The sequence below is a fragment of the Eublepharis macularius genome, chromosome 6, assembly GCF_028583425.1.
Source record: "Eublepharis macularius isolate TG4126 chromosome 6, MPM_Emac_v1.0, whole genome shotgun sequence".
In the NCBI taxonomy this organism is placed as follows: domain Eukaryota; kingdom Metazoa; phylum Chordata; class Lepidosauria; order Squamata; family Eublepharidae; genus Eublepharis; species Eublepharis macularius.
This window is the reverse complement of record NC_072795.1, coordinates 51092174-51147573: the sequence shown is the minus strand read 5'-3', so window position 1 is coordinate 51147573 and position 55400 is coordinate 51092174. Positions and strand designations below refer to the sequence as shown.

At 43.0% G+C, this 55400-nt stretch overlaps 1 protein-coding gene across 1 annotated transcript; it reads right to left on the bottom strand.

Annotated features, from left to right (window-relative positions):
* Positions 1 to 34222: 34222 nt before the first annotated feature.
* RBP2 (retinol binding protein 2) lies at positions 34223 to 51116 on the bottom strand. The gene is made up of 4 exons (XM_054983392.1): positions 50985 to 51116; positions 46738 to 46916; positions 40918 to 41019; positions 34223 to 34355 (listed from the first exon to the last, which is right to left on the bottom strand). The coding sequence occupies exons 1-4, from the start codon at positions 51055 to 51057 to the stop codon at positions 34302 to 34304; spliced, it is 408 nt and encodes a 135-aa protein (XP_054839367.1). The 5' UTR covers positions 51058 to 51116; the 3' UTR covers positions 34223 to 34301.
* Positions 51117 to 55400: the final 4284 nt, after the last annotated feature.

Sequence of the window (55400 nt, the reverse complement as noted above, 5' to 3'; positions counted from 1 at the left end):
CACTGCCCCCCCCCCCCGGCAACATCGTGAAATGCATAGACATTGCTGTTTTGATGGGAGGATTAAGCTCCCAGCACCGCTGTATGTAAATTTTCATTTTTTTCCCTTGAAATATGAAGATTACCTTAGACTGGCAGAAAATAGCCTTTCCATTCCTTTCAAGCTCCTTTGATCCAATGATCATAAGCAGCAGATAAGGAGTCGTTATTTCTTTAAGGAAAATATGGCGGAGAGATGCCTGGCCCAAGTCATCATGATCCTGAGAGCTGCTGTAGCACAGGGGTTAAATAGTTCAGCTGCGAATTAATACTCGACTAGATTGAATCCCACTACTGCCATGGATCCAGAGGAGTTAGCCGTGTTAGTCTGTAGTAGCAAAATAGTAAAGAGTCCAGTAGCACCTTTAAGACTAACCAACTTTACTGAAGCATAAGCTTTCGAGAACCACAGTTCTCTTTGTCAGATGCATGGAGGTGTGGGTAATGGATTTAATGAAAGAGATTGTATGTAACCTTATGTGCCTTCTACCACTGTTACGCACTTTTACTATTCTCAGGAGCCAATGTAGCATTTGTAATGCAACTTGCAAGAAAATGAAACTTGAAACAAAAGACCAAAGCAGAATGTATGTTACACATGTAAAATTACTGTGAAATGTAAGATCAAAGTACTGTGAAGCTTGCTATCAGGTAGATTGCGCTTAATAGGTTTAAGAAGCACCTGCTTGATTTCTGACACCTGTTTCTTACTTGATACAGAAACCCCTTTGTGAAACTGTCTATGCAAAATGTTGCAATGAAAGCTAGCTAAGATTAGAAACATCTCAAGGCTGAGAAAGAAAACCACAACAAAGAGATGGGGGACTGAATGTAATCCTAAACACATTCCAGGGTGGGAGAGCATTTCTCCCCCGCAGAACCCAGAAGAATATTCTCTGCTTGAAGCCCCCAAGGTTGCCAGAGAGCGACAGTGGGGCACCTCTATTAAATGTTACATAGACCAAAGGAATAGGCATGAATAAGAAGCCTATGAAAGAGAGGGGTGAGAACAGAAGGAAGATGTTTCTTCCAGAGATAAAACCAAGGACAAATAAGAAATTGCAATCGGGTAATGCTGTAACTATGTTGTTGACCTAAGTTGTTTCTTCCAATCAGAATACCCTTAGACACTTGTATCATGAAAAGTGGTCACCCACTTGAGCCAATGGGGGACCCTGTGTTTTCTGAGCCAATAGAATAACAAATATTATAATTAACCAAAAGGTATTAATTGCTTTGTACTGCTATTGTAGCTTTGATGAGTGTTGGGCACGAGGGGGCCTTTGACTCTTTGTGTAACCTTTGTTCTTCCATCGTTTAATAAACGGTTATAGATTGCTTCATCTACAGGACTCCGCGTCTGTCTCTTATTATGATTGGTTAAAGGGACATTTGAAGTACCGATTGTGTACTACAAATGGTAAGAAGAAACTGGCCAGATATATAGAGATGGTAAGGGGAGAGGGGAGTAGATGCAAATCAGTTTACTTCTGATAATGAGATCAGTTTGCTTCTGTTAATGAAATCAGTTACTTCTGATAATGAGATAACCATTCATAGTCTCTATTCAATCCAAGTCTGACTGAGTCAAATTTACATATGAATTCCAATTCAGCAGCTTCCTGTTGGATTTTGTTTGTGAAAGGCTTCTGTTGAACTATGGTGACCTTTAAGTCCTTGATGGAATGCCCTGGTAGATTGAAGTATTCTTCCACTGGTTTCTGGATGTTGCCATTTTTAACGTCAGATTTATTTTTATGCAGAGGTTGGCTGGCTTGTCCAATGTACAGAGCAGATGGACATTGTTGGCACATGAGGGCCTATATCACATTGGAGGAAGAGCAGCTGTAAGAGCCAGAGATAGTGTAGTTGACGCCATTGAGTCCTGTAATTGTATTTCCTGGGTAGATATGAGGGCAGAGTTCTCATGTTTTTATCTATTGTCTGTATAAAAGGTGAGAAAAACACTCAAAGAAATGTGGTACATTCCTATATGTTTACAAATGTTTCTCCACATTTTTAAAGAATCTCTATCTCATCACTGTTACTCTTAATGAGAAGGATCTAGGTTTAATCCCTGCCCACCTCCAGTTAAAGGATTTCAGGAAGCAGAAGCTGAAGAAGGCATTTGTTTTCCTAAGACCCTGGAGAACTTCTGCCTGTTACAGCAGACATTATTGGTGTAGTGGTTAAGAGTGTGGGACTCTAATCTGGAGAGCCGGGTTTGATTGCCCGCTCCTCCACTTGAAGCCAGCTGGGTGACCTTGGGCTAGTCACGGCTCTCTGGAGCTCTCTCAGCCCCACCCACCTCACAGGGTGTTTTGTTGTGGGGATAATAATAACATGCTTTGTAAACCACTCTGAGTGGGCATTAAGTTGTCCTGAAGGGCGGTATATAAATCTAATATTATTATTAATATTATTATTATTGAGATAGATGGGCCATTGGTCTGACTGGGCATAAGGTAGCTTCATATATTTGCATTTCTCTTATAGTGTTACCTGGAATGGTCTTCTTGCAAGTAAATAGAGTGGGGGAATTAGCAAGCAAGGAAGACAGGTATGCAAGAGGCCAGTAACCACGGGATCTCTCTCACCAATAATTTATGTAGTCCTTTCCCAAGGATACACACACGAAGCCGGTGTTCTTTTTTTTTTTTTGAATTTTTTTTTTTAATATCTAACATAAAAAACTACAAAAGACTACAAAAGTATAAGGGGGAGAGAAAAAAAAAGGGAAGGGGGGACTGGGGAAAGGGGAAGAACAACATACAAACAACAAACGCTACACTACATGTCTTGTATTCCCTTCATGCTGCAATTTTTCTTAAAAGTTAACTTTCTAATATGCTATCAGATTGGTAGATCTTATACAATACAGACTATATTCAGGATCAGGAGCGTCCGACATGTTCGGGAAAACAAAACCGAATCCACGAAGCTGGTGTTCTTAATTAAAGGTTAACAGTATTATTCGAGGGGTAAATGCATTCACACAAGATTGCACGCAAACACACAAGAGGCCTAGGAAAAGCAGTGGTGAAGGTGGATAGATTTGAGGGATTGCAAGGTGAAAATTACCTATCCGGAGAGCAGGGAAGTCCACAGAGGGAGAGCTTCAAATGCCAGAGTTCTCGGCCAAGAGAGTAAGAGGCTTAGGGCAAACCTCAAGGGAACAGTACTCTGGATCCGACAAGCGTGCACGGAGAGAGAGAGGCTTAGGGAAGCGACCCTAAGGGAGCAGCCAGGAAGTGTGCACAATTTGAATGGGGCCCTACTTTATAGAGTAAAACGTTCCCTGAGGTGGGGTGGCCCAGCTAGCTATTAGAACAAAGACTCCAACAGCCATTTCCTGGGACCAACAAAAGGTTTGATTACCTTGATTAGTAGCTGCTGGTGTGTGTGAAAGAGAATGCAAAATTTGTTCTAGCGCTGCACAGAAGAGCAGTTTGTTAATGAAGTCCACCGGAGCTTAGTTGATTAATTTAGTTGGGGAATGTACCTTCCCAGGAACGAACTGTTAATACTTATGAATGTAATTTATTAGCTCCTCAATCAAGGACAGGAGAGCTCATCATGGGAGGAGGGAAAGGAATGTGCTAAGTGGGAATGACTGTGAGACCTTTGTTGCACTGGATTCCTTAGGGGCTGGGGATCCAATCAGCACTGATCACTCTGCATTCCTATGCGGCATCCATTCATGCCTGGGTCTCCCGGGTGCGACTCAGCAACTGTTAGCTGAAAGTCCTCTGGCTGCAATACAAGCTGCCATTTTAAAGCGAGAGGCCTGATGATTTTATATCACAAGCAGCCATGTTAAAATGGCTATTAAAGATGGCAGAGGCCGGGCCGACTGCTTACAGTACCCCCAAGCCTGCATGTATACATGTATTTTTCATATAATAAAACTTCCTCAGCTGAAGGTAAAGCAAGAGTTTCAACAGAAAAATAGCTTAACTAAACTGTTATAATTGTACCAAACAATTTGTTAAATTCCATAAAGCTAGGAGCTAGCCACATGATAATTCTTCTAATTTAACAACACCAAAACGTCTAGTGGTACCTTAAAGACTAACATTTATTTCAGCTTTTGTTTTTGGGTGTTTTTTTTAAATTATTTTTATTGGTTGCAATACATAATTACATACAAATATGAAACGAGAAAAAAGAACCAATCAGAACATACCAGTCAGTGCTCAAAAATTTACAACTTCTAAGAGGATCACAGAATAAATTTAATACAACTTAAGCATACGTTTGAAAATTAAATCAACCAAGGAAAGAATATCCTTGTGTTAGTACCATAAAACCTCGTACAAGGATTTATCTTTTCTTATTCCATCAGTAGAATTTAATTTCTCTATATATTCCATAATGGGGAGCCAAGTTTTAAGAAAGATAAGAGTTATAATTTGGATATTCAATTACCTTTATTTGATCAGAATTTTTTCCCATTATTAAGCAATTCCAGACTTTCAGATACCAAGTCAAAATTTGTGGGGCTTTTTTATCCCTCCAACACGCTGCAATGGTTGTTTTGGCCGCCAATAGGAGGATGGCTAACAAGGTTTTTTGGGGTGTTGGTATTTTCCTATCTTGCCATAAGTTTAATAGTCCCTCTCACCCATATGTTTGTGCCTCCACACATCCAACAGCTCAAATTTAGCTAACATTTCGGTAATCTTTGACACGATTCTCTTAATGCATCTTTTCCCTTATTTCAAATTGTATGTTCTGTCTATTTCCTCATTATCTATCAAATTATAATCTCCACCAATGATACAGCTTCCTTCATAGAAGGCATCCAATCTATTTAGCGTTTCCTCAGTACAAGATTCTTGGTTCTGATTGGTAGCATAAATAGAGGCGAAGGTAACTAAATGGTTTTCTAGTCTGCCTTTTACAAATAAATATCTCCCCAGAGGATCCCTTTGTATACTCACAAAGTCAAATCTAACGTTCTTTGAAATGAGGATGGCTACACCTCGTGATTTAGAGGAGCCTGCTGCTTGATACTGATGGGCCCACCATTGGGATTTGAACACTGGTAAACTTATATCTTTTAGGTGGGTTTCTTGTAGAAAAAGGAGATCTGGATGCAGCTTCTTTAGAGCCATGAAGACTCTTTTGTTTTTCACTCTGTTATTAAGTCCTCTGCAACTAAATGAGAGAATTTTAATTGACATTTGGGCTTGTATTGTCAGTAACGGGTTGAGATAATAACATTATATGTCTTAAGTCTAAGCCTATGTGTATAATATTCCAAATCACCATTGAGATAAATCCGGTTCTAAGAAAAGCAAATTTACAGATAACACTATCTCTAAATAAATTTAGGAATGTTGATAGAATCATTACGCGCAATAACCAGATGGTAACAACATTGTTAAAAACATTTATATTTCTAGTAAGAGCAACCATTTCCCCCCAACTTTTGCAAAAAACCCTTCCCAACTTTTATCTCCTACTGCAACAGAATCTTATCCCCCCCTTGAATATCCAACTACCCCCAAACCAAACAGTAACTTAACCCTCTCCCTTCAACTTTTCCCTAACCCTCCCTCTCCAACTACCCCCCTTAACAGCTCACCTTTAACTGTAAGAACAAAGAAAATAAACATAACAAGGAAAAAAACAGTTTGCTGCACAAAGTACTCTTCTGTAATTAGAAGAGGGAAGAAAATCAAAAAGGAAAAGCTATCTAGATTAAATTAAAGCTTTAGGGGTTACCATCACTTCAGCTCCTCCCCCCTCCCCTGGGCCATTATAGAGCATTTTTAGATTGGAGGACAATGTAGCTAATTAAGTAATTAGAATTACAACGTCGATATAAAAGCCTCTCTATAGTATAGAGTCCAGATCAAGTTTTCAGACGGTCTTCATTTTCCAACTCCAATGAAGCTTTTACTGGGATTTTACTGCCTTTTCCTTTGAAGTTTCCTTTAGTGGGTGATTTTTTAACTTGCATTATCACTGTGCGTGTCTGAGAGGTGTAGATCCAGAGAGCGTAGTAAGGCATGCCTCAATTCTAAGTCTGTGGCCTCCAGAGTCAGTCCTTGATATTTCACAAAAAGCTTTGTGTGATTTAACCACTTATATCTAATATTCGCTTGATTAAGTTGAGTTATGACTGGTTTTAGAGAATGTCTAGCTTGCAATGTTTCTGGTGATAAATCTTGCAGTACTTGGATGTTTGCATTTTTGTATATTAAATTTCCTTTTTTTTTCTTTGGTGAGAAGGTCTGAAAAACCAACCAAAATGTCCCTTGGGAACTTCCATTTAGGACCATAAAGAGGACCTAATCTGTAGGCTTTTTCGATTCTTGGAGAGATTCCCTCTTCCAAGTTCATTACTTGGGCCAGCCAACATGCAATAAAAATGGCCAAATTGGTGTTGCCCTCTGTTCCTTCCTCAAACCCACAAAATTTGAGGTTATAATTCCTCAATTTGTTATCTAGTTCAACTAGTTTATTTTTTGCCCACGCCTCTTCTTTTTGCAAAATTTGCAGCGTTTCATGAATATTGGTACTAAGGGTGAGGGCCTTTTCCGCTGTTTGGGGGACGTCTTGCAGAGCATTTTTATTTTCATTTATTTGTTCATGCATTGATTGCAGAATATTTTCAAGTTTGGATACTATTTTAGTTTCCAGTTGGTCTATTTTTCTAATAATTTCATTATCCAAGCTCTGCAGTTCATGCATTCCCTCCTCGTCCATTTGAATGGACACCATTTTAAGTTCTTTCCCTTCCCCTCTCTCTGTTATCTCCTTACTTTCTCCAGCCACAAAGAGAGGTGAAAGACTGCGGAGCCTGCTTGTTTTTGTTGATAGAGGTTTTCCCCATCTTTATAAGTATTTCTTTACTTCTGATCACTTCTGTTTGCCAGTATTTTGCCTGAGTAAAGTAAAAGGGGATCGGAGCAAAGAGATTAGGCGTCTGCCATTGCTCTGCTTGGTGCCCCGCCCCCTATTTCCGCTTTTGTGAGTCACAACTCACTATTATGTCTCATGAAAGCTCACATTGAAATAAATTTAGTCTTAAAGGTGCCACTGGACTTTTATTTAGTTACATCAGACTAACATGGCTACCCCTTTGCAGACTTATCAACCAGTCATTGGATGATACAAGGAAGTGAATAGAGTGGCTTGCTCACCAGCTTCATCACCCCCACCATTTCTAGGATTTGAACAGGGGCCTGGCAATTCCTCCTTCCTGTTAGTTCTCACCCTTACTTCATGGCATGCCATGAGAAATGAGATGCTTGAAATAATATTTCAAACCTCTGCCATCATAAAACTTTTACTTCTCTGACTTGATGGTATGTTTACAAAGATACTGTATTCATTTTTAAAAAGAAGCCTGGGAACCTCATGTTTCTAACAAGAGCCTTTGGGATGTATGTTGTATACCACTGAATCAAAGCCACAGAAAAGAGTGAAGAGTAAGTTGGAATTTAAAGCAGCCGAGCCAAGTTGAATGTTCTTTTATGTTGCTGCACCTGGCATGCAGTATTCCCTTGAATTTAGCCCCCAAAGCTCTTGCACCTGGAGTTCAGTCGCTCAGTACAATAATCTTCTAAACTTGACTATGTAATAACACGCTTGAATTACTCGACCTTTGCATTTACTACAATTTACTGTGTGGACACCAATGGATGTTCACATTACCAAAGATTGTTTTTGAATCCTGGGGAATATTTTAGAATGTAATATTTCTTTAACAATGTGTAACAGCTCATCCTGTTACTAATTTTTTAAAAAGATTGCTTGCCCTTATTTCCTAGTCGTGTAGGTGTATGCTGAATTATCTTGCCTCCAATTGTTCTAAATAGAACATGATTAATAATAGAGAAGTATTTCAAATAAAAAGAGGAGGAAAAAACCTTCTTTGAATCTACATGCAATCAGTGCTGAGAGGTTAACCACAATCTATATTCTAATGAAAAAGGAACACAATAAGAGTGCATTAAACTATATTCTGCTTCAAATCACAATAATTTCTATCCTATATAGGTCAAATTCAGTAGCTAAGTGAATAGCATGAGCAGAAGCCTTTGTCTGTAGGAGCAATTCTGTGTTGCTTGAGAGGCAAAGCATATAAGCAGCTTCCTAGGAAACAAGCAAGATTAAGATGAAGAGGCACTCAGTGCCATCTTAAAACAGAGTTACATGCTTCTGAGCTCATGGATATCAAAGGATTTAGAAGGGTGTAACTCTGGTTAAGATGGTATTGTAAAGGAAGTAGAAAAAGTTGGAGAAACAGAAGACAAAGATCACAGAATTCTAAGCAGGGGAGGAAGGAAAGGAGGATAGAATTACAGCTAGCACTGAGGTCAGTAGGAAAAGTCTACAAGGTGGGGAGGAGACAAGGTATGGTCTATGTAGCAGCAATTTTATTTTTATTTCTATGCCATCCTTTGACCCAACCCAAGGTCGCCAAGGTGATGAACATTATACCATATCAAACAATTTCAAACTTAAAAACAGCATTTTAAATACAAATATAAAATGTTTCAACAGTTAAGCAAAACACATATAAACACAAAGATCTGCCTTTGCCATGACCTTCCACTGGCATGGCATAAGATCCAACCCAATAAACAGGTGAAAATCCAGATTCCCAAAACAAAAGTGGAGGAAAGGAAAAGGAATTTGGAGAGCAGCTATAATCAAGTGAAGGAAACCAGAGAAAACAAAGCATGCTTTTATGGTGGGAAAGTGAAGGGAACTGCCAACCGAGCAATGCTACCATGTCTCAGCACAATTCACCAGGAGAGGCATATGAGCTTACTGACAGGAAATAAACTCTACAGGCTTTTCACAAATTAGCCTGTGAAACTGTGTGAGTTCACCCTGCACCAGAAAATGAGTCCTGGTTAAGTGATGTCTCCTTTGAGTCACAAAATTAAGAGATAATAGCACAAAGCGCTATAATGAAGAGTATGAATATCTGCAATATCGAATACCAATTTGCACCCATATTTTCATCATGAAAGCTTATATCAACAGAGAAAATTAATAAATCACATTGCAAACAAATCAGTATATAAGGATTGATACTATTGATCACAAATGCCTTGGGATTCTTTCCTTGCATAAATATATTTCTGGGATTAAAACCTCAATGGCATCTTGGTTTTTTTAAAATTTGAATGATTTCTGAATGAAAATATACATCATAATGGTATATGGTTCCCTCAGTTTTTTACACAAGAAGCAATATATCATGTACACGCAGAGACGTTGCTTTTAAAACTGGAACTTGTTTTGTGCAACTTATTTGTCTTTTATTTTCAGCTACAAAAATAACTATCAGGAAAAAAAAATAAGTTTGCTGCTTGGTTCATGGGAAATCATCTCTTAACAAACTAAAGTTAGTATGATCATTTAACTTGGACGACTCCGCTAATTATGATCAATCAAACCAGGAGTGCTTTGAAGCACATTAGGATTTCTAAGTAATATCTCCCCTTCTGTGTGCAGCAACAATAGAGAGTCCTATTCCTCAAAGCAGAAATGACCGTGCAAGACTCTTCTCAGGAAGACTGTTACTTTATTTAGTGAATTCTGATTTGCTAACATTTTAGCTAAATATTCATGTTTCCCATACGTTCCATTCAGCCATCAAGAAAAGCAATTTGCTTTCTCTCAGGGCACCCATTAGTGGCAAGTAGCAATCTGTGTTGTTGGAGAATGAAGGCTGTTATTTCAGAAAGCAGGGGGTGTCTGTGTTGCCTTTATCCTCTATCCATGGAAACTCATTTTCCAGGTGTGCTTTTTGAATATTTTACTGGCACTTAATTCTCAAAGAAGTTAGAGAGCAGGAATCTTACAGCCTTTTTCAAAAGGTGCATTTAAACAGTTGTCACTTAGACTTTGTTGAGACTCTTTGTGACTGTTACCCAGTGAAAGCAACTATATAAGCACCACTGACCTTGTCAGGAATATCCACCTTGGAGTGTTCAAAGATGCCTTCAAGATTTATGAAGCAGAAAAATTATGAACAACAGAACATTTCTTGGGAATGAAAATTCTTGTTCCCCAAACCAGGGCTGCATTTTGCAGTCATGGGCATAAACTCTAGAATGGTTTGGGAGGGCTCAAGCCCTCATTTAAATTGCCTCGGCTGTAGACTTAAGTGTTTAGAATGCCTCTTACTTTGGGCAACCTGTGTGTGTGCCAAGTAGTAACACAACGGGGCCCTTCAGTTTCTCTTTTGGTCTCCTTAGGCATGATAGCCTTGGTGTGGAATACTGAAATGTGTTTCTTTTATGACATCATCCTTCACCAAGAATTTGCCTAGGAATATGATCTTTTCATGGTTTCTCATCCTTCCTTCCCAGTTATCAACCACACTTCACTACAGTATCTACCTTCCAGTACAGTTTGTCCCACTCTTCCTCCTTAATGTTTATCAGGAACTTCTATTTTGTTTTCTCTGGTTCTTTCATTTTTTTCCTTTCTCTTAAGCCACCTACATTAACAACCCAGTAAAAAACTGCACATGTGGTAAATGAGATGTAATTCTATCCCATTCCTAAAAACCAAAAACTTTTGCAGTGGCAGATATCATTGTGTTTCACAGTACTAAAATATCCAGGGCTTGAAAACACACTTTGACATGAGGTAGATTATTTCTTTTGCAGAGATCCATCCCTCTCCTTTAGCATATCAAATAAATCACACCAATATAGGTCTTTTTGTGTGTGTTTGACCTCAAGTTGCAGCTGGCTTAAGGCGATCAAGTAGGGTTTCAAGGCAAAAGATTTCAGTGGTGGTGCACAAACCTGCACTTCACACTTCCTGGCTCTGAGTGCTGACCCACAATCACTCCAGAGACCAGGTGAGTTATTTCTGAGACTGAAGCTTTCCCTTTCTAAAAGGCCATTCTTCCCAAACTCTGGTTCATTCCTGGGGGTATCCCTGCACACATAAATTCCAGACTTAAGCTTAATAAAAGATAAGTTAGTTCATTTATTGATTGAGAGTCTCAGCAGAACATGGAACACTCTCTTCAGGGAATAAGCAATAAAACAAGAAATTCTTAACTGCTGCTAAGTACCAAAACCTGTCTGTCTAAACTTAAAAGCTAGCTAACCAAGTGACTCTAAGTGGTTTCTGTAGTTGCATATCTCACCCACCCATCACATGGTGAACCATCCCTCTTGCACTCAGCCGATCCAGTATAATGACATGCTAAGAGTGATAGAATAACACCACTAAACTGAGTGAGCTGAGAAACCATCATTTTAGGCCTCACTGACTCACATGTCATGGCCCTGCCGGCCTACCTGGCAACACAGGAGCCAATCAGGCTTAAGATGTTAATTAGCATTACAGCTGTGAGAAATCTAGGGAGTAAACCACAGAGCTCTCATGAGAACAGTCCCTCAAAGTCAAATGATTAGGGAGTCTAGGAACTGTTCTGCAGGTGTTCTTCTGGTAAACACATTCCTGAGCTAGGCCACACATCCTTGCAACATAGTTTGAACCAAAGTTCAACCATTTTTTTTCTCTAAAGACCTAGTCACAACCTAGCAACTTCCATACAGGTGGTTTGCTATTGCCTCTGTTGCTTGCCTCTGAGTAGCAACCCTGGCCTTCCCTGATGGTCTTCCATCCAAATACTGGCCAAGGTTGTCCCAACTTAGCTTCCAAGCAGGGCCGGCGCGCCTATGGAGGCCAGGTAGGTGGTGGCCTCGGGCGCGCGAGCACTGGAGGGGCGCTGGAGGGGGTGTTGGGGGCAGAGGGCGTGCGCAGCAAAGCTGGCATGACTGGGCTGCAGCTGCTGCTGCTGCAGCCAGCCAGCCAGCCCCTTGCTGCCGCCGCCGCCATACACCCCAGCCAGGCGCAGCCTCTGTGCGCCGCTCGAGCAGTGGCTTACGCCTTCTGCACAGGGCTGGCACGCTGCCACCCGCCACACGCCCCAGCCGGGTGCAGCCTCCACGCACCGCCCCAGCAGCGGCTCGCAGCTTCTGCGCCCGGCTGGGGCGCATGGCGGTGGAAGCACGGGGCTGGCTGGCTGGCTGCAGCACCTGCAGCAGCCACGCCAGCTCCGCTGCGCGCTCCTCCGCCCCAGCGGAGTGCAGAAGCCGTGAGCTGCTGCTGGGGCGGCGCACGGAGCAGCCTCCGCACACCGCTCCAGCAGCAGCTCACGGCTTCTGCGCTCGGCGGTCCTCTGCGCGCTGCCCAGCCCCACTGCAGTGCGCGATGACATCTGCGATGACGTCATCACGCAGTCCGTGGCGTGCGCGCGCAAGGTGGGCGCACGCCGCCGCAGGCGCCAAAACCTCTGGCGCCAGCCCTGCTTCCAAGATCTGACAAGATTGGGGTACCTGGACCATCCAGGTCCTTTGCAAAGCTATTTTTTATTTGAAACAACAAAAACTATGTTTTGATTCTATTATACAATTAATAAACTTTCATGAATTTTAAAGGAAAATATCTAAAAACATCTAAAATTGATAATTTATCTTGTGGTATTTTTCTAACCTATGAATATATCTCTTTGAGGTGGGGTAAATATTCTCCAGACCATCAGAAAGGGTCATCAGGTTGTCTTGAAGGGCTGTATCTCTCTAGAGCTCTTAAAATGGTTCTCTGATCAGTGTTTTCTTAATGAACTCGTGGGAGTATTTTTTCTCTCAATCTGTTGAATGAGCTTTGGGTAAAAGAAAGTACCCCAATAGCAAAATACAGGTTTCTGGGATTGTTTTGTACCCTAGGTGCTTTTTTTTTTTTACAGAACATAAATTGTAAGTGGTAATTGGCTGTACTTTAGAGACATCATTTACTATTGTGGGTGTGAAGATATCCTAAGAGGACAAAGTTATACAGCCACTTCTCTATGCATTCTGCCAAAAAAGTACAAGGGAGGTCAAGGAGGAAATTCAACCTGGGGGTATTTCCAAGGTTAAGGAATGAAAGTAATTCCTTAACATACTACGGCAAAACCATGGAAAACCCAGAAGTGATGTCAGTCCTCTCTATGAACTGCCAGAACCTCTTTGGTTTTACAATAGAATTTTGGCCAATTCCTAGAGAAGCATAATGTAACTTCTGGGGGAAAATCCTCCTCAAACTGCCCAAACAAGGCACTACTCCCAAAGCTCAAGGAATTTCCCAAGCTGGAGTTGGCAACTCTGCTCTGAGTAGAATGGGCCAAAGTGATCCCAGAGTTGCAGTCCCTATGATCTGAATGCTTCCTGTATACTCTCCATCTGAATCTGAGGGAAGGATTTGGATATATGCTACAAATATTTCTCCCCCCTTCCCAAAAGCCTAAGAAAATCCGCTTTGAGTCTCCATGAGAAAGGCGGACTATACATGACATTAAATAAATAAATAAACACCCGTCTGTCTCCCCCCCCCCCCCACTCCCATCAGCTGCTGGGCCTGACAACTCCCAACTTTTCTAGAGTCACAAGATTAGGAGAATGAATGAGTGTGTAAATGTGCCTGTTCCCATTTCCTTATGGCATTTCTACAGCTTCACTAAATTAAGAAAAGAAAACCCTTGTTGGCTTTCTTTGTTTCCCTTTGAATCTCTCCCTCATTTCTTTCTGGGATTCTTCAACTAGAAGTCTCTCTGTCATAATAACCACTTGTACCACATCCACTTTCCCCTTTTTCCTTTCACTGACTTCTCTTCAGGTGTAGCATAAACTTATGTTCACTTTTTATTACTGCTCATGGCTCTACTCTTTGCTACCTCCCTGGTCTAATATTTGCATTCCTTCCCATAATGTTCCTTCTGTGTTTCTTCCCAGACATCTTCTAGCATAATTTAAAGATGTACCAATTCCAGAGGACCTTTGAAATCAATTGACGAGTCTGTTTTGTTGCCCTGAGGTCTTTTATGAAGCTACTGATGTCTTTCGCTATTTTTCTGAATGGGGATGATAGTCAAGCTGATTGAGATGTTGCATTTATTAGTGTCCTTTACAATGACATATGAAGATGAATTTTACTTGCAAGGTTATTGTAAACCTTGAGGGTTTTTTAATAGAAAGGTAGGATATCAGTTCCCTAAATAAATAACTGTTAGCTTTCTTGAAAATATATATTGTTTTTCTTTTAATTAAATTCTAAATGTCCCTCCAAAGGAATTCTACTGGAAAATATTTTATGAAATCATTGACAATAGCATCATTTTACATAACCACTTTTCCTCAGTTGTGTGCCAACAACTGAGAAAAACAAGCGTTTGGAGGGGATAACAGCAGGTATTGCAGGTATACAGTACAGCTTCATTATGATATGTTGTTGGATATCATGAGCTAGGGAGCAGAAAGTTAAACTTACAGCTCTTAAGGGTATTGTTGGATTTCTGAGCGAAAAACAAGGAAACCCTCTGTGACAGCTACTGCCAGAACTGAAAAAGCTGATTAAAACTGTTTTTCTTATACTCGTTTCATCCTCTACTTCAGAAAGGTCATGCTTCTGTCTTTACATCCTTCTGCTGTCAGTCACAGGCACAGCTCAGTCACGTGGCTCTTCTGCATGGCCATAGACAGATCTTTTGTGAGATGGAGCTTAATATTAGCTAATCAAGACTGCGCTGACTATTCACAGTGGAGTATGAATATAGTATCTGTTTCTTCTTATTGGTGTTTCAAGTTGGCTGAATTCATTTGTACTTAATGTGTTACAAAAACATGTTTGTCTTCATTTTTTCACTTTCTTTGTTGAATCTTGGTATTTGATCAAAGTTACCAGACACCACTGCTGAAATTTATACCCCGACTTGTGCCACCCATACCAGATGCACGTTAGGTTGCAGCAGCAGCAGCATCTCTCCAACCCGCCCTGGAGCTGAATGTGGCAAAAGTGGCCCAAGCCTGTGTGGGGTCGCACTCCTTTTCTTATACCACTGTCACCAATTTGGCAGCCAACCTCTTTTGGGTTGTTTGGACATGACTGGCCCTACCCCATAACGAAGAACTTAGCATATGGTGTGGCTTTGGCTTGTTCTACACATGGGAAATTGCACTCCAAAAATAAAACTGCACATGCAGGCAAAAGTGCCAACTTGTCCCTGGGAAAGAGCACCTGACCTGACACACAGACAACCACCCCCTGACACCCCCACCACCTACAGAGATGGCTGGCCAGCCTCCCCATTGTTCCCTATGGTGGGAACCAACTGCACAACAAAGAATAAAACACGAACAACACAAAATACAGTTTAAAAAAAATTATTTTCTCCCTTTCAAAGTACAAGTAGGCAAAGCATTATAACACATTACACCAGCAGTCCCCAACACAGAAAAATAACACAACTCTCACTTAACATCAGAGAATCACAAAACACAATTCCTGTCAAAAACACTTTATTTCTTTAACTGCTTTAGGTTACACAGTAGGAGGGCATAACAGGGCATGATAGCAGTGTACTACACAAAATAATACAACCCACTTCACCATTTTTGACAGCAATTGTGTTTGGGTGATTCTCTGATGTGAAGTGAGTTGTTATTTTTGTGTAGTACACTGCTTTCATGCCCTGTTGTGCCTTCCTACTGTGTAACCTAAAGCAGTTAAAGAAATAAAGTGCTTTTGACAGCAATTTTTGGGGTGATTCTTTAATGTGAAGTGAGTTGTGTTATTTTTGTGTAAGATACTGCTGCCATGCCCTTTGGTGTGCCCCCCTGCTGTGTAACCTAAAGCTGTTCAAGAAATAAAGTGTTTTTGACAGGAATTGTGCTTTTGTGATTCTCTGATGTTAAGTGAGTTGTGTTATTTTTGTGAGGTGGAATGCTGGAATGCCCTTTGGTGTGCCCCCCCCCCCCGCTGTGTAACCTAAAGCTATTCAAGAAGTAAAGTGTTTTTGACAGGAATTGTGTTTTTGTGATTTTCTGATGTTAAGTGAGTTGTGTTAATTTTTCTGTGTGGGGGACTGCTGGTGTAATGTGTCATAATGCTTTGCCTACTTGTACTTTGAAATGGAGAAAATAATTTTTTAAAAACTTTATTTTGTGTTGTTCGTGTTTTATTCTTTGTTGTGCAGTTGGTTCCCATCATAGGGAACAATGGGGCTGGCTGGCCAGCCATCTCTGTAGGTGGTGGGGGAATTTGAGGGAGGGTGTCTGTGGTTCAGGTGCTCTTTCCCAGGGACAAGCTGGCACTCAGAAGTGTGCCCACCATTGTGGCACCCCTGGACTGTGCAGAATTGCCCTGGGAAAGAGAGTTTAGAAGTTCCCAGCATAGGGAACAAAGGGGGAGGGCTGGCCAGCCTGTTCCTGGGGTTATGGGTGTAGGGCTACTGGGGGTGGATTTGGGTCTGTGAGGAGCTAATGTGGGAATTTGGGTCTGTGTGGCAGCTGGGGGGGTATTGGGTATGTGTGGGGCTGTAGGGGGTGGACTTTGGGGGCTGAGAGCACCTACTTGGGGAGGCCATGAAATGCCCCCCAAGTGGGAGCTGGCTGAGCCTTGGTGGGGGGTGGGAGGAAAGGTGGGAGAAGGGCCCCCGAGGGCTGGGGGGCATTTTGCATGCAAAATGCCACCCCTGGCAAGACAAGCCTCCCCCAGCTGTAGGTTGTAGAGAAAAGAGCACCTACTTGGGGAGGCAATGAAATGCCCCCCCCCAAGTGGGAGCAGGCTGAGCCTTGGTGGGGGTGGGAGGAAAGGTGGGAGAAGGGCCCCTAAGGGTTGGGGGGCATTTTGCATGCAAAATGCCACCTCTGGCAAAGGAAGCCTGCCTCTTCATTTTTCCCCATAGGAAATAATGGAGATCAGCAGCAGCAAGCACAAAATAGGAGATTAGCAGCAGCAACCTAAAGCTATGCCCTTTTATAGGCGAGGATAGGGGGACCTGGTTTGGGGGGCCATAACATGGCCCCCCAAAGTCCAATCGGTCTGAAACTTGGGGGGTTGTTAGAGAGGAGTTAGAGGAAGGCCCCCGCCAATTTTGGCTTGATTCGGTGGGAAAATGCCTCCCCCAGGCTTCAGAGAAGCCTGGGGAGGCTTTTTCCCATTGAAAAAGCTTTCCCGAATCGCCCCGAATCGCCATTCCCGAATCGGACTGCCGATTCGGGGACAGCGATTCCCGAATCGGCTTCTCGATTCGGGTATACCCAAATCGGGAAAGCCGAACCACTGTGCCTTTGCACACCCCTAGTGACGACCAATGTTCACAACGTATTCATGTAGCAGAAAGGATGTTACCCAAAACACAGTAATGGACATTCAAACTGCAATATTTAGTGTTAGGCTCCTGACTACAGCAGGAGAGGAAAAATGGAAGCAAACAGGTTAGCAGTGTCTTAAAATTTTAGCAGCCGCATGTTACAGATTCAGCCTGTATCTGCTGCATTCCATAAAATGTGTCTAGGAACAAATAACAACAACAACATTCTATTTATATACCACCCTTCAGGACAACTTAACCCCCACTCAGAGCAGTTTACAAAGTGTGTTATTATTATCCCCACAACAATCACCCTGTGAGGTGGATGGGGCTGAGAGAACTCTGAAAGAGCTGTGACTGACCCAAGGTCACCCAGTTGGCTTCAAGTGGAGGAGTGGGGAATCTAACCCAGCTCTCCAGATTAGAGTCCCACGCTCTTAACCATTACACAAAACTGGATTTTATGTCACTGCACATAGTCTACACTAACATGTTGTATAGCATCCAGGGCCTGTTGCAGATCTCTGCTCATGCAATATCTTTTGTGAAGGGGTGAAAAATATAGATATATATCCACTTCTCGTTAAGGGATAAGACTAAGAAAAGCTAAAGATATCAACCCAATGAGGAAGGTTAGGCTGAGAGAGTGTGACTGGCCCAAGGTCACCAGTGAACTTCATGGCATAGTGAGGATCTGAGTTCACATCACTGATATGGCTAGCAATTCTTTACACTGGCTCTGTAGTATAGGGCCAAGCTACAAGTGACGGATGACACTTGAACGGCAAGTGGATTGAGTGGAGGGCAAGTGAACAGGGAGAAATACACTTGCCGTTCAAGTGTCATTCGTCACTTGTAGCTTTGCCCATAGAATCAGACCAGTATTAATATAACTCTTAAAAAAAGATCTACAGTTTGTTGTCATCTAAAAAGCTCATACAGAGTGTTTCTAATTAGTTTAAGCAGGAACGGTTGTGTGACTAAAAATTGTAGGAAACAATACTCACATTCAAATATACTTAGACTTTTAATGGTGTTATTAAGCAAAAGCTACCAAGAAATCACAAATTTTTGCAAAGTTCGCTGTGTTGCTGTCATGCTAGCCAATCAGCCAAATGAAAAAAGTGAGCTTTTCTAATGCTTTCAGGCCCTATCTAGGACAAGCCAAAGAAAGTATATATTCAGCTACAGAAATTCATGATGCCAAGTATTTTTCCTGGCAATGCATTGTAGAGACATGCTTAATACATTATCCAGATAGGTGTAAAGAATTCTGTATTTAAAGCTCTGGAGAGAGAATCCTGTATTAGAGAGACCCCCTAGTAACATTTTAATGCCAGATAATCTTTATCTGCATTGCTCCTCCAGGGAAAATACGTACCTGTGGAGAGAACTTCCTTATTACAGTGCACTCTCTGAACATTACAGTTGCTTAGTAAAACAGATGGAGAAGTCTTGAGGAAAAACAGCACACTCCTTATTAATGCTGAACGAAGCTATATAGAAGAAATTAAAGATTTAGATTGTGAAACTGGAAATGGGTTACAGAAGGGCAATTAAGAAATAAAAGAGGATAAGTACCAATCCTTGGCTGAAGAAAATTAAGGCAACTGATGGCATCTTACACTGAATTGCTAGAGTAGGTTGAAATAAGTTTCCCTATGGCTATACCATTGGTTTAGATGCTAAAGATCTTGAGTTTTATTTCCTGATACGAAAAGTAGGGTTTCTAAGGACAGCACACAAGATAATCCAGGATGCTCATACTGCATTAACAGCCTAGTTTAGGACGGGCAGTGCTATGAAATGGAAATGGATAACCAGGGGCAGTGCCAGGGTTTCTGGCGCCCGCAGCTGCCCCTACGTGTGTGCGCACATAGTGTGCGTGCGTGCCCTCCGGACTGCATGATGACATCACTGCATGATGACATCATCATGCAGCAAGCCGGCCCCATTGGCTGGCGGGTGGCTGGGACGGCATGCGGAGGCTGCCTGCGCTCCCAGTTGGGCGCAGCGGGTAGCTGGGGAGGTTCCGCACACCGCTCCGAATGCCTGCCATGCCTGGCCTGCAGCTGCTGCGCCCGGCTGGGGGCATGTGTTGTTGGTGGTGGCAGCTGCAGTGGCGGCGCGGGGCTGGCCGGCTGCAGCAGCTGCAGGCCAGGCACACCAACTCCGTGGCGGGCGCCTCCACCCCCAGCACCCCCTCCAGTGCCCCCTTCGGCGCCTTAGTGCCTGCGGTGCCCGCCTCACCACCTCAGTGGTGGCGCCGACCCTGTGGATAACTATCCCTTTTGTGACCCCCTTGACCTTTACACCTTTCCTCCAGTATCTTTACTGACAATCAATAAAGAGGCTTAGTTTAGTGGTACAAAAAAGGTGCTGCTTCAAACATCACAGAAATAGAGAGGTCTCATCCAGTCCTGCCCTCAATCTTATCTACACTTCGATATGGACTCCTTCAGACATTACATGTTAGCAAATTCTAGGTAGTTGTTACACACAATGTAAGTGTTGCATATCTTTTCAGATGCAAATGTGCAATAATTTATAAGTATCCGTTAAGGAGTAAAACATCACAACTTTACGTAAGTATTATTTATTTATTTAGCTTGTTTAGCAATAGAACTGGGAATAAAAAACTGAATGCCAGTACTAATGCACTAGGACTAGGAACATAAAATTAAATGACAATGCCTGCTTTTTCATCCCTTCTTTTAAGCTTCTCTCTAATTTTGATGTCTACATTTCTTCTTCAATGAATTACTGCTATCAAGGGCTGCTCAACTCCTGTTAGTTTGGCTCTTGTCTTGTTGTCAGATCATGAATAGGAAGCTGTTTTCTAAAGTACTGTTTTTGAAGTGCCCTGAGGTCCCTTCCAACCCTATGATTCTATGATTTGTAGCTGTTTAGCAGGTTCATAGCGTCAAATATATCTAATTCTCATTGTGGCCAAATTTGTGGATGCTTAAATCCAGAATTGGAGTCATGAACAGACAAGACAGAGCTTTCTACAAACCTGAAATATGCCCCAATTTGCAGAAAAATCTGATATATATATATATATATATATATATATATAAAAGAAAAATGAGGGGACCCCACAATGATAAAAGGAGCTCCTGTAGTTTTAAGAAATAGATGCCTTCAGGTGACTGTTGCTAGGCAAATGCAACAGTATTGCTATGCTAGCCTTAAAGTCTTGGGTGTTGTCATCCAAGGCAGGGTAGCCAGGCCTTTTCCAATGGTTTTGGCCTTTGATGGAGAACTTATTGGGACTTGGCCCACCAGCAACCACCATGCAAATTTCTACCATGCAACTTGCATGATTCACCCAGGCCCAGATGCTTGCAATTGTTCAACAGCAGCCACTTCACAAAAGCTAGTGCTATGTAGTGGTTAGAGTTTCAGACTAGGATTTCAGAGATCCAGGTTCAAATCACCACTCTGCCATGAAAGCTCACTAGGTTACCTTGGATCAGTTATATATTCTGAGCCTAATTTACCTCACAAGAACAAAATAGAGGAGAGGAGAATGATGTAAACTGCTTTGGGTTCCCTTTGGGGAGAAAGGCAAGGTATAAATGACGTAAATAATACATACAAATGAAAATGGGGGAGAGTTAAAAATAATGGGGTTGGTAGTGGGCAAGGAGAGGAGAAGACAAGGAAAAGTGAAGCTATGGGGGTTGCCAGGAGGAGGGAACTGTGTGAAGAGAGGGGATACAGGGAAAAGTGAGGTACCCCCTGCAGGTCCTTGCAGGTTACCTACCATGTAGCTGGGCTCAACCCGGCCAGTACTGCAGAACTGGACTATAGTTTCCTGGAGAGAGGCTTCTGGGGGGGGGGGGAGCTGAAGGAAGGCAGATAAAGGTAAGTTGACTGTTGGGTGAGGAGGAGGAAAGGAAGCAGGTAGAGGGGAGAGAGAAAGAGAAAACAGTGGGGGAAAGGAAAATAAGAAACACCCTTGAAAGGACTTGTAGACCCCCTGCTTGTTCCTTCCTAACAGTCCAGTCCAGCAGAATGGACTTTTCACACATGCTCGTTCTCACCTAGCCCAGTTGAGAATTGTTTAACAATGATACAAAGCCAGAATTTGTTCATAGCAGTTTATACTGCTTTTAACTTTTATACTGCTTCCCTTTCTTTTGTATCTTAGATTCTGTATTTCTTTATCCCTGTTCTTGCTTTTCCTGTTCCTATCCCACTCATCTCCCCATGTTGTCACATCTCCCCATGGTTTACTTCTCCTGCCTCTATAGAACTGCTTTGGTGTTCTCCAGTCCTAAAATAACTTCCCCATACTCCACCCATCAAGTTAACTTTTTCTCTCACAGTGGAATCCTAAGCATCATTACACCCTTCTATACCCATTGACTTCAATGGACTGAGAAGACTGACTCAGTCTCTTCTTTGGCAATGATTTGTTCTGAACTTCCACACACTTCCCTTCAAATACTGTATGCTGCTGATTTGCTCCCACACCCACCTCATCCTTCCACTACCGCCACATTTATTTTATACACAGATATTGTAAATCGCGCTCTGTGATATGAGCTGAATGTGGCTGAGTGCTCTGTTACCACTAAATACTTGTTAACATAATAATCAAAAGCATAGCATATTCCAAAGGGGATGAAGCAACTGTGTGATTCTCTAATGCATGGTACACTCCCATCCCTTTGCCAGTCTAATCTGAACTCCCCTGTGTTGGAATACTAATGTTGGAAAATGGGCCACAATAGTTACATTATCCCAGGGCTTTACTACTTTTCTGATTACTCTGCTGTTCTCACTGTCATGTATTCATCTAGTGTAATCAGTCACTGTGCAACACAAGATCTAATTAAAGTAAGTAGGAAGTTGGGGAAATGATTGACAAATTCTTTGCAGCTCTCAAATGCATGTCTGTTTAATTTCCTTTTAATCTCATTTTCACAAAATGATTCTACCTCATCTTCTAATCTTCACATCTGCATAACAAGTGTAATCAAGAACACCAAAATTAAAACATCCCTACTGCTACCCTTCCAATCACTCACAAATTAGAACTGAAATGAGCCTCTGTATATATGTGTGTGTGTGAAATGGGACCAACCCCTGCACTATAAACTTGCCTGCATCTGTCCCAGCTATTAATCTCCCAGTATTACAGCTGAATGTGAACTTGCCAATTAGAGCAGAAACAAATATTGTAATTAAATGGCCAACTTTCTCTGTATTAGAGTAATAATCTTGAGCAGAATTTAATACAGTTTTTGAACTAAGAAGCTGCTTCTAAAATTATTTTAACTTCTGCCCCCTAACCTAGCACTGACCATGGATTTCACAGGTAAGTGTGCAGAGGTCCTTGAATGTAGCTGCATGCAGACAGCCTACTGCTATGTGTCGAGGAACTAATCCCAACACAAGTGTGAAAAGAGTGCCTCACTCTTGCCCATGGAATTATCATACAAACAAAACATCATCATTGATTACTGGAATGTACTCAACATGGGGCTGCCCTTGAAGAGTGTCTAGAAGCTACAGTTGGTACAGAGTGCTGCAGCCAGAATATTGAATGAACTACGTTGTAGGGACCATATCACTCAAATCTTATTCCATCTACACTTTGCTTTCAAGGTGCTGGTATTGACCTTTAAAGGTTGATCTTGTTTGAGGCCAGCATATCTTAAGAATCACCTTCTCCCATATGAACCTACCTGTCCACTTCAGTCATCTTCGGAGGCCCTGCTTCAAGTGCTCCTACCATCTGAGGCTAGATGGGTAGCAAACCAAGAAAGAGCCTTCTCAAGTCATGGTTCCAAAACTTTGGAACTTCTACCGCAAAGAGATTCATCTGTCTCCCTCTATTGTTGTCTTCAAACCAGCAAGTATAGACTTTATATTTTGTTTGGCATAACCCAATAACTGTTACTGGCTCTGCTTAGGCTTCCCAGTTGCCCGCCAATGACGGGCAGTCTCCCAAGGGTTTGCCCCATTGCCTGCCAATTGCTGGTGATGGCAAACCCCCCATTGATTGCCCACCACTGGCAGGCAACCCAGAAAGTATGCACTGGGTACACTCCCAGTGCGGTGGGTGCACTCCAAGTGTACTTTGGGAAGTGATGTTGTTGTGCTTCACTGGGAGTGCTCCTATGCTTCACTGCTCCTGCACTTCGCTGGGGCCTGCTGCTCTTGTGCTTCACTGCTCCTGCACTTTGCTGAGGCCAATTTTGGTCCCAAACAGGCTGATTTTGCCCTGGGCAAAGCATGGGAGCACACCCATGACCAGTATGATGACATCACTTCCTGGAAGTGATATAATCATGCATACACTGGGAGTGCATGCACTTTTCATGTGTGTGCGTAAAGCTGACTCTTGGGAAACACAGGGTAAGTGCCAGCTCTCCCCCCCCCCGCCCCCTCCTGCCAAGAGAGAATAGGGACTTGGCAACTCTAGCCCTGCTCTTTGGTTTTGGTGTTATTTGTTTATATGGTTTTATTGAATGATTGTATATATACTCTTTTTAAAATGTTGTTTTAAAGTTGAAATGTTTTAACGTTTTGATGTTTACCGCCTTGGGGACAGTATATGGGTGGAAAGAAACATTTAAAATAAATACATATATACATAAAATCACAAATAAAATCATATAACTACAGTTTTGAGGCTTGTTTGAGGAAACTTATGACAGTTAAAATGGAATAAACTGATAGGAATTCACAACGTAAAGGATATACCTGTACAAATACAGGGTCCTTGACTTCCTTTATTTCTGATCATGGAACTACTGCATGTCGCAGCAGATTCTAGGATGAAAGTTTGTCTAGTCTAGACATTAGTGAACCTATTTCTGAGCATAACTCATTCATTCATTTCTGATTTTTTGAACACTTCCAAATCATATTCCCAAAGCAGTTCACAAGAAAAATTATTATAACAGTAGGATTTGAGTCCAGTGGCACCACCATAGATACCAATAAGATATTCAGAGTGTAATCTTTTGAGAGTCAGAGCCCCCTTCTTCAGACAGGGTATATTATAACACTGTTGTCAAAGTTGGCTTCAGGAATCTGGACAAGGGAAAGCGATGGCTGGATGCATGGGCCATCCAGCCAAGGTAACAGTTGCTGTGCATGGCTGAAAGCCAGCCAAGGAGGCACAGGAAGGAAGCAATGCTTCACTGAGCCTTATGTTGATCACTTCCCACATGGGCTATTGCGCCTACAGATTCTAATGTCACCCTATCGCACATGTATTAGACTCACAGCATCACATCATGAGCATTCTAAGAGGCTCGAAATGCTGGGAGTCCAATATACTGGTCAGACAATTTCCTCCACTTTTAACGCTAATGGTTCACTTGCTGAGAAGAAGATAGGGGACTTTGTGTTAGTTTAGGAGCAAATTGGCCTTAATGAACATTGTAGAAATCAGACAGCACCTCTGCAAATAAGAATATTGACTCAATATATCACCATGTCTGCACCTCCTGTTTGGAACACGGGGTTTGAAAAGATACTGAGTTTGAATAAACTGCATTATTATGTCTTGGAAGCTTTTTAAAAGGAAATGTTTTGGTTTTGTTGGGCAGCATACAACATCTGGCACCATATTATTGATCATTTCCATATCAACTTGTACACATGCATTCTCTCTCTGTGGAGATTGAAAATTCAGGGTTGAAGCCTATGTAGGGCTGCCAGGTCCCCCAGTGGCCTCCACTCCCCATCACCACTCACCTGGCTGGCAGGAGGGAGGGAGACAGGCCTCCTGGGCGCATTCTTGGGGCAGCGCGACAATGTCACCCTTAAGTTGGGAGTGACATCATCACGCAGGGGCTGGGCATGCTCCTGAGCTTCACAACGGGCCAATTTGGGCCTCAAACGGGCTGAGTTGGGCCAGTCTGAGGCCCAAGTCAGCCCGTTGCGAAGTGCAGGAGCGTTCCCAGCCCCTGCACTATGATGTGACGTCCTTGCACCGCCCCAGGAATGCATGAGCGCTTCACGCGCATGTGAACAAAGAGAAAAGGGTGAGTCCCAGATCCCCTCCCCCCACCATGAGAGTGAAGTTATCTGGCAACCCTAAGCCTATGATTCCTATCTGCTCCCAATGGAGAATGACTTCTTCAAACTGCAAAAGTCCCCTTCAAAGGAAGGTTTGGGGCTGGGGTGGGGGGAATCAAAGGAAAGCAGAAAGGAATCCTAGGATCCAAGTCACAGAGCCCACACACAAAGCTTAGTACACAAAGAAATGGTCAGCATTTGGAGTCCTGAGGTGGGGCCCAGCACCTCATCCTCTGCATGCTGATAATACACAGTTCTGGAACTTCTGGAAAATATCTACTCTGTTCTCTGCCAGCTTTCTCACCAGGGCTTAACTGATCTGAAATCTTGCAATCACAACATTCAAATTTGACTTCTGTGAGATTTCATTTGTGAATGTTATCTTTAAAAATTGTTTAATATATTCAGCCGAAATACTATGCACTTGGAAGAAAGCCCTATTGAACTCAGGAGGATTTACTTGTGAGTAAGTGTGCATACGTGCAGGTGACGGATCATAAGCCCTATTGTAAAGAAATAATTTTAAGTATTAGTATTTGAAATTTACCACTTAATACCTTGTTCTTTCATTTAGTCCCCCAATCCAACATAACAACAGCAACAACAACAACAACATTTGATTTATATATTGCCCTTCAGGACAACTTAATGCCCACTCAGAGCGGTTTACAAAGTATGTCATTATTATCCCCACAACAAAACACCCTGTGAGGTGGGTGGGGCTGAGAGAGCTCTAGAGAGCTGTGACTAGCCCAAGGTCACCCAGCTGGCTTCAAGTGGAGGCTTCAATAGCCTTAATATGGAATGTAAGAAAATAAATGTAGGAGGACATTAATATAAGTGTTTTCAAGCAAATGTGTGTTAGAATAATTTGTCAGAGAACGGACCTTTGGACACTTACCGGGAAGGGTCCTTTTCCTCTGAGGTCAGGAGGACATCCTGGGTGATTCCCACCATCCAATCGGGGAGGCAAGAAGCTGATCTTTCTTCCTCTTCCTTTGGTGTGGGAACACCCCCTCTGCTTTCAGTTCAGGTAGTTCCCAACAGCAGTAAAAAACTTTTAACTCAGCCCTGTTCTAAAAACTCAACAATACAAACTGTCAAACAGAGAACTGTTATATAGTAGGGCAAACTGAAATATGAAAGAACTAAACTCCCGTGAAGAAAGTAGTATGAAAGAAATAGAAATAGAGACAGAATGAACAGCAGACTGAACAGCAGAATGGGGTCAAAGACCTTGGGAGGGCAGGATGTCCTCCTGACCTCAGAGGAGAAGGAACCTTCATGGTAAGTGTCCAAAGGTCCATTCTCCCTCTGAGACAGAGGACATCCTGGGTGCTCCCAAAGCAGTCCTCTAAACCCTGGGTGGGATAAGGTCTTTGTCCTCTATCACATGCTGCAGCACTCGTCGGCCAAATGCTGCATCTGCTGATGAATACGTGTGTAACTGGTAGTGTTTGACAAACGTAGAAATGGATGACCATGTGGCCGCTTTGCAGATCTCCTCGGTGGAAGCGTTTCTCCTTAAGGCCGCATTGGTTGCTGCGCTCCTGGCAGAATGGGCTGTAATTCCGATCAGAACCTCCAGCTTGAGCGCCTTGTATGCTTCTCTGATGCAGGACTTGACATTATAAGCAATAGCTGTGGAAGACATCCATAGCCCTAATTTAGTATTAGAGATGTTGATAAAGAGCAACTCCGTTTTGCGTACTGTCTCAGTTCCTATTGTATATGTCTTAAGAGTCCTTCGCACATCCAAATTGTGCCACTCCCGTTCCCTTATGTGCTTAGGGTTCGGGCAGAACGAAGGGAGATTAATCTCCTGAGTCCGGTGAAACCTTGAGCATGCCTTGGGCAGGAAGGTCGGATCCATTCTCAGTTCCACTTTATCTATGTGGTACTGGCCGAATGGAAAGGGCACTGAACTCTGAAATTCTTCGAGCTGATGTAATAGCCACCAGGAAGATGGTCTTTAGTCTTAACCATCTCAAGGGAATGTCCCTTATCGGCTTGAATGGTGCCTTGGTGAGAGCCAATAAGACCACATGTAGGCGCCACGTGGGGAACCTGTGAATTGTTGCAGGGTTCAGCAGGGTTGCTCCCCGAAGGAACTTGCGAATGTGAGGGTGAGGTGCTACAGATGCTTTCCCTATCCTAGGTACAATCATTCTGATTGCAGCTATTTGCTTCTTTAGGGTAGCCGGTTTCAGACCCTTATCCAGGCCCTCCTGTAAGAACCCCAGTATATCGCTCACAGAGAGTGTCAGTGGCTCTTTTTTCTTACGTCTGCACCAGCGCATGAAGGCTTTCCATGTTGAGCTATATATTTTGTCTGTAGACCTTTTCCTGGACGCCAGGATGGTGTCTATAACCTGAGACTGATAGCCTTCCTGGAGGAGAGATCGCCGCTCAATTTCCATCTGGTCAAGGACCACCACTCTGGGCATTGGTGCCATATCGGTCCCTGTTGTAGAAGGTCTGGTCGTACTGGTAGTCGGAGCGGGGAATGGACCGATAGGAGAAGAAGAGTTGAGAACCAAGGTCTCCTTGGCCAATACAGTGCTACTAAGATGATCTCCACCCTTTGCTCCATGATCTTTCTTAGGAGCTTTGGAAGCACTGGGAGGGGAGGGAAGGCATAGAGTAGACCCTTGGGCCAGTGTGATGTCAGAGCATCTGTGCCCTCCACCTTCGGGTGAAAGTTCCTGGTGAAGTATCATGGGACTATCAGGTGAGATGCAAATTCTCCCAACTGCAGAACCTCTCGACTCAGCCAGTCCGCTTGGATGTTGTGGATCCCCTTTATGTGTTCTGCTCAAAGGGACAGTAGATTGTTTTCCGCCCAACTCAGAATTCTGTGTGCTTCTCTCTGAAGGCGGGAAGACTTGGAGCCCCCCTGCCTGTTTATATAAGTCTTGGCTGCTACATTGTCCGTATGGATGAGAACATGGGTGGATGTCAGACGGTGGCCGAATTGAAGTAAGGCCAAGTATATCGCCCTCAGTTCCAGGACATTGATGGGCAGGGACTTTTCTGTCTGGGACCAATGTCCCTGTAAAGGAATGCCCTCCAGCGTGGCCCCCCAGCCGGACAGGCTGGGATCCGTGAACATCTGAGTGTAGTGTGGTGTGAGGAAGCTCTTGCCTTGACAGAGGTTTGCCTCGTGAGTCCACCAACATAGGCTGGTTTTGACTGCCCGTGGAACTTGCAGCTTCATGATTTTCCTTTGCGCTATCTGAAATTGGTAGGGTCTCAGTAGCGCTTGAAGCGGTCTTGTATGAAGACGACCCCAGTATATGGCTTCTGAGTTTGATATGAGAATACCCATGAGCTTGGCGAGTTCCATGAGGAGGCATTGGGGTTGTCTGATGATGCCAGAGATCAGTTGTTTGGTTTTCCTGATCTTCTCTGTGGGTAGTGTAAAGGCACTCTTCTGTGTATCTATCAGTAGTCCTAGGTGCTCTAGTCTCTGGGTTGGTTGTAGAGAACATTTGGACTGGTTTATCAAAAATCCATGACTCTCCAGGAACTGGATTGCTAATCACATGTCTCTGATGGACGATTCCCTCGAGGTCGCTCGGATCAGAATATCGTCGAGGTAAGGGTGTAGGTGCAACCCTTTCTCCCGTAACTTGACTACTGGTATGGTGAGGAGCTTTGTGAAGACTCTTGGGGCAGTTGCTATACCGAAGGGCATCGCACAAAACTGGAAATGCATGTTTCAACACAGAATCTGAGGAACTGTCGATGAGATGGAGCAATAGGGACATGGAGGTACGCCCCCGTCAGGTCTACAGATGTTAGAAACTCCCCTCGGTGCAGAGCCTCTGCAATGGACTGTAGGGTCTCCATCCTGAAGTGACACATCCGGATAAACTGATTCACGTATTTTAGGTCTAGGTTTAGGTTTAGGTCCAATCTCTGTTCCTCTTGGGGACGGTGAAAAAGATTGTGTATACGCCCAATCGTCTCTTGTGTAGTGGGATGGGTTCCACAGCCCTGATGTCCACCAGGTGACGGATGGCCTTGAGAGTAATTGCACGTCTTTCTGGGTTCTTTTTGAGTGGGGAGATGATGAATCTTTCCAGTGGTAGAGAGGCAAATTCTATCAAGTATTCTGAAGATACCACTTCTAGGGCCCAGGCGTCCGCCTGCGAGTCCAGCCAGGCTTGACGGAAAAGGAGTAGTCTGCCCCTCACTGGAGTCTCCCCCGAGTCAGGGCTTCTGACCCTTGTCCTCTGGGTCCTGTCTGTAGCCGCGACCGCTGGCTTGCCTGTGTGGTCTGCTCATGAAATTTCCCTTGCGGGATTGTGATCTTGGGAAGTTCCAGGATCACTTTGAGTCCTGTCAGATCCTGGGCAGAGTATGATTCGTCCTGAAGGGCTGAAACTGAAATGTGCGTCTCTCGTTCTTTCTCAGGGATTGCGGCAGGGCCTTCTTTTTATCCTTTGTCGCCACCAGGATCTTTTTGAGATGGTCAATGAACAGTTTCCTCCGTTGATATGGATAGGACATCAGGATGACCTTGGATTGAATGTCTGCCGGCCAGGCCCTCAGCCAGAGGAGACGTCTCGCCACTGCTGCTGAAGACATTGCCCTGGTAAAAAATCTCCCATATCAGAGTCCTCACTAGGTGAGGGTTCTTCATCTATCCACCCAGTTGTCCTTTTCAGGGCCTTACTAGGGGGTCTCTTTATGGCTGCTTTGGTAGACCAGGGACCACTTCAGTTAGGAACCTCTTGTGTGTCCCTAGGACTTGTGGCGCAAGAGGCCTGTTCAGGTTGAGACACCTCGGCATTGCACAAGGAGAGCAATTCTTCCCTCATCGTCTGCCTGATCAGAGACAGGAGATCTGGGGACGCTATAGAGGATGAGGCACTTACTTGGCTTTCCTGGCCCATCGGAAGACTGTTCTGCCCTTCAGTTGAGTGCTTCTGCCGTATTTCTCCCGCCAGGAGGTTGGGAAGCACGTTGTGGCTTTTTGGCGGGAAATTGTCATTCACGCCTGTTTTTGCTTCCGTAATGGAGCTCTCACCGGCGGCGCTGCACTCAGCCTGCTGGCTTTGGCGCGCAGAGCTCCTAGGCTCCCTCTGTTGCAGTCGGGGCCATTTTCTAGAGGGCTGGTTCTGTTCTATCATTTGCTGCTCGCTGGGGGGCCAAGCCGCCTCGGAAGGCAAGCCGGCGCTGGCTGGGCTCATTCCCGCCATTGGTAGGACAGCTTCTTGGGAATGGCCCGCCCTCTGTAGAAAGCTGTCCTCTGAGTCGGATGACTCTGCCAAGGCCATGAGCTCCCCTTGGCCTCTTGCTCTTCCTTGCTGAAAGAATCAGTAAGTAGGGAAGAGAGAGATAAGAAGGGGAAGCAGAAAGAAGTAATGGAAGGTTTTAGAAGGAAAAGAAGTCACAAAAGTTGCAAAAGGCAGCAGAGCTAGCCTAACTAGAACTGCTGTCCCCGGAGGCAGGAAAAGAACTGAAAGCAGAGGGGGTGTTCCCACACCAAAGGAAGAGGAAGAAAGAGCAGCTTCCTGCCTCCCCGATTGGATGGTGGGAATCACCCAGGATGTCCTTCGCCTCAGAGGGAGAACTGTAATCTTCCAAATTGTTTTCAGTTCTTGTTCATACTGTGGTTGTTGTAGGTTTTCCAGGCTGTATTGCCGTGGTCTTGGCATTGTAGTTCCTGATGTTTCGCCAGCAGCTGTGGCTGGCATCTTCAGAGGTGTAGCACCAAAAGACAGAGATCTCTCAGTGTCACAGTGACACTGAGAGATCTCTGTCTTTTGGTGCTACACCTCTGAAGATGCCAGCCACAGCTGCTAGCGAAACATCAGGAACTACAATGCCAAGACCACGGCAATACAGCCCGGAAAACCCACAACAACCATCGTTCTCCGGCCGTGAAAGCCTTCGACAATACATCTTGTTCATACTCTCTCTCTCTCTCTCTCTCTCTCTCTCTCTCTCTCTCTCTCTCTCTCTCACACACACACACACACACACACACACACACACATTCAGCTGCTCCCAAACTAACCTTTCTGCCATCTCATGTTCATAGAATATGTTCTACTTCATGTTTCCCCACTCACTGTTATCTTGCACCTGAAATTGTCCATCATATAGATAGTATTTTGCTTCCCGCATCCTGTCCATTGCATTTCATTTTATTTTAGAATAAAGCCATGATCCCCGTTTTCTGAAAAAAGGAACATCTAGCATTTTTAGAGCTTCTTGAGATATTTCAAAAGAGCCCAGCATTAAGTGCAGAATGAACATTTGCTCTAATTGGAAACTCCCCTCTAATTATATCTCAGAGGGTTGTCTGCTTGTGCTGTGTTCTGAAACAGAAATTTTTATAAGAAGCCTCTTCAGATTTGATTAATATTTTGTATGTTCACAGAATCTAGTCTCTGGCACTATATTCTTGATTCTCATTATATAATAAGGGTCTACAAAAATGCTTGTAGACTAAGGACTTTTTCCATCAGTTTTGGCCTCATACTGTTTTGGTTCATCCCTTGATTTCTGCATGTTTTATTGTTCCTTTAGTTTTCATATCACTTTTTCCGTTTTTTCTCATTCTTTTGGGACTACTTTTACCCTGATATTTTTTAAAATTGATTTTGAGTCACCTTTGTTCCTTGTATGTAATATTTCCTTTGATTGTTGTTTGTTCCACCCACTCTCACCCACTTCCAACCTGTTTTTGGATGACTGGACTTTCATCATCAGACTACACCCTCTGATTCCCCCCCCCCCCACCTCCACTGGAAAATGTGTGGTTTCATTTATGATTTATTTTTTTAACAAAATCAGCACTTATAGTAATATATCACTGTATCACAATAAAAGGATGGCCCCACAGGCATGTTTATTGTACTTCCTGGCATGTTGTCTTTACCTTAGGGCAGAATTTTTATTTTTAATCAGTAGACAAGGTTTTTTGTTTTTTAACTGAACACATGCTTGACAGTATTATATCAATCACAGATGTTCCTGAGTGCCTCTTCATAAATAAAAGGAGAACGCTCCCTTCTTAAAAATTCTACGCTGTTTATTCTGTCTATTGTTATTATGAGATATTTTGGATTTGATATCACTTTCTATGTATGCTCAAATAGCAGTTCTCATACATGCACATTTATCAGTTCTACAACCAATCTGAGAATCACCATCCTGCCAATCCTTCAACCAACCACTTGCAACTATGAACTGTACTAGCCAACCAAAACATTTCATGTTGTGGACAGTAACTCTGAACATAGTAGAAGCACCTTTCCCATGATGCTGAGAATCACTTATTTCCTCCCTCTCTAGCACATATCAATAAATCAATAGAGCTAATGTACAAAAATAAAAAAGGGTGATGCCAGTGATGACAACACCAATGATGACAACACCCTTGCTTAAAAATCCTGATTTAAGGTATGTCTGGAAAAAATAAATGGACTCCACAACTGGAAAAATGCAGAGGAAGGGCAGACATGCAGAAGATCCATGCCCCAAACAATTCTGACGTTTGTGGATCAACTGCTAAGAAACCAGGAATAAGTTGAGTGTGCAGAAAACCCCGAAGTGTTGGGGAAATGGCATCCTTGAGGAGCTGATGGTGGGAAGATGGCATCATTGTGGGCAGGACTTTTGTACATCCTTCGGAGGCTAAGGCACAAGAAAATCTCTGTGTGGGATCAGCTCGGAGTTCTCATTAGCCATGACAGCATACATACAGGATATACATGAAAGTGATACTGATAAAGAAAATAACTATTATGAGAAGAGCCCATCAATCTGAGGTTTCCAAGTTGTTTTTTTATTGAGGTACTACCCAGGCCCACACAATAATAATACTTACCATATAGCACTTAAAGTTTTCAGAACACTTTACCTGGGCTATCACAATTGCTTTTACAATAGCTCAGTAAATTTGCCCAGTATATTTCAAGCTGACAGAGAGTAGCTTACTTAAAGATTACACCAAGTAAATTTTTGGCTAAGATGAGATTTGAACCAGTTGCTTTATAGATCATCTCAGCCCATAATTCTTCTAAAACCATACTGCTGTCTGCCAAATCATGCAGATACTGAGTTGGAGTCAAAGGTTCTAACCCACAAATGGTGGACCCTTCCATCGGTACAAAGAATCTTCTATTGGAATAACATATCTCTTCTACCACAGCAAAGCTCCTTACTCTGGCAGAAGGTTCCTGATGTCTACCATTAATGAAATGGAACCTTTTGATTCAACTCATGGTGTTTAAAACTGAGGAACTGGCTAGACAATGGCTAGGCATGAGAGGGGACAATAAATGCATTTATGCAGTGATCAGGGAAAACAATGAATTCGTAAAAATTGCAAGATTCAGTTCTTGCTAAGTTAAGATGGGCTATTTCTCTGAGAAGCTAAACAGGATCTTGTTTCCCCGTCCCATCAAGCAGCCCTGATTGTGAAAGACTCTTACAATTTTCATTTGACAGACCTTCCATTACTGGCTTTACCAAATCTTAACTGATGCTCACAGGGTTGCTTTATATAGCCACAAATCCAAGATTGCTTATGAATGTTGTAAAAGTAAAAGGGAGCTGCAGCCAGCAAAAATATGTATGATACATGATTTCAAACACCTGTGCATCACACTTCAGGTTTCGAGAGGTACATTTAAAATATCTTGGGTGCCTACATTAAAGGTGTAATGTGTTATGGTCACAATCACACCTCAATGGAGATTTAACTGCATGTGTGATATCTTTCAAAGAGTGCAAGGTTTGAGATACATGATTTTACCATAATTGTGTTTATATCTTGAATTGTTGCTATAGGACTTTTTATCTCTGGTGCTAGAAAAGTTTACAAAGGTTTGAAAAAAAGGGGGGCTGATTGAAAGAATAAAATTAACTTCATTTAATTCCCATCAGGAAAGTAGCAGAGCTTTTTTCAAAAATAGCTAGCCTGAGTTCTTGTCTGACTTTTCAAAAAGAAGTTTTCTCTTCATTAAAAAAAAACAAAACTGCAGATCTCTGGCAGTGTCATTTTTTTTAATTTAACACAGCAAACAACATAATTACACCATGTGCAGATGGACAGGGTTCTGATCAACTTATTTTTTCTTCTTAAATACTTGATGGCATACCTGGTCTTCACACGTCAGCTCCTATAACAATAAAACAATTGATAAGCACATTCTGTTCCCGTTTGTGTTTCTTACAGTCAGCATCTTAGAAACTCAAAAACTCACAGATAAACAGCTGAGCCAATGCATTAACAATGGGCTTGGGCTATTAAAAGGAAAAGAGAAGTGTATTTTACATAGCCAATCAGCCAGCAAGCACTACAGGTTGCAGTAATTAGATTTTGACACTTGAATTGAGTTTTAAAATGGATAAAAATGAAAAATGCATGGAAATTGCTCTGTAACTGCAGGACGTTGCATAGTCTATTATTAACCAACATACTGTAATTTATTAAACTCACTGAAGCAACAAGGAAATTGCAAAAGGCGACAAGGAAAAGCTTTAAAGATAACAGGAGGTAACTGTAATACTTTGTCAATAGGTTTCTCTGCCACTATCTGCACAATGTGGATCTTAACTTAGAATGTTCTACCGACCATTACAAATCTGGCCAATGAGGTTATTGGCAAATTTTGAATTTGTTTTGCAATAAAGACTGCCTTGGAGCAGGGTAAGATACCAGTTTCTGCAGGGGTGAAATCAACCGAGTAGTATTCTTATTCATCTTATTGACCTTCCTTAGCTAAAAGTTGAAAGCACAATTTTACGATCACAAAAACCTTTAAGATCAGACTACAGATGGGTACTTTCCAACTTATTGTGGTAAGAGTGTGAAATTAATCCCACTTCTCTGTTCTAATGTCCCTTTGTGGCTGCAAATAGTCAATTCTGTTTTGAACTGAATGGCACTGTCCTGATTTGCAACAAAGAAAACTGGATGATACTGCAAAGCCAAGCATCAGTGGCATGTTCTTTAAATATCAGTATATAGGATATTGGACTCTATTCACTATTATTCAATTCCTTCTTTTCACATCTTTTAGTTAAGTAACTCACTAACCCATAGTTCTTGATCTGTAAAATGGGAATAATGGATGGCCAATAATTCAAACCTCAAACCAGAATAAAAGCTATAATGGACATAATGCAGAGAATCACACAATGATCTCTGTATATCTAGAAGACACCTTTGAAATTTGAATAATGTTAGTGTAAGTCATGAGGCATTGCTGTACAAAAAAATAAAAAAGAGGTGCACACAATTAAATTCTGTATTTAAATGACAGAGCAGGAGATTTACCAATCCACTTAGGGATGAAGGAATGTTCCTCATTTCATTTCTTTTTATATAGGGCCAAACTACAAGTGACGGATGACACTTGAATGGCAAGTGTATTCCTCCCTGTTTACTTGCCCTCCACTTGCTCTCCAAAAGATCCACTTGTGGTTCAAGTGTCATTAGTCACTTGTAGCTTGGCCCATAGTTTCAGTTGTGAGAATATTGCTTAATTTTATAGATTTGTTTGCATTAAGTATCTACGTAGTACAGATTGTTATACAATTTTATATAGTATTTATCCATACAATGCACACAAAAAGGCAGACATTTTGTATAGAAAACTCGTGCAAGAAAACAAAAAACAGAGTGAAAGTAATAAAATCAAAAGTCAAAAAATCAGGAATGATTAGGAGACCACATGCGGTAGAATCATGGAAGGGCTGATTACTGGAATAAGGTGAGGATCCAGCATAATGAAGAAGGCTTTAAGGATGTTGTGGGTACCTGACTGGTAGGGGGAAAAGATGTGAGGAACAGGAATGGGAGCTCCAGAGCGCTCCTGCACACTCTGGAGCCTTCATTGGCATGCCATGAATGACATCATTCCTGGCATGACAAGAAAGAGAAGACCCCGAGGGTTAATTTCCTCTGCGCATGACCCCCCCTCTACTGTGACCTCCCCATCCCCCTGTTTGGGTCCTGGGGAATCTGGCAACCCTACTGTAGTCTGAAATAGGTGTGTGCATCTGGATACACCCAAGCTCAGCTAAGGTCTATCCAAACAACAACAACAATAGTTATGAAATTTCTGGAATAACAAAAAGTTATCTCTCAGAATTTTGGAAGTGTTTCAGATTTGGAGGAGAGAAAATAACAGTCAGGTCTCCACCACCCGTAGGGGGTCTGTAATGTTTCTAAAGAGGAAAAAGAAGAAGGCCAGCTGGCGTTGGCCCACTGGCAGCTCTCCTAGGACACATCACAGCTCTTCCTTCTGTTGCCAGCAGTCAGTGAAGTCCATCTGGAAAATGGCTGTTGGGTTGCTGGGCCAGCATATGGGCTCCTGGCTGCACATGGCGGGCCAAGGCTTCATGACTCTTCCAAAGCCTTGAGAAGCCATGGCCAGTATAAATTTCAGCCAGGAGCCCACCCAGCAGCTTCATAGCCATTCTCTGCCTCTCAGGGCCCACATGGGCTCAATTGACTTCATCTGACAGAAGAAAGAGCCAGCGGACAGCTGCAATGCAGCCCTGGGGAACCGCCAGCGGGCCAGTGCTGGCTGGTCTGATAAGTCTCTTTTTAAAAGTTAAAAGGAGGGGCCAGGATCAGTTTTTCTACAGGGCATGCTTTTTGAGTATTGGAATTTTGGAATCCAAAACAGTTTCCCTCAAATGACTAAAATGGACCCACCCACCCCACGCTCCAATTCTGGCAAACTGAAAAGCATGTCCCAATCCCCAAATTAAATTGAAAACATTTGCAGCATACACCCCTACTTTGAGAACTGTTGCAATTCTGGGAGAACTCCAGGCCTCACTGTGAGGTTGGTAACCCTAGTTATAGGGCACGATGGGTTTGATCCAGCAATTCATCAGTGGAAGATACTGATATTTGCAGATACTTTCTGCATTCCTTTCCCTCTTACAGCCCTATTCAGTCCAGAAAAGTTAGGGTCATGGAACTCTCAGGTGGTGGATGCTTTAGGGGAAGGGAAAAAATCACTCTTCCTCTTCCAGCAATGGAACCATGTTGATGAAAGAAGGAAGCAAGGAAGATGTTTCCCCTTCCCAACTAAAGAAAGTCCAGATTTCAGTCAAGAGTTTTAAAAATTTTGTACATTTATCCTGAATCCAAGCACAGTTTGAGTCAAGAACCCCCTTAAATTAACATCTGAGTAATTGTTTGTTTAGGATGTGGGTACAGGAGTGTTTGAGATATTAACATACTCTAAGTTGGACATCTATCAAGCAATCTAATTTAGAGAGATTGGATTAACATAGTCATCAGGAATGACAAGCTAGAGCTAAATCTGGGAAAATAAACATGGCACCTTTCCATAGACTGTGTGGTTTTGCCTGTTATGAATTAAAGACGTAATACCATTGTGACAGCACAATGCTCATTCATTGCACCTTCATTCAGGGCCGGCGCGCCCATGGAGACCAGGTAGGCGGTGGCCTCGGGCGCGTGGGCACTGGAGGGGCGCTGGAGGGGGTGTTGGGGGCGGAGGCGTGCGCAGCGAAGCTGGCATGACTGGGCTGCAGCTACTGCTGCAGCCAGCCAGCCAGCCCCTTGCTGCCGCTGCCGCCGCCACACACGCCAGCCGGGCGCAGCCTCTGTGCGCCGCTCGAGCAGCGGCTCGCGGCTTCTGCACAGGGCCGGTGTTCTGCCACCGCCACACGCCCCAGCCAGGCGCAGCCTCCACAAACTGCCCCAGCAGTGGCTCGCAGCTTCTGCGCCCGGCTGGGACACGTGGTGGTGGAAGCACAGGGCTGGCTGGCTGCAGCAGCTGCAGCCTGCCACGCCAGCTCCGCTGCGCGCTCCTCTGCCCCAGCAGAGTGCAGAAGCCGTGAGCTGCTGCTGGGGCAGCGCACGGAGCAGCCTCCGCGCGCCGCTCCAGCAGCAGCTCGCAGCTTCTGCGCTTGGCGGTCCTCTGCGCGCCGCCCAACCCTGCTGCGGTGCGTGATGACGTCTGCAATGATGTCATCACACAGCCCGCGGCACGTGCACAGGGCGCAAGCACGCCGCCGCGGGCACCAAAACCTCTGGCACCGGCCCTGCCTTCATTTATTAACTAAGATGCATGAACTCAGATTTCTTTCCCCCTTGCAGCTTAGCAACTGAATGCCAGATGCCCACTGATTATTCTTTTCTCTTGAGATGTTTTTTGTTATTCTTCTTCTTAGAAACCTCCTTCACTACTCATAAGTATAGCTCTTTGGTAACTCCTTTCTCTATGTAAATAATATTCCTGATTTCCTAAAATAAACATAAGATAAAAAGTACCATTGTTAATTATTTTGCCATTATACTATGTGGGGAAGGTCCCTTCACAAATGTTCCCTTTATGATTTTTCACACTGCACTTCCTGTTTCCTGTTATTAGCATTAGTTGACAAAATACATGGTGCTTAGTGCTTATAGTGATTCACTTTCATAGGTTATTGTTCCCCTGTATCACCCACAGGTTCTGATTTTCATCTGTGTGGGATATCAACATTCTGGTAGTACAGGCAGATGGATCTGAGTTTTAGAATTTTCATGGAGTTTAGGAGACAATAAAAGGCATGATGTTCCCAAGACAAGGAAAGATCAGCAACATCTCTAGAGGAAGCAAAAATCAAGACCAAAACCAAAATTTGGAATGCAGAAATTAAGTGGGCACCATTGCTGTGGACATAAATCTTACAGAATCATAATGCTAGTTTGGAAGAAGATGGATTCATGATGTGTAGAATATGCTTGCTTATAGGTTTCCAGAAAATAACTTTTACATTTTTCAAATGTTCTATTAAGTTCTTCCTGTTTTAGATATTTTTAAAACCAACATCAAATACCCCCATTAAACAACACAACATCTAGTAGCTGTGGCCTGATCCCCATGCAGATAATAAAACCTATGCAATGGGAACAGCAGTGGCTACTGTGGCAAAACAGGGCCTTTCCTCCCACAAGTAGACCCCGCTCTGCCTACCTCTCCCTTTTCACCTCTGGCCAGGCACCTGAAGGGGCTGTCTCCCTTTCCTGTCTCCGGGTAGTTGCTACCACCACTCTCCCTGTATAGGGTCCTGGTTAGGCGGGACAGCCTCCTAACCTCCCTCCTCTGCTAGTGGGCCCAAGTGGTTGGGGGACTATGTGGAACAGAAGAGCTTTTTTCCTTCATAAATTCCAAAAATCATTTATTTAACTTCTAACTATACACAGGCAAATATACGTGAATGGAAGGAATAATAAAACAGAAACAGAAAGCCCTACGCTATCTCCCTCGTGCCCTAATTAGATGTTGTGTAGGGCAGGCCCAGTCCTTTGATACCTGGGGTTACATTAGATCTACATCTCCCCTCAGAGCCATCTCTCCCTCAACTCTCCAGCCACCAACTGTCAACTTCCAACTCCCTTCCACCAACAGACTCGCTCTCCCTCCAATCACATTCTGCTCCAGAACTGGCCCCTCCCCTCTGCAGCCCATAGAAAGTTAACTCCACAAACAGAATTGCGTTTCTCCACAGCTACCATTTGGGCTCCTGCAAATTCAGGGGACTGGAGACTCAGCATAGGGCTTCAGAGGTAGACAAGACAAGGAGGAAGAAGAAGACACAGTGATTTCAGGTGGGCTGGGAATAGTGACTGCAACTGGAGGGGAGGCAACAGAGAGAAGGGCAATGGAGATTAGGAGTACAGGGGAAGTAAGTGGGAAAATTAGATTTCTCCTTCCATATGAATCCATTCTGGTCTTCCAACTGGTAGTTGTTTTCTTGATAGCTAATGAATTACTCACTTATGCTACTAATTACTCAATAGAGGATTTCTAAAAGATTTCAGAGACCCAGGAATGGGATATTCTTTCTTACGAGGGAGGGAAAGGAGAACTGGTAGGAGTGCTAGAAACCCTGTTTCTTGGGGAAGACTATCTTCAATGACTGAATAAAAGAGCAAGTGGCACTTTGATTCATGCTATATCAGAGACCCCTTCCTAGGGAACCTTCTTTTGAGAATACTGTTTCTTGCAGGAGCATCTTAATGGGAGTCTCTGTGTTCCTGTATTGGATAATTTATTTGTTTGGCAGTTTATCCCACTTGCTCTGCAAAAAGTGCAGGGCAGCATATATGGAGCTATTTCATTTTATCCTGACAGCAGCTTTGTGAGATAAGCTGGACTTGAGAGGAAGTCAAAGAAACCAAACAAACCCAGGGAACTGGGATTTGAATTTGGAAGTTGTATGGATAGGGATTAGAATTTGGGCTGCTAAAATTCTACCTACACTAGTATGTTGGCTGACATGTGGAAGATTCAAATCTGTTATATGTAATTTTAATTTATTTTACTTCATTTATATTCCACCTTTCCCCCCCAATGGAACCCAAAGTGGATTGCATCATTCTCCTCTCCTTCATATCCCCCCTTACAACAACCCTGTGAAGTAGATTAGGATAAGAGTGTATAATTGGCCCAAGGTCACCCAGCAAGCTTCCTTGGCAGAGCGGGGAATTGAATCTGGGCCTTTCAGATCTAGTTCATCGTTCTAGCCACTACACCACACTGGCTCTCAGTAGGGAATTGCCACACAGAAGCAGTGTGAAAATAAGCAGGCATGTAGGCTTCGCAGTCAAATGAGCAAAGACTATGACATATTCTTCAAAAAGTTATAGAACTTTGCTGCACAGCATCCTTTGCAATATCCTGCATTGGTGATTTCAGCTCTTACCAGATGCAGTTTGTCTCCTTCAATCCAATGTTTCCAGCCTCTATTGTTCTTTTCACCTTTCTGGATACAGACTAGTTTATCACCATCCCAGCTCACTAGTGTCTGCAAGGATCAAAGGACAACATTAAATAAGATCCAAGAAATGTGAAAGTCTCTGAACAAACTGCAACCAAGGTGACACAGCCGTAGTGGATTGTCAGGGCAAACCAATCGCAGACAATACGTTTCCCCCACCCCTCACCCAACCTTCAAATTCAAGTTGGAAACTAGCCCTGTCAGTTATAGTGGTTTATGTTTCCAATTCACAGCAATTGCTCCTGACACAATGATCCATAATGTACACACAAAAGAAGAGAATTAGATAAAGTGAATTTATGATGGAATTTGCCAACAGAAAGAGGCACTGAGATCTGAAATCAGCATTATGATGTTCAATTTAAAAAGAAAGCATAAAAAACATTATGAAGCACAGCAGTGGGAAAGCCATGCATCAGTCTAACAATTTTCACATCATAAACACACACACACACAAACACACTTCTCTTTCAGATGAGGAGAAGTTATTAAGGCTACAATCCTAGGTATGCATTCTCCATTGAACTGAACCTACTTCTGAGTGTAAACAGCTAGGATTTAGGGAGCATGTGTTCCTCACACAATCCAGTATATCTCCTAAAACTTGGACAGCCTTTGGGAGTATTATCTGCATGTTAGAAGATCCAAGGGTGTCATCTGACAATTTTCTTTTTTGGCCAAATACAAGATGATGAATTTTTCATGCACCCCGAATTTCCATTGGTTTCAAGCAGGATCTGAGTGTTTAAACCTCCCCCCTGCATTATTTTCATTGCCTCCCAAGCTCCATGGAGGAAAATATAGACACTTGTTCAACGTCCATCCCCAGGTGATGGGAGGGGTGGATTTAGACTGGGAAAATGGCACAGCTTCTTCCCCAATCAAATCAGTAGGCTCCTGCCCACCCTATCCTGTAGTTGCAATGAGGGAGAGGGGGGAGATTAGTGAATGATTTCTCTCCATAATTTGTAGCTTGTGATTCAGCAATAAGAATCTGCAATCAGAGAAAAAATGAAGAGGATAGCAACATGCATGGAAGGGCAGATGTGCACTCTGAAGGATTCAGTAAATCCTAACCAGTGGGCAGCATCCCACCACTCTCTTTACAGCAGGTATAATTCTTCTGCAATGTCACAGCTCTTTTTGACCCCTGGAAAGATCAGTCCAGGTGGAAGAAAAGCTGCAGGGATCTGGAGGCTCAAAGGAACTGAAATCTCTTCTCCCTCTTCTGCAGGTGCAGCTCCACTGAGGAAAGGAAGCAATTCCCCCTTACCCCTGCTCACTGCAGCTTGGTTGACTCTCACTGCTCTTTCTCTGCATGGATCCTGTGACCCCAGGACTGATCTTTCCTGGGGTCAGAGGGAGCTGCAGCAATGGAGGGAAATGTGGGGAAACTGTCCACACATGAATGGTAGGACACTGACCAGTGCCTGCCTGCCTGCCTGCCTGCCTGCCTGCCTGCCTTCTTTCTTTCTTTCTTTCTTTCTTTCTTTCTTTCTTTCTTTCTTTCTTTCTTTCTTTCTTTCTTTCTTTCTTTCTTTCTTTCTTTCTTTCTTTCTTTCTTTCTTTCTTTCTTTCTTTCTTCCTTCCTTCCTTCCTTCCTTCCTTCCTTCCTTCCTTCCTTCCTTCCTTCCTTCCTTCCTTCCTTCCTTTCTTTCTTTCTTTCTTTCTTTCTGTGAGTGGGGAAAAATGCAGCTTTTGCCAGCATCTGTGAGTGTCTGAAAACATCCAACATCTCTGAATTGAAAGTAACCAAGGTACAAAATGGCTTCCTTGAAACTATTAATTCCTGCTTTTTTTTGCAAAAATAGCATGTGGTGATGAGGCATATTGGGCAGAAATCATCTTGATAAGAGATCAGATAGAATTATAAGAGAAACGAGCTGCTTTTTCTTCTTTCAGGCAGATAACAGTAGGGAGATAGGAGGAGAAAATTGAGGTTGCAGAAAGTTCAGTGAGGAGGCACTTTTGTTCATAGATAGGGCTAGTAAAGGATAGCTTTGACAGGGGCATAAGGACCATCCGGTGATGGCAAGTCATATAAAGGTCACAAGTGACAGTAAAGATGTTGGACATGAGTAGCAAATTTCTCTCTGCGCTCTTTGAAAAAAGTAATTAGGAGACTGCAATGTTTGCCATTCTCTTCTAGAGATGCAATGCAGACTGCTATAGGCACAGTTTCCATTAAGCTGGTTTTACCTCTGGTTGGAATCAGGAATAAAAATTACCCTTAGGCAACAAGCTACACATTGTGCAGCTGATCCATATAAAATGAGATATTGGTCTCCCAGAATGAAGAGCCTCCACTAATCCCTTTTCACTTTACTCCATAGGTGGAAATGGGGGTAAAGGCTATGGCTCAGTGGCAGAAAACACAGGCAGAAAGTCCCAGATGCAGTCTCTGGCATCTCCAGTTAAACTGGTTACAGCCAGGTGCTGGCAGAGGCCTTTCTCTGCCTGAGAGTCCTTGAAGGCAATCCAGAGAGCTCCCATATGAAGCCAATTCACAATGTCAGCTGTAGATGGTAAAGGCAAAACCACAAGAAAAAGCTTTTCCGTAACACATAACACTTATGATATGCATTATAGTGCTTCCTAGCACCTCCATTTGTAGCTGATTGTGGAGATGGAGGTGTATAGTATACAATAATTCAAGGCTACCAAAATATGAACTAGTCACACACCCACATGGAAAGATGTGTATGTGTGTGGAATTGGCCGGATGGTTATTTATATCAGTAGATAAACAAACTGTGAGACAGTTGATATTGGCCTGGGCCCTAGAAGTGGTACATAAATATAACATTTTAAATGACTGTACCTTAAATGTAGGTACTTTCAGTCTGCCAGAACTTCCCTACTCTGTAGATCATGGGTCCCCAACCCTTTTGAGCCTGTGGGCACCTTTGGAATTCTGAAACAATGTGGTGGGCACAGCCACAAAATAGCTGCCTCTGGAGGCAGAGCCAGCCACACAATGGCTGCTTTATCTTACCTTCTCTCACATAGTAAAGATCCTTGTTCCATGGCGGCAGCTGCTGGCAAAGTAATGTTTTTAAAAATTTGCACAGCCAATGAAATCCCCAATGGCCAATCAGCTTTGCTGGGCAAAAGTCCAACCTGACCCCGCAGACTTTCTAAAATACTTGTTGGGCTTCATATGAAAAGTGTCAATATGCACCATGGTGCCCACTGGCATTAAGTTGGGGACCGTGTTGTAGATGGTCTCTTTCCTGACAATTATTTACTGCATGCTGTCTTCAGGGTTGGTCTGGAGGTCCTTGGCATATGAATGTATGCCTGTGGGCCACTGCCTATGGTGGTAGCATTGTATAACTTCTGCTGCTCTGGGAAGGAGAGGGAAGAAGAAGCAACAGCTGCATGATGCTACTGGAGCTGGATGCTGTTGGTGCTGTCCATGTTCTGCCCTGAGGAATTTAATGAGCAATAGCTTCTGAGGGGTGATGGGCTGGGGGTAAGTGGTGGATCCAGGTTGTCCTCTAGTGGACCCATCTGTGGCCCCAGCAGATCTATGGTAGTGCTAACCTCTGGTTCCAGGTACAATCTGTTGATTAATCACTCTCATACTTCAAAGACTGGGCACAGAAGGGGCATTATCTTATGTGTTCTTTCTGATCTTTTCATTCTTATACATACAATCTTGCTGCACAGTTATACTTTATTGAACTCAGATATTATAATTGCTTTGATTTTCAAAATAAAACTCTTAAAAGAGAGCATTAAATCATTCCTTGTCTGTGTGAATAAGAATCTCATAGACAGGGGAAAAGGCTAACTTTGGGTCGTCTCATAATGTATCCGTCTAGATTTTATTCCTTACAGAGGTCACTTCATCCTTGAGAAATGGGCTCAGCAGCTGCAATTTACAGTAAATTGACCGGACCAAGTATAACCATATGCAAAAATAGAGATTCCCCCGAGACTGTTTTAGGTGGAAATGATATGGAGCAAATGAAGTTTTCCAAGGCTGTGGTAATGAAAATGAGTCCCAGAAGTTGTTATTCATTAACGGAGCAGTGCACTGAGAATGAGACTCCAAGCTGAGCACCAGATATGTCTGAGAAGAGGGTGCGCTTCAGGGCCACAGGAATTATCTTGGATGTTCAAGATTAAATTGGCAACACAGGTGATATTTTAGAGCATTTGGTGTGATTGTCTTTTGATATGGCAGGATGACCAGGAAAAATCATATGTGATAGGAAACAGAAGGACTATCCTTCCCAGCTTTCTGAAGTGGCACTTAACAGTCAGGCTTATAATTGGAAGGTTTGCATCCAGCTAACATATATTAGACATTAAGAACTCAAAATTATTAAGCAAGGAAGCTCTGAAACAAGACTCTCCCCTGGAAACTAGAGAAAGCTGACCCCAGAAGGACCGCTTCAGACATTACAACATTACAACATTTCTCAACATGGAAGGCATTTTGAGTAGGACTTTGCAGGAAACTGTTATATAGCTGTAAATACCACGTTTCTGTTTTGTTTGTTTGTCTTTCTCTGTATAACCTGTGCTAGGAAGTTTGGGGGCAGCTTCAAATGTTACATAAAAGGAATTTATTTGCAAGAATTTTCTGGAAATTCAAATGTGGGATTTTATTAGGTGCAAACACAGATTCACATACTAGGGAGCTGTGGACATGGCAACTGAGGATCATGGAACTATACATTAAGCATTGTTTCATGACTCGTTTTTCTTGTTTACCAAATGCAGTGGCTAGGTCTGCTGTTGTGCTGGTGGAAGGTTATTCATAAAAGTTTCTCAGGGGAACCAATAACAGCTTGGAGACAATTTTCAGCAGTAAAATGGGCAATGGGAAAAAGTAAAATATCCCTTCCTACCAATGTCTGCCTTCAAACTGCAGCCACAGTGGAAGCATGATGTAATAAAAAGAGAGAGAGAAAATGGTTAAAAGGATAATAACACAATATATAATGTCCTCAGCTGTGCATGGCTTTCAGTAATGAAGCCATGTGTTCACAGAATAGAATTATGATGTCCATGTGAAGTACATATGATGAGGTAAAATCCCACATTAGACTATGCATGTAAGTTTCAAGAACAGTTTTACAATGAAACACATCTTTGTGTATTGTTTTGTGATGTAAAGTTTTGCCACTGAAAGTAAATGAATTCATTTTCCAAGGATTTGATTCAGAGCCAGTGCTCACAAGTTCTCTTAACAGAAACCTTTAAAAAAATTACTTTCACCTGTGCATAGGTCATGAATATACAAAATTCAGAGCATGCTCCTAGTGAACAAGACAGAACACCGGTTCACCACAAGCAGGGAACCATAGGGAGTAAACCATAAGTAGAAATGAAAAACTTGCTTCCACGTATACAATAGTTTTTTAGTAGCTGCCCAGAAGGGTGAGTCACTCAGCAGCTACTTCCACCATACAGAGGAATATGCTTGAGTTTGTGGGGACCTATGGGATAGCCTTCAGCTATCAACAGGGGGTGCATTTGCCTCTGAAGATGGAAAGCAGATGAAAAAGCAATCCAGTCTTACTGTCAGAAGCCTGAGAAATTGTCATGATTTACATATAAAATAAATACTTGCAATAGAAGAACATCCTGCTTCTGAAATGTAAATCATTGCTTCTTTATAAATAAACATTTCTTTAACATTTATAATTTGCTTTCAGCTTCTTCTTTTTTTTAACATCAGGCACTGGCATTGACTGCTGTGTAAATGGAAAACAAATCATAGGTTTCTACCTTCACCACTCGGTTGTCAAGTCCCTTGGTGTGCTCTTCAAATTCTTCGCCTATGGTGAAATTCACTTCATAGTTCCTGAAAGTGCTCAGTGTTTTTGTCCTGAACTTGTCTCCTTCTTGGATAATTTCTTTTGTTTGTTTCAGGTGGTTTGCAATCTTACGTGTAGCAAAGTCAATGCCTATAAACACCCCAAGAAACATTCCTGTTAATCACTTTCTCAACTACTTTCAAACTTAGATTTCCCAACAGTATGCATGGTTACAGACCAAAGAGATATGTGGGCCCAGTGGGATTGCTACTTTTTTGTTTGAACAACAATACTCCTTGCTATATGAATCAATGATATTTGACACACCATTTGTTTTAGAAGTAGTTTGCTCAACAATGGAAGGGTGGCTAATTTGAATTTCAGAGTACAATTTCAGCCAAAGGCTGTTATCCTGTTGCACACATATGTATCTTACTGAACACTGCTTATTTCCAAGTAAGGTTGCTCAGGGGGCCAGACTGCAAGAGTTTTTTAAGATATACATAACTTTATTAAAAGGTACCTAGTTCTCATTAATCCCAACTGACTGGTTTCTGCAACATCAAATGCATGATTAAAGAGATATGGTACTGCAGCTGCAGTGATCAAATATGGACCCTAGAGATTTGGCACTTTTTCTAGCACCAGCTCCACAAAGGCTGTTGATCATCAGAGAAGGAAACTGCAAGCATTTCAGGCCATGCAGAAGATGCCGCTGGCCAGAACTGCCCTGCACTCGAAAGGCACATGATTATAGAAAGGCAATGCACTCAGGTCCCTGCAAAACTTGCACTTTTACATCAAGGTCTTCTACACTCCCTGATTCCAGAAATTATTGTTGTAGGAAATCAAGTGACTAGATTGCTCTTTTGTGCTTACAGGACCCATCTGAAGCCCAGTTTCCCTCCTTTTGCTCCCTATAGCTACTACTTGATCTGATCTCTAGACCTAAGAAGAGTCCATTTAGTCCAGCATCCTGTTTCCCACAGTATTCAACCAGAGTCTCCAGAAGGCCCCCTTGTTTCCTTCCCAGTAACTGGCATTCAGAGATATACTGCTTCTGCACACGGAGGTTCCACTCAGTCATTATTACATTCCATGACAGTAAGGGCCCCCCCAAGTTATCAGTGTTGTGAAATAGTTTTTTTATTTCCTGACTGGCCCAGCACAATTATATCCTGCCTTTGTTTCAGTGAACTATGAACTTGGTGTTGGCTCTTGGTCTGTATCCTCTGCTCAATTTTTACTAGCAGCTAACATAATCCACAAAATTGTCGAAGGCTTTCACGGCTGGAGAACGATGGTTGTTGTGGGTTTTCCGGGCTGTATTGCCGTGGTCTTGGCATTGTAGTTCCTGACGTTTCGCCAGCAGCTGTGGCTGGCATCTTCAGACGTGTAGCACCTCTGAAGCTACACCTCTGGTGCTACACCTCTGAAGATGCCAGCCACAGCTGCTGGCGAAACGTCAGGAACTACAATGCCAAGACCACGGCAATACAGCCCGGAAAACCCACAACAACCATAATCCACAAAAACTTATAGCAGATACCAATGCCTGACACAAGATTGACCAGACCTGAGGCTCCATTTGTACTTTTCACTAGTGATGCTGCTTCCCATGGATCTCAGCTCGTTGCGGGATATGTTTGATTACAGTGTGGCTACTGAGTATAATACAGCACTCTCTTCTCTGGTTGACAGGCATTTTAAGACATCATGAGTTTGAGAGTGTTTTCATGAGAATCATGTCTAATACCTGTTACTGTTGATGAATTTGTCTAGACAAATTCTAATATCTTCTAATGAAATATAAGGAAGGAAACCAGGCGGAGATAATCTCTTCTCCTTTTGTAATTTTGCATGCCATCAGTCTCCTCATTTTAAAAGTTCTATTCGTGATGCAAATAGATAAATGTCACCAACTGCACTAAAAGATTATATCAAAAGGAGAACGTGTTATCCGAAGAGTCTGTGAGAAAAATACTGCACATGCCAGCCATACTTTTTGGTGTAATGAACGTTTCTGCTCAGATGGTAAAGAATATTATTAGCTGCTGATGAAATACCAAACATATTTCTTCAATAGACCAAACAAAATTGGGTGACACTGAGAGATCTCTGTCTTTTGGTGCTACACCTCTGAAGATGCCAGCCACAGCTGCTGGCGAAATGTCAGGAACTACAATGCCAAGACCACGGCAATACAGCCCGGAAAACCCACAACAACCAAAATTGGGTTTGTTAGCCATTCTCTACCTTTTCCCATGTAAATATATTGTGATTATCATTTGAGTTAACGATGGTGAAGTGGAACCCGTTTTCTTCCAATAAATTCATTACAGCTTGGTGTAGTGGTTAAAGTGTTAGAGAGGGATCAAATTCATGGAAGCTTGCTGCATGACCTTGGACCAGTCACTCTTCTCAGCCAATCTACCTCACAAGGCTGTTGTGAGGATAAAATGGGGGAAGAGAAACTGATGTATGTTACCTGGAGTTCCTTGGATAAAGGGCAGGATAAAAATAAACCAACTAATAAATGGTAATTGTTTATTATTATGTAAAACGAGCAACAGCTATCGATAAAAATGTGTTAAATTTAATGCAATGATTCTTCTAAAAATTTACCAAAGTAACTGTTCAACATGTTAAAAGCTTTCAACAAAGAAACCACCAAATGTGGTTTTAGAATTTGTCCAGTTGGTTGTTGACAGAGAAAAAGGAATTGTGTCATGTATCATTTATTTATATATAAAAACCAAAACATTCCTGCATATATCAGCCTTAAAGCATATTTACATTGAAAGATATGTTTACACATATATTTAAAAAAACCCTTTCCCAGTATCATGGACTTAATGAATATCAGTCCTCTACCCAGGGCTGATTTTTTTAAAAAAAATAAAATTTACATATTGGGTATCTGACCCCAGATTTCTATCCTCATGTGGAGTCTAGAATTGGTGACTTCAGGTCAAATTTGCTAAATGAGCAAATAACAGCTTAAGCCAATATGTGCTTTCTGGTGGGGCACTGCTGGTTCATTATCATGACATTGCAGGAAGCAGCACAAACACGTAAAATTCTACAGCCAGTGTGTTGCTTGAGGGTTTTAGTATGAGTTAAATGTTGGGGTTGGAGGGAAGGGCATCCTTTAATATTTATTCAGGAAAAGCTTTCTTTTTAATAACAGATTTTAGAAGTGTGGCTGGCTAATCAACCATTCTGTTACAAATATATAATAATAATAATAATAATAACAATAATAATATCATATAATTGGCATGTCAGTTCATTGCTTGTCTGAGGATCCAAATGCACTCATGGAACATGCGGGGGCAATGGTGGAACATGGGCTATGCGGAGTCTTTAGGGCTAGCTTGCTGATGATGACGCAGAGGTGATAGGACTAGGGATGACCTCATTTTCCGAAAAGCTTACCAGTAGAGATGGGCATGAACTGAAATACGAACCAACATTCATGATGAACCAAGCGGTTCATGGTTCATGAACTAGCAGTTCGTGAAATCCCATTTCTGACGAACTGCCATGAACTTTAGGCTGGTTCGTTTTTTGGTTTGTCACTGCAGACAGCCTGGCACCAATCAATCAGTTTCCTAGGCAACAGGGGATGGACTTCCTGCAGACCTTCTGCTGACCCAGAAGTGGTGATTTGCAGGCCCGGAAGTGACATTTTCACAAACCAAAACGAACCGATTCGTGAACTGGGGCAGGTTTGTTAAAGTTCATGGTTCGTGGTTCGTGAAACATGACGAACCATGAACCGCATGGTTTGTTTTTTTTCTGGTTCGTGCCTATCTCTACTTACCAGTACTTCCAGTTGCATACTACAGTGCTAACTAACCTGGAACCACAAGGTATGACCCACAACTTTGATCAACACGGTTCAATCAGTTCTTTTGATCCAGTTGCTGTTTCCACTAGTATTACTCACCTTTGCCTCTGTGCTATGGAATGCTTTCTCGCTTTTTCAATAGTTTTCAAGTTATTGCAGATTATAATATGTAATATATTGCAAAAATAGACCAATTCTTATGCACAAAATACACAAAGTCTAGAGCTGCAATCAAAAACATACTTATTAAGAACTATGCCATGTTGCCAGACCTAACTCTGAATAAACCTGGTTAAAATTGGACTGCAAGTCTAGCATATTTTAAAGGCATAACTTACTAAATCAAATCTACTTTTTATATTTACCTAATGCAATCATGTAACCTTCAAAGTTTTCATTTGTTTCCATTTCCCATGTTCCATTGTAATCAGCCGGCATTGTAACTAAGAGTTTAAATCCAAGGACAGATCAGATATGGAACCTGGAAGGAAGATCTGCAAAAAGAACGTGTTGTAATTCTGTCCTTTTTATATTTCTTTGGGTAGAGTTTATAGCTTCTAAGATAATAAAGTGTAAGGGTCAGCAAGATAACCTAAACAGAACTTTATGTTCATTATCAAGGTTCAAGAGGACAACACACAGACAGCAAATAGATTTCTGAGGCTGGGAGTCAGAAAGAAAGTGATTTTGCAATGGCCTCTGTGAAATGGAAGCTTTTATGAGCATATTTCTGAAACATGAACTACATAATGGCAAGTTGAACCTCAGGCTTAGAATCAGTATTCTCTTCAGTTACCAAACTCCCATTTGAATCCCATGGACGTCCTGAGTCTGGGAAGAATGTAATGTTTATTTTCTAATCAAAATGTATGTTCCATTTGGTTCCCCAAACAGACCGTCAGAGATAAGAGAGAAAGTAGTCTGCACGTTTAGAAGCAGATTGTGATGAAGGAACCACTGAAGCATTGCCAGGCATCAGTTCACACTGTCAGAGCAAATAGTTCGTTCAAGGGGTATTCTGAATAATGCTTCTTATGCTGTAGTTGGTGCAAGTGGCTTTCTGCATCTGACCTTGGTCCACTCGCTTCTCAGCTCAAGCAAAGGCATGGAAAGAGTGGACCCCGAGAGGCAAATAAAGTTTGAGCAGCAGATAAATAACTTTAGGGTTGATTCAAATGAGAAAAAATAGCATGTTCCTGGATTGGACTTCTATAATAGAATATTCTACTATGTTAGAATGTGTTGTAGTTCTGGTTAGGAATGCTATGAACTTTGCAGTAAACATTGGGTTGCTGTTCCTCTCACTCTCAGCCTCCTCCCCCCTCCACCACTCACCTGTCCAGTGGGGGGAAAGGCATGGGAATGGGCCTCCTCAGGGCTTTTTTTCTGGGAAAAGAGGTGGTGGAACTCAGTGGGTTGCCCGTGGAGAAAATGGTCACATGGCTGGTGGCCCTGCCCCCTGATCTCCAGACAGAGAGGAGTTTAGATTGCCCTCCGTGCCGCTGCGCGGAGGGCAATCTAAACTCCCCTCTGTCTGGAGATCAGGGGGTGGGGCCACCAGCCATGTGACCATTTTCAAGAGGTTCCGGAACTCCGTTCCACCGCGTTCCAGCTGAAAAAAAGCCCTGGGCCTCCTGGGGCGTGCTCCTGCTGCAGCACAACAACATCACTTCCAGGAGTGATGTTGTCATGCAGGCCCTGGAAGTGCTCCCAGCAGGGCTCAGTTTGAGGAGGAACACGCAGGAACGCAGTTCCGGTAGTTCTCCAAAGAGGTCACATGTCAGGTGGCCCTGCCCACTGACTCTCAGCCATTTGGGGCCTGTTTTGGCCTGGATTGGGGCCAAAATGGCCCAGATCGGGCCTCTGACTGGTGGTGGATCACTCTCCCGCTCAGCAGCGGTCCAATTCTGACCATTTTGGGCCCCTTTTCGGCCTTTTGCAGCCCCTTTTTGCCATTTTGGGCCTAATTTCGGCCCTGAATGGCCAAGATAGTATCCAAAACAGCCAGGATAGGTGATGTCAGGGGTGTGTGGCATATGCAAATCAGTTATGCTAATGACACACTTCTGGTGATGTCAAGGGGCATGGCATATGCTAATGAGTTATGCTAATGAGTTCCTCCAGCTCTTTATCTATGAAATGACTCCTGGCTCCTGTGCTTCACGACAGGCTGATTTGGCCCATTTGGGGGCCTAAATCAGCCTGGTGAGAACCCTGAGGATACTTTCAGGGCCTGAGTGATGACATCACTCCCAGAAGTGACATTATCACACCATGCTGGGTATGCTGTACCACGCAAACACATCCAGAACAGTAAGTGCCAGGTCCCTCTCCTCCTGCCAGGAGGGTAAGGGGATCTGGCAATCTTAAACATGTTTGACAAGTGAACATACCATGTTTGATGACTGCAATCACCATGAGTTGAACCTGTAATAGTTTCACCTATCCACTATCTGTCTTGAATAGTTGTCAGATAGCATTACAAGTCTGCAGTAGCTGGTGCAAGTAGACTTTCATTTCCTTGCCTTAAGGGCCTTTTGCATCTGCCCAGTAGACCCAGGCCAAGGTCATGAATTAGATCATTAAATGACACGAAGGGGGAGTTACACACCTCAAAATACTTTGCTGTGCTGTGCAGAACAGATTCTTCTGTGCAAGGCACCTCCTTCACCATATTGGATGAGAACTGCTGACTTGGGGGGGGGGGGGGCGTTATCAGCCCACTGGGACATTTCCTAGTGGCCTTAATGGCCAATCCACCCCCTGAGCATCAGGTTGTGTAAGTGTGAAACGTTGCTCATTGCAGTGTAATGTAATGTTTGAATACGTGAGAAATAACTTGACAAACAGGCATGGACTGGTGAAAAATTGACTCCTTGTTCCTCAGCCAAACAGTTGTTGAGGCACCCCTAGTTCTAGTCTGGTTCATTTGGTTCACTTTGTTTATATTCTTCAATATATGTGAAATATTGTTATTTCAATTTTTTTTTTTTTGCTTCAATGAAAATGGAACTCTGTTAGCTTTCTCCCCTCTCCTCACAACTGGAAATTCTCAGGTATTATTGCAAAATAACACTCATCAAACATGCCCCTACTCTGAAAGGGAGAATGTTAATAGTAATAATAAAAAAGAGGGGAAGGGCGTTTCTCTTATCCAGGGGTGGGTGGCAGTCAGATGAGATGCCTAGATTTCCCATCACAACTTGCAGGAAACTGACACGTGCGGTTTTCATGTCTGGCATCTTGTCTAGTTTAACTGTCAGTCTTCCACTCTCCCCAAAAGAAACACACACGTACAGGGTAGATTCACATCTTGCTGCTATAAGAGAGGATGTCTTCACCCAAAAGGAGCAGGAGGACTTCCCTCCTCCACTGCAGTGCCTCAAACCTATTTAGGCTCTCTCTTTAAAAAAAAAAAAAACAGCCATTCTCCACAGCTACTGTGTGGCTGCAGGGAACCTGGGTTGGGTCTGGAGAACTTGGATCCAACTTGTTAGAAACATGCACATCTAGTCTGGACCCCATTCATATGTAAAACGGGTGTGAAGATGGGAATACATAAGCAAAGTCATCCCATGTCTTACCTAATAGTGTGAAGCATTTACTTCTCTGTTTACAGCGTTTAGCTCCTTGCAATTTTCATTTAAAATTCAGCCACCACCTCCTACATGCATCAGGATCATGAAAGGACAGAAGAATGCTTCCCAAATATGGGAAGCAGCATGAGAGAAAGAAAGTAGAATGGTAGGAGGAACAGCATGTTTGCAGAGGGTTGCAGAGGCATGTCAGCTTTACACAATGCCTGAAAACACCATTCCATTACCTACTCCTCCTCTCCACAGTTGGTATGAGATTCTCAGGTTACAGCCTTTGCCCAAAGAATTCTCCTTGTCAAATTGCAGATAATAACATAATAATAACATTCGATTTATATACTACCCTTCAGGACAACTTAATGCCCACTCAGAGCGGTTTACAAAGTATGCCATTATTATCCCCGCAACAAAACAACCTGTGAGGTGGGTGGGGCTGAGAGAGCTCCAGAGGGCCGTGACTAGCCCGGGGTCACCCAGCTGGCTTCAAATGGAGGAGTGGGGAATCAAACGCGGCTCTTCAGATTAGAGACCCGTGCTCTTAACCACTACACCCCTTTCCCACCCACTCATCTCACTCGCTCATCCAGTGCCTGGGTTGCTGGAAGGTAGAGCGCATGGGAGAGAGCTGGGGAGCCAGTCTACATGCTGCTGCACAGCTGGGAAGCTCTGTGGTGCAGGCGAGGCGAGCCCCTGGAGCTCTCACCTCTCGGCTTGAAGGAAGGCAGCAGGTGCAGGGCAGATGAAGCAAGCGTGGGGCGGGCAGCAGTCAGATGAGATGCTTACATTTCCTGTCAAAACTTGTGGAAAACTGACACATGTCGTTTTCGTGTCTGGCGTCTCATCTAGTCTGACTGTGAGCCTTCACTTTGCAAAACAGGCAGGCTGCCTATTGCAAGTAGGGGAGAATGGAGCATGGTATGGTGGGCTGCAGCATGACAGTCCCGCTTGCCCTTTATTTCTTTTTCTTAGCTTGCTACGTGACAATCTGATTTCCAGGGAGAAGGAGATTATGCCACCAAACTTATGTTTTCTTAAGTTTACGTTCTTTCAGGTCAAGTCCCCTATGAACATGAGTCATTTAAGGAAAGATTTATTTGAAATATTTGTATCCTGCTTTCTCCCCTTAGAGTTCAGGCGGGTAACAATATAGCGACAGTTGCAAGAACACAATTTTTTAGATAAAAC

Bases quoted from the DNA above. Each gene is read 5' to 3' on its own strand.
- RBP2 (XM_054983392.1), bottom strand. From the start codon at position 51,057: ATGCCGGCTGATTACAATGGAACATGGGAAATGGAAACAAATGAAAAC. The intron at 41,020-46,737 runs GTAGAAACCTAT...TGATCCTTGCAG, and splicing joins TTGACAACCGAGTGGTGAAG to ACACTAGTGAGCTGGGATGG. The intron at 34,356-40,917 runs GTAAGAGCTGAA...TTATTGTTATAG, and splicing joins AAGGAGACAAACTGCATCTG to GAGCTGACGTGTGAAGACCA.